Source organism: Diuraphis noxia, unplaced genomic scaffold (assembly GCF_037042655.1).
Source record: "Diuraphis noxia isolate RWA-SAM2 unplaced genomic scaffold, SU_Dnox_SAM2 contig0001, whole genome shotgun sequence".
Lineage (NCBI taxonomy): Eukaryota > Metazoa > Arthropoda > Insecta > Hemiptera > Aphididae > Diuraphis > Diuraphis noxia.
The window spans coordinates 37622391-37694479 of record NW_028301711.1 but is presented as its reverse complement, the minus strand read 5'-3'; the positions used below and the strand labels follow the sequence as shown (position 1 = coordinate 37694479).

At 29.2% G+C, this 72089-nt stretch overlaps 1 protein-coding gene across 2 annotated transcripts; it reads left to right on the top strand.

The window, feature by feature from the left end:
* The first annotated feature begins 21355 nt into the window (after positions 1-21355).
* ninaC (STKc_myosinIII_N_like and MYSc_Myo21 domain-containing protein ninaC) lies at positions 21356-60545 on the top strand. Of its 2 annotated transcripts, XM_089216644.1 has the most exons (29): positions 21356-21492; positions 21579-21838; positions 26155-26324; positions 27057-27161; positions 27609-27718; positions 29681-29826; positions 30065-30212; positions 32491-32572; positions 32860-32958; positions 34275-34460; positions 37363-37551; positions 38060-38268; positions 39095-39429; positions 41239-41449; positions 41624-41765; positions 42665-42818; positions 44009-44325; positions 44640-44932; positions 46322-46471; positions 46703-46806; positions 53489-53545; positions 54460-54507; positions 54748-54878; positions 56039-56232; positions 56919-57031; positions 58145-58218; positions 58291-58421; positions 59191-59290; positions 59741-60545. In XM_089216644.1, exons 2-29 carry the CDS (start codon positions 21694-21696, stop codon positions 60017-60019), a joined length of 4422 nt encoding a protein of 1473 aa, XP_089072770.1. In that variant the 5' UTR covers positions 21356-21492; positions 21579-21693; the 3' UTR covers positions 60020-60545. The 2 variants fall into 2 exon arrangements, with proteins under 2 accessions (XP_089072770.1, XP_089072769.1); XM_089216643.1 differs by having other exon boundaries at positions 21376-21838.
* Positions 60546-72089: the final 11544 nt, after the last annotated feature.

Genomic DNA, 72089 nt, shown 5'->3' with positions numbered 1-72089 from the left:
TATACTGTATATTTTAATATAAATTGCTTGTATTAAAATATTTATAATTATTTACACAAAATTAGGAAGGTTTTCTTCCCGATGAATTATATATTCATCAAATCTGAATTTAACGATTTCTGCTCGTACTTCCTGCATACATCACGTATCATCGGATTCACCAGGTCAATAAAATGTATTCGCACCGTGACCTATAACGCGATTTAAACTCGAACATTTTGTGTTTGAACCAATCGATATGAATATCGAATAGTAAATAACTGTGGTATACGCAGAGCCGCGCATGTGTACACGCTTTCACGCAAAACTTTATCGTTTATTCGTAATTTCATGACCTTGATTTAGATCTTAAAAGGTTTTAAAATAGGTTTTTTATTTTTAACTACTGCAGTCATTATATTATATATATGCTCTACGCCATTTTGTAGTCGTACGGACGCTCGTATAACACCATGTGAGGTTGGCCGTCGGTTTGTTTTTCATTTAAATAAATCGAAAAATAACAATAAAAATACACCCACGCACAATATATTATTATTATTATACACACCTACCAATAGCTATTATGCGAACGTCGCGGTATATGCTTAATATGACGGTAAAAACGGGATGTGAATATTCTTTGTCGCGCCATTGCTTCGCGCGTATAATAATATATAATAATAATGATAATGTGTATCATTGATATTTTATATAATACGGTGGACACCCTTTTATTTCGACTGGTTATTTTTTTCGTCCCGGGTGTCGGAAAACTCGAAAACTCACGCCCCAAACCATTGCCGTCGCGCGTTCCAAAAACACAATTTATGGCCCCAGCGGCGGCTGCGGCGGCACGACCAAAAGCCACTGGGAATCGGTCCAGAAATTTTTTCACACCATCCATAATTACGAGGCAATGGGTATTTTGGGTGGTCTTAAAAAGAAAGAAGAAGAAAAAAATCCACCTGTAGTACCTATATATATATATATCGATTTTAGAGTTGATTGGAGTCAAACCGTCAGACCGTAATCGTGACCCCGGCGCACACACATCGCATGGTAATTGTTGGTTGAGGTTCCCTTTTTTCCTTTCTTTCTGGTACACGCTCACACATACATACACACACACACACACACAATCTTTAATAATATTATACTGACGCGCGCGCGCGGGTGTGTGAATATAGATATATATTAGTTTTTTACCCAATTTTATTTATGTATTTATTAACACCACCGCAACAACGTGTGGCGTTCACCGGAATCAAGCTCGGTCTCTTCATAATATAATGTAACGTGTATATAATATACTACAACACTCGAGCAGAGGTATGTATTATATATATTATTGTACTCTTTTTTTTTCCCATTCTTACCCATATTATACTCGTCGCATTATCGTCCCTCGTATATATAAATGTATAATATATAACATTATTACATTATATTATTATACTCGCGCAGTTTATATATATATATATATACCTATATATTTCAAGTATTATGTAATTCCTATATGCACAAGAACAAGAATGAGAAGAGTCGTTCACGGACCCTTTCAAGTTTACGGCGGGACCGTTTACGACCTGTACGCCGCGCGCCGACGGGGTACATTTTTCCCATTTAAAAAAATGTAAAATAGAAAAATCAACCGTGCAACTATATATTGTGTACTTGTATACGTACCTAATAATATGCGTGTGCGGAGAGAAATGCTTATAATAATAAAAATAATAATATAATATAGTAGGTACCTATATATACGTCGGTGGCGGGCGATGGAGTTACGGGGACACAAGAGATACTATATATATATATATATATAGGTGCCTACGTGAACAACAACAAAAAAGAAACGGAAAAAAAGGCGTTAATACGCGCCGGCGTTCTTTTTACACCTCTCTCTTGGTAATACGCTGAGGTACATTACACAGGTGCTTGTGTGTGTGTGTGTGTGTTTTATAATTTTATTAACGTGTGTGTTTTTTTGTGCAGGCGTGAAAAGGAAGCCTCCTCGCCGCCGCTCGCGGTACCAACACATATAATACACAGGCAACGTGTATAATATGGTATTTTATATTACATATTATACACATCGGGCCGTGCGTTCATCTCTCCATTCACAAAAAGATGAACGACGACCGCGGTGACGACAACGACGACCATCACCACCACCGCCGCGGTATATTATAACCACACTGACCATCAATGCGACCCGCTGAAACGGCTGAATGGAACGCCGCAGCCGCCGTCATGCGATGTTATACAAGACGCGCGTCATTCATCCGTTTTCACCGACAAATGGGTAATAGTAATAATGATAATATAATCTTCACACACGGACGACGATAGGAAATGGCGCTAAAATGCGCCGGTATTTTGGGGAAAACGCATTATGTACCGATAGTAGTATACGTATATGTGCGTGTGTGGGTTTTTGTTGTTGCCGCCGCCGAACAATGGCACTTTGTACGTCGCGTAGTTATTCGTCAAAAAAAAAAAAGAAACATCTTCATTCAAGAAAATAAATAGTAACATATAACATATATAACTATAATGCAGTATATACATATATTATGTATATATGATATTATTTTATCCCTATATATACATGTATATTATATATACTTATATAACGCGCCGGACATTGTACACCTGTATGGGCATTATACTAATGCATACGCAGCTTAAGTATTTTTATTATACGTAAATGTGTGTGTGTGTAATATAGCGTGCGTGGTATGCGATTTACATCGTTCGGTACATGGATCGGTTCAGATTTTTTTTATCGATTCCAAAACACAAGAGGTATCTCTATAGGTATAGAGGTACCAAAAAATTCGGTATAATACGCGGTATACTATTACAACCACACATGACGCGCGTCATGTTTTGATATCGATCCTGCAGCAATGTAATGGTAACAGGTGGATGTGGGTGTTTTTTTTTTATGGAGGGTGGGTGGGTAAAATGAGGTATGACATTTCCTTTTTTGGGGCACCGTTTTATTTTTATTTGCCAACGTGATTTTTTGCGATTTGTATTATTGTTAGGTTTATCGGAGAAAGACTATCATATATTATCATAATAAATTATATTTAGTTGTTTAGTTCATATTATACAATATTTATATATCGACGCCGACGCGGAACTGTGAACCGGATACCAGTTGTATCATACAAATTTAGGGGTGAAACGTTTCCCACCGCGATCGCTCAATTTTTCCGTAATCGACTGCATAATATATTATGCTATTATTATTGGTATAGAGCCATAGAAAATAAAAGTGGACGAACTGCGATAAACCCTTATTCGGCACCGTATTGATACGCATCGATTAAAAATCGGTATTATTTCCCAACTTTCTATGGGCACATAATATAATAAATATTTTGTAAACGTATTTTCTATCTCTCAGTGATCTTGCCGCATAAAAAATTACACATTAAACGCAAAATAATTGTCATTTGTGTGTATGATCTAAAAAAATCATTAAATAACATTAAACGACGAAATCTCATTAAAAAGAAACAAATATCATAAGACTGTGTATGATAAGTAAGAATCCAATATCTAATAGTGGTATTCAGGAACAATGATTGTAAAATATCTGTTTAATATTTTAATATTTTTTAGATAAAAGATATAAAAAATATATTAAGAATGTTACGTTATTTATGATTTCGATTGATGTGAAGATTTCAAGTGATTACAAACAAATTCAAAGAGATAAATACTCTCGTAAAAACTAAACCCAAAAATAATTGTAATTTTATAGAGTTAAAGAAGTCTGCTTTCGATGAAATATATACATATGTAGCCACGTCACAATATGATTATGATGTATTATATTGTATATACCTATTGAGAATATAAACCACTAAAATATTTGTATGTTTTAAAAATAATACAAGAACAGTGCACATAATATTATGTAATATGTAGCCACGTAGGTACCAATAAAACTATTTGAGGTTTACCGGTAATTGAATTACGTACAATTCAATTATAATTAATACATAGTCCAATCGATTATATAATCTTTATAATTGAAATCCGTTAAATAATACCATAGGTAGACTATAATGTAGTATCTGAGTATATTAATTCTATTTATTTTTATACACCGTGTTATATATATTTTGGAATGGGTCTTTGTTACTTTTTTGTTGTATTGGTTTTACTTGTTATATATACAAGATAGTTATTATAATCACCAATGCTTATGTAAAAATCAATTCACCTGTAAGTTGTAATCTAATACAATAAATTGTTAAGTATAGCTCTTCACTCGCATTGTGTAAAAATTATTATTATGATTAGTGATTAACTTAACGCATATAAAAAACCCAATAATATTGTTATGGCCATTAATTAAGCTGTGAATAATAACAAAGTATATGTATATTGTATATATATATATATATATATTGCATATCTCCTATAGTCCTATGTTTTAATGAAGGACGGCCAATTTAATTATAAATTCCATTTTTTCGACAACATTTACTTATTATTTTTTGTGATAAGCATCTAAAGTTTTGATGGGCAAATTAATATCGGAAAATACCTTTCCTTCGACATTTATAAATGGAATTTAACTTATTTAACTGTTATTACTTCTCTATTAGACATGTGATTTAACGTTTTAACTGCCATTTAAAAACCAAAAGTTATGATGGTTTCATAGATAAGGATGAAAAAATGACAATATCATATATAAGTGGATGCATATTTTATATTAGGTACTTCTATGAAAAATCTTATTATAAAAAAAATATAACTTTTCCAAATATCGAGTATATTATTTAAAATAAACGCTTTTTGATTAGTGCGTTTAAACGACATTTATTGCTTTAATATACATAGGTAAAGGTACATAAAGGTCAGTATAATTTTTACATAGAATATAATATAATTCAGTTTTAATCAAAGGTACCTATTACACCATAAAAGTCACTAATATTCTATGAAAAATTGTTTGCAATAACACATTTTATTTTTTATGGTTAATCGTTACATGAATGATCTTTTCTCATACCTAACGTCGTTTACGAGTGGCCAAATGTGCCGATCAATATTGTTAAGTCAATTAAACTATTAAACTCAAGTTAAACTTCCTCGTTTTATAGTGTTTATTGATCTTTTATAATGAAGTTGTAGTAATTTTAATAGCATTTTTGAAGAACTGTCTGTTATTATAGTTTCCTTGAGGGCTAGTGTAAGTAGGTATTGGCGTCTATATCGTTATAATTGATCTCAAAAAGCACTGTATCATCTGGCAATATTTAATGACTGTATCGTATGGTATAATGATTGCTAAGCTTAAGACATTTTTAACTGCTCGTATATATATTATTTAATTGTATGCTAGTCTTCTTAGCATCTTTATGATAAGTAATCACTACAATAAGTATCATTCGTTATACTTTTATTTGTATTTAATTGATAATAAATATGTACTTAGTTCGGAATTATTCACATGTGCAAAACGTGTGGAATGTTCCAAATAGCTTTACAGGTTATAAAGCAGTGGTACTTGAGTACACAACACCAAAAACTTATGATTAGTAACCTCTTGATTTTTTTTAACATATCAATTATTGATGATAACATATTGTCCCATGCTAACACATGACTGAAAACTAAATACGAGTGCATAAATTGCCTGATAATAATATTTATTAATATCTTGAAATGGTACATTATAAGGAATAGTAATAATAAAAACACAAGTGGAATATTTTACGAGCATTTTTATTTTATATAATAATAGTTTCAATCATAAATCGAATACTTGTTCGAATAAAATGAGACGATTTCAGCCAGGAAAAATATATGAATGACAACTTGAACAGTCGAATGGGCAATGACACGTGATGAATATGGTTTAATTCCGTTTAATATTATAATACGCATCGATGTCAAGTTGTAAACAATATTAATATCTCGGTTGTTTATATAATACGTTGATTTGCTGGCATTTACAATTATTTATTCTTAAGTGTAATCATTTGATTAATTTAATACCTTTTTTCAGAAATTTGCATGTTGTTCTTTATGCGCATGGCATACGTGATGACCAGTGTACTAATAACATAATATACCTATTTTAGAAGACGCATGCAGTAGAACGCGTAAGGCTTAAAAACGTTGGGGAAAATATCAAAAAAGTAAAATTTTTTGAAATAATCAGTATAATATAGACACTTGTATATCGCTTTATATATTGTTCTTATTAATTCTTTTTTTTATATACATTTGGAAAATAGTAGGTTAATTTTATTCAATTACGAATATATTAATGTAGGTACCTACCTTCTTCGTTATAGCGTTGATAATTATTTACCATTTTAAACATAATTATTTATCGATATAAACGTTTTTCACGGCAAAAACCGACACGCCCAAGAAGATGACGTTTTTATTTTCGTGTTCGATCTCTTGTAATATGTTATGGCTGTTTTTTAAAACATTATTTTTAATTATTTTTGCAACGAATTATTTTTCTAATGCTATTACTTATGCTTTTATCGCTGCTTTTGATTTATTTAAACATTTACAATTTACCTATTTATATTGTTAACTTCAATCATATAATAACTGATTTAAAATCAATCGGCAAATTATTATATGTAAGAACAACAAATGTAGTGATTTAATAATGATACAGTTAAAGAATATTTTCTATATTTTTGACAAATTTCAATTATATATATTTTTACTTTGCATTTTTTTTTAATTTTTTTTTTTTTTTTTGTGTGTCGTGTTTTAAGAAAATTTAAACGAGGATGTTATAATATTCTTTTATTCGTAGAAGTTTTTAGAACGTTGACTATTCAAACTATAGATCCGACAGGGAATAAAAAATTGAGTGTTTGTTTTTTAATTTATTTTCGAATTGTTTTTACACTTAAACATGTTTCTTGTTACATCAACATTTATTTATTAAGATGCAGTGGGAAATAGTTACCTATAGTTCCACGAAACAATTTAATTTATATGATGCTATGTATAGTGTGTTTTTACGAGTATCATAATCTAGTGAAATAAATTAAAAATAATATATTTTACTTGATAAAAAAAAACATACAGTTAGTATTAATAAACGTTATGATAATTTTTGACTAATAGATATATCATTCTAACATTCAATGTTGTGAGGCTAAAGACGAATTCCAGTCATGACTATTTATACCATGTAATATGTATAAGTAAAACGTACATAGATAATGTAAAAAAACTATATTATTACACAAATGTCAATGTTATTATACGTACGTGTACTATGAAAATTAGAATTTGTACAAAAACTAAAAAGAAGTATGTCCGACATTTTTTAGTTTCATACGCTATTGTTCGACTGCTCGTGACATTTTTGGAAAATTCCGTTCAAACTAAAAACGTGTTTTCAACATTTAGTATTTCTCCAGCCCTACGATAACTACATCCCTATATTTTCATCATACAAATAGGTACTAAATATTTATGAAACATTTTTAAAAATATGTTATGTTGGGTATGAGGGGGGGGGGGCTGGGGAAATGTATGTTGTTATGCTGTGAAATAAAAATTTAACAAAAAGTTGATAGAAAATTACTTGGAATCAAAAAATAACTAATTATTAGCAACTAATTGCAAGCTACTTTTTGAAATTTGCAAGTCTGTTATAGTCAGCCACTATAAACTTTTGAAGTTGAAGAGTCAGCCTGTCAGCCCACCTGTTTTAATCCAGGATTTCATAATATTGGCAATCAAACAACAAAAGTTAATTATTTGTGAGTATCTGTACGCGAGCTAGTTTTTAAAATGTAATTGTCACCCAGGAATACCCCGTCTTTTTAAATTTGCATTGATTTGTAAACGACGCTCACAGTTTTGAATTTTCTGATCCAAATCTGCAGTTTTAAACGTTTATTCCTAACCATATTAGAATAATTTTCGGCACCTATTACGAGAATCAATAATTTATTGGACGGTGATGGTTCATATTATGTATAACTCTCAGTTTTGGCGATGAACAGTTTATTTATACGACTATATTATAATATAGGTTATAGCTATTGTGGCGGTAGCATTTTATTAATACCGGTTTAGTAAGTATGGTACTTACTTGTCATTTATAATACATTGTAACACTGTCACAATTACGTAATAGCATGAATATACTGAAATTTATGGAATTATTTGTCACAACTCGATACGTCCATACTAGCCACGATCAGTGTCATGTTCATATAATATAAAAGTATAGTATTGCCGTATTGGAAGTTATCTCTGTGCATAATACATTAAATATGCGATGTGCATATCATATACGATGGTTTTATATTATAATGTGTTATTCATGTTAAAAACCATTTAAAAAACAAACGATTTTTTTATAAAACTCGTTTTGAAGATTTCAAAAAAACATTTGTTGATTCGAACACGCGTAATGAAAATTTAACTACTATAAAAGAATCCAAAAATAGTCACAACTGCAATGATTCGGAAGCTGCCAAGGTCGAAATAAAAAATTTTCTCTCCGATATTACATATAGAATGCAAGCATTGTCATAGGACAACAATAAAATAGCTACTCTTTGAGTACCTAAATTTTAATTGTCTGGTAATTTATTTTGCAACAACCAGCGTACCACAGTATATTACACACTTATAGGTAGTTAGGCTATATAAATTTCAGACATTGTATATGAAATTCGACGTTTCTATACATTGTTGCTGTTTGGAAAATATATTGATAGGGTATAACTACATAAATATTGTTTATATACTGACCAGTTGTTGAAATAAAATCCCCTTTGCGTTATGCCTTCGTTATATTTCCGATTCTTTGTGTAGTCCCGCCACTAGACCATTTGCTTAAAAAGCTAGTTGTTCCCCGTCACCCACCTATCGTGTCGTTTCCAGTCTGCCATATCTTAGTCTGTATAGTGGGACTTACCTACAGACATCTCTAACCGCAAACGTTATGATAATATTTACATACCTATATACCAATATCATGCTTGGAACGCAAACAGTTTACAAACTGTTCATTAGGTATTCGATTAAAATAATTGAATATTCTGCATTGTTAATATAGGACATCGCCTAAAATCATGAATGCTCAATCAATGTGTGTATGTGTGTATAGACGTTCGCGTATAGGTATAAGTAATATAAGTAATATTTGTTATACTCGTAACGTACATACGTTGGAAAATCGCACGAAGACTTACGATTATATACATTAAAGTGTTAAATGTTAATACATCTGCTAGTGTGTGTGTGTGTGTTTTTGTTTTGTTTTATTTATTTGTTTTTTTTTTTATCATACACGCATTATGTTACACTGACATACCGTGTATTATATTGTATTATACATAAAATACGCATATACATTTAATTTAATTGATCCGATGTACGAGCACGTCAATTATTTAGTCCTCGGTCCGGTTTTGAACAATCACTGCACCAGCACATGATAGACGCGGATACGGCCGAGCGTCAATATAATAAGTGAATACGGACGTCACAGAAAACACATATTATACTTTCATATAATATAATAAACATCGTGCCGGCAGGTATATATTATTATAGGCAGCTGGTATACAGGTATATACCTGTGCAGTGTGCACACACGAGGTTATAATACATTATTATATCGAACGCAGCTCCTGTTCTAGAATACGGTTTTATATATTATGTATTATTGTCTTTGTCACCGAGTGTGTTTCCGAGTCATTCGCCATCCGCAGACGTTTATCGAACTGTAGCTTTGTTTTTTACTTGCTTGTATGTTTGTCTGTTTGGTTATTTTTTTTTTCGAAAAAGCTACGTTTGTTATTGTGTATAATAATAATATGTTTGCATTTATGATAATGGTATGATGTCACGAAAAACCTTATACCACCCATATGCAGTGGCAAAAAACTAGGGTAGCAGGGGGGAAACTTCCCCTCTTCATCAACTTTGAACATTTGGTATAAAAATATTTTACACCTTTTTATGATTAAATTAAATATATAACAATAAATATAAAAATAAATTTGATAGAAAATTGAGTTATCCGTTTAATTTATTATCACTTCTTTTTTTAAAATGCATTTTAGATAGGTGGGTAATGGTTATTCTTTAAAAAAATGTTTGGCGGATACTGTTATCTCACAATGTAAATTATATATTCTATTTTTCATTTGATAAATTGTATTATTAATTATTATAATTTATATTTATTATTTCAATTTATATATTTTTATTTTTATAGTAAGGTTGCTATTAGAAGATATATATTATTTGAGGGTAGCGAAAATTTTTTTTCCAATAGGTGGATATTGAATACTATTGTTTTGGCTCCCCCACATAATTTGAATTAGTTTGCGCCTCTGCCACATGTACCTATTTTTTTATCAAATCTAATTGGTTTTCAAATACATAAGTTATGAATACGGAATTTAAAAGCACCCTCAAGTAGGTGTTTAATCCAAACAAATATCCGGAATTATTTTACAAAGGAGGATGGGAGTGTTTTAATATTTAAATACAAAATATATTTTATTAGTTATTAATATAGATATATATATATATATTATTTTTATTTTTATGTATACATGGTTAATACCTATGTATATGTATATTACTTAAATGGAAGATGCGAAGTAATTATCTGTGTAATTGATATCGGAAACAATCAAGAGTATTGCGACTTAGAACGCATTAATATTATTTTCAACCATGCCACACCTTGGACTATGATATCTATAAAATTTTGTTTTTCACAAAAATATTGTTAGATAAACGATATTAAATAAAAGACATAATTTATAACGTTTATAGCCCGGGTATATTATTTGCATTTTTATGACGAAACATAAATTAAAGCTATCCGTCTCATTGAGAATTCTATAAGAAAATATCCATCACAAATTTTTAGCAGGCTTATTTGATTATTGACCATACAGCAGAAGCTTAGAATGTTTAGATATATTTAATAAGTATCGATATACATTACAATAAAATGTTTACTAACCTATCGTCAAGACGTTTAGACTGTTTATTTACCTTCATGTTCTCTCACATTACGATTTTCAACTAAACCTTTTGAAAAGTATAACTTGTTGTACTCTATGAATGTATCTAATGGGTTTGGAAAAATATCAATTTTAAAGTAAAGCTTAAGTAATTTTTTCAATATTAACACAACAAAAAAACAACTTTACTCCGTAGACAGTTAACGTTTAAATTGAACAACGTTGATTTGCTTTTGACCAACTGCACTTCAACTAGTCACAGTAAGAAGTAGATCTCCCAGCCTCGAGTTATATATCTTACACCGCACCCGTGAGAAAAGGGAAGATAAATAAAATATGATATATATTTTTATCTTCAGTGATCTGATCTAACAGCATTCTTATATACGTGTCTTTGTCTGGCATCAAGAACGAGACAACGACTCGTTGGTTGAACCTTACCGTATGCATATATATACATTGAACGACATACGTGTATAATACGACGTTACTCTATTTATAAGAATTTTCTGAACGTAGCTATAACTAAAACCATTCAATCTCTTGTCTGTCAATGTTAAACGCGCCAGCAATTTTGTAAGCAACACGTCAGATAGGCCGATATAAAATCGTTTGGATACAATGTGTCGAATCGTCTAAATTGCTCAAACGATCTTTCCGTGAAATTGAAATCCATTTCATGAAAACGACCAGAACGTGTGACTGCTAAAATTTCGAGTGCATAAAATGGATGCAATTTTTTGTCAGCTGTTGTACTTGTGTTACGAAAATGCATTCTTTTACACTTCTATACAAATATACGTCTACACTAATGTGCGGACAACTTTTTGCGAAGTGTGTACAAAATAAACATTTTATTGCAATAAGTGTTGTCTATATATTTAAAATTAGTATTGGTATAATGGAATTATAACCGCATCGTGCAACATTCCTTCATCGTTGTGGTCACGCAACCACAGGCGATAGTCCACTATGAAAATATGTGTTTTAATAAAATGTAGATAACTACATGGCAGCAAAATCATAGGACAATAGTTGGTACTTAACACCATTACCAGATTGTAGAAATTTAGTATCTAAAAAATAGAAATTCAAATTGAAAGTACTGGCACGACTTACAACATAATTATTGTATTGCAGTATATATGTGCACTCTAGAATCATTTATCACCCATTTTTCGTTTTTCAACTCGTCATAATCTGTTTTCTGGTTTTGATGCGACAAAGATATAATTTTTCACTCTTCAAGCTACAAGGATTCATCGTCAGAAGCCAGGGTCACCCATCCGGGTGCTAGTGACGCCTAACATGCTTGACCACAGCATATATTAGCGACTGCGGTCATCCACAATACACACCAGGCTCCTATACTTATATATATATAAGGTACGTATAAATTAAATATTAATATAAATTATAAGGTAATGCAATAGAAAACAATTTTTTTAGTCGGACAATTAGTAGGTCTACCATCGGTATGAACTTGTCTGCAATGACAACGGAAGCCCAATTTCACCCCTTTCCCATCCTTCAATATTAGAAAAAAAAAGTTATGCACCAAAAACCAACTTTTCGTTTTAACTTTCAGATGCGATGCAAGAGATCTCTAAAATCAAACATGGTGGGTCTTGATGTGAGCATAATATAATATAATATATTTCGGCGGTCGAGATTTGCAGACGTCACGGGGAGGCCACGTGATTGCGTATAGGTCGGAGCTGATTTATGATGTGGTCAAACACGATACAAAATTATTGTGCGAGAACAGTCGACGGTCGTAAACGGCACCGGCGGGTGTGCGACGAGAAAATGTTTGAAAACCAAGGGATGATGTTATTATTAGTTATAGGTGCGTAAAACCAACTGTGGGTACACATCTGAATTCTTCGAACGGCGTTCTATATGCCAATAAATATTTTCGAATAATATAGAACCGAGCCGTTAGTCGTTACTAGCATTTAAATACCTATAGCACTTATTATACATACAATCGCTGTAAAAACAACGCTAGCGTATTACCGTTTAACGAAACGTATAGACGATTGTCCGTCCATCGAATAAAACTATTTCATTCAAATATGTTTCGATTGTACGGAAAATCATTCTTTGTGCAAGCCTACTATAATGAATAATACTAAATAACAATATAATAATAATACTCATTATATGTATATTGATGTGTATGATTGTATATAGTATATTATGCACATGTGCACTTCGAGTTATGTCAGGCATGTGCTTTTATACACAAGTGTATATCATATAAACCCAGAAAATTCACACACCTATCATCATTATCATGCACGTAACTTTTATAGAATATTTTACTGTATATTAGATTATAATATTATTTTAAATGTATAAAATATATTCCATCCGGTATAGTAGCAGTTTAGATTGCAATAATAGCCTATATGGTAGGAAATAGGCATTAAGTTTTAATATTATGACCAACGAAAGAAACGTATTTTGTCCAAAGCCATGATAATAATATAGACCAGTGGTTCTTAATTTGTGCTCCGTGGCCTCCTAAGGGCCAACGATACTTGGTTGTAGGACACATTGTACAAAGACCTAGAAAAAATTAAAACCACGGATAGTTTGTACAATTTTAGGTAAAAAAAATCATACTATAACATAAATAAAATTATTTAAAAAAAAAAATGAAAATTATGAAAATAATATGATTTATAACTTAAGACTCACCGATTCTACCATGTATACCTGGTATATCATATTCATGTTTAAAAATATTTGGATTTAGTTTTGTAGTTTGGTTTTGGTTCAAAGTATATTTTAGGAGTATAGGTTATATTCTACTGATCTACTGTGTGGCCAGTGATCTATATTGCAGACAAAATAATATTTGTTTAAGGAGGTCTAAAAATGATGTCGTGAAGATATTGTTTAATTCATTAAACATTTTAGTTTTTTAAATATTGACATTAAAATATATATTTTTAACGCAATTTTTTAGAATTAAAATTCTCCAAGATAATCATAGTGATAAGATAATCTAATAATGCCATTAGTCATTGCAAAAATATTATAATGGGTTGTTCCATTGATACAATTATTGTTTCAAAACACGACAGGCTACCTAATGTTTAAGTTTCAATTAATACGTATGTTATTTGTTAAAAAATATAATGGTCTCATTATAATAGTAGGTATAGGCTAATTCTTAAAATATACTCACCCTCATTGGATCATTGAATAATTAATTTATTCTAATTCTGATTTTTATAACTATCAAATACACTTGAAAGCCACAACTTCAAAATCCTATTTCTTCACTATATAAAAAGTTTCACTGATCAAGACTAACTACTTTTTTCTTGTAAATTATCAAGCAACACTACAACTGACATTTTTATGTGTCAAAGTCAGAATATGTATGCATAGTTTTTAAGTTATTATTCAACTTTATGAACTAAGGATGATATTGAGTTTGGAAGATATGAGATCTATAATGAATTAAATATTATATTAATTAATCAATATTCTATACTTAATCAATTTATCTTATATTTTTGTAAAACTATTTACTAGGACTATTGTCCATATAGTGTATATTAAATATTTGCATGATATATTAATATCTCTGCCAAAAATTACTTGTACGAATTTTGATTTTAATTTATATATTAAGAAAAAGAAATCAACTTATTATAAAATTAAAATAAAAACGTTAATTCTCATTTAGGAAAATAAGTTCTTGTCTCTAGAGGAGACGCCTTAAATATAGTCTCACGTTAATTTTTATTGGCACCTCATGACAATATTATTTGGCACTCCTATTTAACCTACATACATAAACATTTGCTGCTCTTTAAAATGTTACAACTTTTGCCACAACTTTGGCACGGCTCTGCTTAAATGGCATAGGAAACATACTATCTTAATAATTGGAAACATTGCCCTTTTTCGTAAGCAGGTATACTAAAGAATGACAAAAATCAAAATTTTAATAAATTTGGTGTGAAAGAAAAAAAAGGGTGTTTTGGGAATAAACCTTCATAATATTATATTTATTATAATATACCCAACATATAATATTGGATGCTTTGTATGTCACGTATTTTTTGACCCTATATCCAAATAAGTCTTATTCGAACGTTAAAATATCTTTTAGGTAGTCCACACACACACACACACACACACACACACACAGGCGGCAATATATTATAATACGCCTGTTTTGTAAAAAGGGATTATCCAGAAATAGTCTTGTCCTTCAAAAATATCATGACGTATTTGTTATTTATATATATGTGTATGTTTGTGTGTGTGACATATTATAGTATATATATAGTGAATACAACGTACATATTTTATAATATTATGTATACCGCCGCATTTTATTTCACACAACGATTTATTATGTTCAGGTAACGGGAAAATGGTCAAGTATCATAAACCCATTGATCATAATAAAAAGAATCATAATGTCATTAAATATTATCACAACTGAGAACTGTTATATTGTTAGTTATACTAAGGCATCATATATATAGTTATAATATATATATATAACGGGAGTAAACGAGTAGAGTATAGGCGCTACATAATTCCGTGAAATAAATGATTGAAAATATAGTGAATATAGTGAAGATAGTGTATAATATATGTGTCATATATAATATATACAAGATGTAACAGATAGAACTGACTTTTGGACTAACTTTTTTTCACATCAATATTTTTTTTTTTCATTCATTAAGTGAAAATAGCACTACATGATGATTACATGATGTATAATATTATTTTTTTATGTTTTACTTTTTAGTACTGAAAAAAAAAAAATTAATTTAATAAAAAAAATGTTGGATAAATTCAAAATAGCCTATTTGTGAATCTGATTATAAAAACTATTTTGATGGTAAAAAGATTTATCTAAGTCAAGTAGTTTATTTTTTAGAATTTTTTTTAAAATTCAATATTTTTTGGTTAAATTAATTAGGAACGAATTAACTTTAAAAAAAATATGATTTTTGATAATTTGTTGACATGAATATATTTCTTAAATTATTTATTTATCATGTCATATTAACAAAAAATTGTCATACGATGAATTATAATGAGTAATTACTTTTATTTTTTTTTTGGTCAGGTCTTTCTGTTACACCCTGTATAGTGAATTTTTTCGCAACACGTTACATTTATTTATACAATAAAGTCACAAAATTGAATGTCGTAATATGATATTATACTCATATTACATTTTCTCATTATCCATTTGGCATTTGATTAACTAATCCTTAAACGAAGACTTTCAATTTTATTATTTTATTATTAAATCAGTATTTAAAGCTTTATTCTAAATTAAGGTTTCAGAAGTGATTTGTAAACTTTGATCGATCGTGTATTATAGCAAATGGTAGATTAGTATACCGTGCGACCGTGAAAACAGGGAACACTGTATAATTAAATTACCATATCACTCAGTACTATATATACATATTTTTGAACTTAGTTTACTGGACATAAAACTATAGACTTCAACAATATTCCGTTGAATTCCGAATAATTTACAAGTAAAATTCAAATAATTTCTCATCGATATTTTTTTACGAGTCCCAAGATTTAAAGCTATAAGTAAAATTATACTTAATTTTATTGAAAAATCCATAAGTCATAATTAATAAACATAACCAATCTGATAGTAAAAGATGAAAAATAGAATATTTTTTGTCATTATTTATGTTTTTTTTTTTCGTGAACGTCTTAAACACGAAATAAGCAGTCAAACTCAACTTACATCACTGACAAAAATTGTAAGTCTCTTGGTTTTTTTTTAAATTTATAATTGTCTTATGTAAATGAAACTTATCTGTTTGTTTAAATTATTTATTTTTTAAATTTTTATTTTTTGTCAAGTCGTGTTTGAATAGTCGTGAATTGAAATACATCAAATATGATGTATACCGGATTTTCTTACTCTTTTTTATTATAATATTATATTTGCGTTTATAACATTAAACATATTTGTAGAATTTAAAGTACGTTCTAGTTGCAAACTTTTTAATTAAACTAAACTCTTAGATATGAAAAAACAACTTTATATCTGCGATGTTAATAAATAAATAATATTAAATAAATAAATGCAGGATAGAAAAGATTTTATATTTAATAAATATAAGTTTCATTTATTCGAAAAAAACATTACCAAACTAATGTGAAACAATAAAAAAAATAAAATTTAAATAATCCATTAATTTATATTTGTAAAAAATACTTATTGTAAAAATCGAAAGGCATTTATTGACTCAGTCATTGTAGGTATACTACCTATATGTTATTAAATACGACAACGTGACATAACTCAATACGTATTGTCCGTCTTTGTTTTGTATGTTTGAGTAAAAGTCGTCGGTACCTATATTATGTTTCTTAATGCGCGTGGAATGGATTTTGTTTTATTTCTTTTGTTGACACATAACTCGGTCGAGAGGAGAAGGAAAAAAAATCAAAAAATCTGTTGTGGTAGGCGCGGACAAGTGTGGTCGGTACAAGTGGACAAGAAGGTTAGCCGTAGTCTCGTAAACATGTGAAATACCATGCCAAACAAAATGAAAGCTAAAGACCGCCTAAGTCAACTACTAGTCATTCTGTATTTGCTTAAAAGATCAGACTGGATTCAACGACAACAATATGAAGAAAAATAACATAACTGCAGTAGGATTATGTTACTCGTGTTGAACCTATATTATTGACAAATACCTTTTCAATATACCTATTACCTAATGACAACAAACTCGCCGAATCATTTTTGTTTCATCCGTGCGTAAAAATAGGTGCATAAGAAGGTAATAATCATTATTTTCGATAATTGATAATCGACAAATAAATAAAAAAACGCTAGGCATCCATATTGTTTTTATGTAAAATATGTTGTTGAATCAAATTTCAAAACTTTATAGACGATAAAAAATGATTTTATAGGAAACAGACCGCCATCGCCCGTCTCCAGATAGTGCACACTCATGTCACCCACCAACACCTCATATTCAGAGAAGTCAGAAGATCTTCCAGTTTGCATCAGCTGCGGTACGCCTTTAACCGTCAAACACATCCTTTTGGAATGCTGGAGCTATGAAAATGATAGAAAAGATGCAGGCCTGTCAGCTCAGGTTTCTGAGTTACTGAACCATGGCCCAAGCAACGTAAAATATATCTTGAATTTATTTATGATTCAAAACTAATAAATACAATTTAGGTATTTGTCTATCTTTAATATAATATGAGTCTTTCAATCACACATTGTATCATAATGTATAATAAATAATAATTAACATTAATATATAAATTTGATTTACCTATCTTCTGTACGCTCAGCTTCTGGCAAAGGTAGAGAGTTACAATTGTTACATAATATGCTTAAAATAAAAATAAATTAAAACACAATTATTGCGTAGTTATACAAAATAGAAAAAAAGAGAACATAATATCATAAAGTTAAATCTAAGGTACATTTAACGATACACGCAGCCATTAAACAATTAATTTTTAGCGTTATTATAATTATAATTAATATTAACATTTTTCTTTATAGAGAATGGTATATAATTAAAATAAATAAGACCAAGATAATCAACAAATTTTTGGCCAACTGATTTTTTAAAAAAGTGATGTTTTAGCATCAAATGAACGAAGAGCTCTTTTTTACTGAATACATTTTTGTCAACCCACTGATCTAGGTGTTTAACCACCCACAAAATAGCAATTTTTTTGAATAAAAGGTTAACTGGTAATACATTGAGCTCCCTAAAGTTATGCTTAGTTGATCCAACATATTTTCTTTTTTGTAGACGCATGTCCCACTATCTGACGTTGATGACGCAATGAAGGTTTTAGAGCGTTATCCGAGAGTCCTCCCCAAATTAACAGACCATATTGAGAAATTTCTTGATATAGAGCTAAATATACAGTTATCATGTCATGAACAGATATAATTTTACGTAGCTTATAGAAACTGTAATTTAGACTTCAAAGACGCATGACTATGTTATTCACATGAAGATTCCATCTCAGGTGATTGTCAACGTTAAGCCTAGATATCGGGTACTAGATACTCGAAATAATTTTTGACAAACTGTGCCATTACACAAAGTTCCATCTTCACAGAAATGTAACACAAGTTCATCAAAATTATCTTTAACATTATTTATCGAGAAGTTCATAAACATAGTTTTTTTTTAAATTGATAGATAGACTTCTAAGTTTTAGAAATTCCACAACAATTTTGGATTCTTGATTGCTTTAGTACTAACATCGCCCTAAAAATCTCCACAATAGAGTAAGCAAGTGTCATCTGCATATGTTACTGTTATTCCGTCAATATCCAAATTACATATTTGATTAATGTACAAAATAAATAAGAGGGGTCCTAAAACACTTCTTGAGGAACACCGCAGTTTATAGATAGATCAACGCCAGTAATACGAACTGTTTGCTTTCTGTTTTCTAAACAACTTGTGACCAATTTAAGTTTTTTACAGTAATACCAAAATGAGGTAAAATTTTAATTAATTTTTTATGATTAAATGTATCAAATGCTTTGGACTAATCAAGAAAAACCACTAAAACTTTCTTACTGTTGTCTAAAGCGTTATTTATAAATTGTGTTGCGCTATATAAAGCATTTTCCGTTCCCAAACCTGGCCACAGCAGTATCATCTTTAAGTTTATTTATAATTAATCGAACATCAGTTTCTTTAAGGTTTTCATTGAAACTACTGTTAAAAGATATAGGAGTAATGTTCTCCTCAAACTTATAAGTTGACTCCTCAATATTCCAAGTTAGGCTGTTACCAATATTTATAAAGAAATCGTTAAAAATATTTGCAATGTTGAGTGGCTTATTTTTGACATCGAAAGTTTTATCATCTAATTTAATACATTTAACATCATCGTTCTTATTATCATTCTTATCTAAGATCTCATTTATTAACTTCCAAGTGAGTTTTGGATTAAACGAAACCTCCTGAAATTTATTTTTATTGTAATTAGTCTTTGCAGTCCGAATCACAGTAGTTAATTTATTTTTATATTTATTATAATACTTAGCGAGTCTAAAATTATCTGGGTATTTTTTAACGTTTGTAGAAAATTGTTTTTAATTTGCACCGAGCAGAGACGGCCAGCAGTCATCCACTCTCTAATTCTCTTATTTTTAGCGTTTAAAGGTTTTATTGTTGTTGACATTTTGACATTAATTGATATAAATAATGTCAATCCAATGGCCATAGCTGCCGCGGAGTATGTTTGATAAAAGAAAAATGAGCGTTAACCTTTTAACATTTCGGTAGGTAACCAAAATTATCAAACAATTATTTCGCAACAAAATTATAATTAAATCAAATATTTGTATTTTTTTTCCTGATCATTTAAAAAAATAGGTAGCAATCGAAGATTTTCAATTTTAATCTTTTTAAAGTACCAACTAGATCTAATTTTATACCATAAATCTTCGTTAAAGTTGTTAATACAATCATCAAATAATTTCTTTCTAGTAGAAAAATAGTGTATATTCAGAGTTCAGTCACAAAAATAAAGAAATATAAACACACTTTGTAAAATCTGTAGAATCTATTGTAAAAATAATTATGAAATCCTTTTTATGACTATTACACTTCATAAATACAACATTAAAATCTCTTTGCAGTAAAATTGAGTTGATAACTAATATAATAATGTATTATAATATTATAATTATATAAAATTCAGTACCTGCGTATAATTACCCACTCATCTGTACACTAAACTAATGGACACACTACAACTTGTTCACGTTTTTCATTTTCATATATTTTTATCGGATCTCATAGAATTCGTCTGTATTATAATAATTATTCTACCGCTCAATCGCTGTACATTATAGGTAGATATTTAATTATTTCTACCTTGAGCGATGGTCAGTAATACCGTCGAAAATGTCCTCATAACTGTCTGTGATATGATATAATAATAATATCATCGCAATAATTTAACAATATTACGCGCATTGCGTGCATCGGACATCGAGAGCTCGCATATTATTCGGTCGCCGCCAGTATACGTATTAAAATAATATATCGAGAGGTCTTCAAAGAATCGGTTACCTACCTCTAACTTCCTATATACAGCAATCGTACACAGTCTTGACGTTTAGCTGTTACTTCGATATATATATATATATATATGTAAACGAGGGTCAAAAGATACTATAGATACGTGGTGCGGTGTTGTTGTTCGGAACATAAGTATACGTACCTACCCATAATCGAATTATGTCAACGTTGGCGAAAACGTTCGTACGGTTTCCGTGTATAATCCCTGCTTTTAAACCATATTATATAGTAGTGACCGGAGGACGTGAGGACGCTTTAGTTCGGCATCAGACCACGGCACATTTTAATATGTCATAGCAATATTGTAACGTTAAACATCATAACTATACAATACGCGATATCGTAACAGTAGTCCGTCTGCCGTACACTAAACACACCGGGTGAGCTCCGAACGCGGTCCGGTCACCGTGCCCGTGTGCATTAAACAACAATAAATTAATATTACAAAATAATTCGTCTCTGTCAGTTTTCCCCAGGATTCGTTGAACAACGCGCGCGCACATCACACAACACTTGCAGTTTTCGTCAATAGACCGGAACCGGAAACTAGAGGACGGGCGCAGGATCTACGCTGTCGCGCCATGGAAGACGGCCGCACAATGAAACTCGGCGCCGACCGACTGGACGTGAACGACTTGCCGGACATCGGGAACCGTTTTGAGCTCGGAAAAATTCTTGGCTCGGGGATATTCAGTAATGTTTACTCGGCCGTCGACAGTGAATCGGGTTAGACGATTTGGTCTTTTTTTTTAAATTTTTGTTTGGACAAGAACCCGGGGACGGTGAACCCATATTTTATTGTATGGTAATAAATTCATAACACAGGTTAGGTGTTAAAACCGTTTATATTGCATATATTGCATATATATAATTTTATTCCTCTGCCAAATTCTAAATATTATGCGATATGCAGTTTACTCGACGAAATCGAACATTTAGTTTTTGTGCGGACGTCGCGATATCAATCCTATACATATTATTTCAATTTTAAATAACCTTCGTCTCGATTTCGCTCATTTCATTAAACCCCAAGGTATAGGTATTGAGACGATTTTGATGTTCTCCCGGTCGACGAAATTTATTAAAATCTTACAATTATCCATCGACGGCTCAAATAATGTTTTGCTTTTCGATAGTAAATTCACTGTACCTACCATAATATATTATATAGTCGGTCAACTAGTCTATATTATGTGGTGCGGGTAACAGATTTATCCCCTGTGCATTAACCACGGATAGCTTTTACACGTTGAAGTGATTCGTTTTGGACAGTTAAGTGCGATTTCCACTACTAATAAAGGGTGAACGGTGGCTCAGAGTGTTGAATTCAACGTAGCGGCCCATTTTGAGCCCCGCGAGCCAATAATTAGTGTAATCTCCCCCCCCCCCCCTAAAAAAATATATATACACGATTCTGTGGTTAGCGATTCCTCCATCAACCCGTTTACGAAAAAAATGTGCTTTTTGTAAATTAAATATACGTTAACATTATTAATTATTATAGTCGTGAAATGTTAAAATATTTCTTTTTCACATTGTTTCGCTCAAAGCGTTACTAAAAAAATAATATGTTCCTAATTAATAAAAATATATAATATAATTTATATGTTAATTTATAGTTGTAGTGTATAATATGCGACTTCTTAAGGCTTTATTTTTATATTTAGTGTAATCCTTGAAAGTCAAATCGCAATTAGGTACTGAGATGTAGTGGTCACGTTCGACTTTTCCAAAAACAATAATTATCAAAAAATAAAAATATAACAGAAATCAATAAAAAAATTAAAGCTGATATGAATAAAACACTAAATTACCATAAAAAGTATTAAAGAGAGAATAAGTCATGCCTAACAATATTAATAATATGTAATATTATGAATAACGATGTATTATAGTGATATACATCACGTGTGTAATGTTTACACATTCTATTTTTATTGTCAACGAGTTTTTTGGAATTTATGCTGTCCAGCAATGCAATTCGCAATCGAACAATTGTATTATTCGTTATACTCATTTTATATAGCTTCTAATGTCCTTGAATTATTGTCTAAGTTATATATCATTATTAGTACCGATGACACGGTGGCTAATAAAAATTTATAGGTAGTTTTTTAAATTATAAAACAATGAACGCTCACATAACGATAAACAAATTAGCGAAATTGCACTGTTGTCGAGTGTATTTTATTATTTACATACATTATTTTTTATTAAGTATTTTCCCCATATTTCCGTTTTTATTTGAATTTGCGATTGCTGTGTTATATCTATAAAGTACAACCAAAAATGTATAGTTCTAAACATTCGAACACGAAATATTTTTTCGTAAATTATGAGTTGTGTTGTTTTTTATCAATAATAGTTATTAATGATGCAATATAGAATTGTCTTACTATAATATAATTTAATAATAATATGTTGTATTAGAGTTAACATGCATCAAAAAAATAAATAAAACAAATACAGTTACTTTACAGACTTGGAAAAACTTAATAAGTAATATAGGTACTCAGCAATAAATAATAAATACTATATATTACTAGATTGATTCTATTGTAGCCTTGGTGGCATAATAATTAATAATGTTTCTTGATGATGGCTTAAGCTTCACACATCATCTTTAATACAATAAACATATTAAAATAAATTATTTCTTCTAGCTGTCATATTATGATTTATACAGTGAATACGTTTTTTTCTACCAAAACATATAATTGAAAATTTTAAATAAAAAACGAAAATTTAATTAATAATTCAAATCTTTGAAAAGTTATACGCTTGTTTATTTTCTAGGCGATTAACACTACAGAACTCGATAATTATACATTTCACCCACCAACGTTTTATAAATAAATTTGTCTTATTATTCTTAAATCGTTTCCTATAGTGAAGTTTTATTATGATCGATGTATTTTTAATTATTAGTTTAAAAATATTATTCGAGAATAAAACGTCAGTCATGGACTCATGACCGCAAAGGCCAATCAGAAATTTAATTTTCATAACATTGTTTTTTAAATTTCATAAATTTTATTTCTATCTGAATTGTTTGAATTATTACGATGATGTTAACATTATAATCATGGCGAATCGTCTGAAAATTATTAATGTATATTATATTTTATTATTATTGCGGTTTGCCGGATTCATCACACCTAAGGAGAGGAATAAATCGATTTCATTTCATTTGATCGATACTCAGTCCTTGTTGTTTATTATTTTATGATCATCACAAGTAATGTCAATAAATTTAATAGATATTAAAAGATCTATTAAAGCGTATAAAATTATAAATGAAAACGCATATATCTCGATTGAGTTGATCGTGCTTTATGTTTTACACAATATATTTTTTATAAACCATTTTATATACCTACTTGGCTACTTATTCATTTCATCATGTTTAAAAATAATAATTTAATAATATGTTACTCGGTTTAGTAGAATATATACAGATGAGTGTCCTGCGAGGATTTACCCATTGTGATATCTCCCGAAATAATGGAGATATCAAAATTTTGGTTTTATAATAAGACTCACAGGGATAAGAATTAAGAACTACAATTATTTCATATTTTAATGTTTTGGTAAGAAAGTTAGAAAAGTTAATATTTTTTTATTTAATTATTCACAAAAAAATTCACCATAACCACTTTGTAGAGTTTATTTTTCTGAAAATATTGACGTTTCAAAATTTTACTTTCGTTAATTTCCTGGATTTAATTTTTTTTTTAGTTTCGAGAAAAATTGCGAATTATTTAACATATTGTTAACATGTGAAATGCCGTGAGATTGCGTGCTCGTACTGCCAGCCTAACAATTTCAGTGTGCCTAGATATAATCATATTTTTTTTTTTTTTTTTTTTAAACTAGAAAAAATATCAAAAATCAGGAAAATTAATGAAAATAAAATTTTGAAACGTCAATATTTTCAGAAAAATAAACTCTACTGCAAAACGGCCATCTTTCATTATTTTTTATTTTTTTTTTTTTTGGAAATAATAAAATAAAATAATTTATACCTGTGAGTTTTATAAGTTATAACAAAACCAGAATTTTGATATCTATATTATTTCGTGAGATATTGCAATGGGTAAATCCTCACGGGACACCCTGTATAATATATTGTTATAAAACTTATGCTACAAACTTAATCGGTAAATCACTCGTATCATGCGTGAAGACTGTAGATACGCATGACATGAAGCTGATAATTAATGCGAATATAAACTGAAGACGATTTTTAGTCTTAAGAGTTCTAGTTAAACTTCTTAAGTTCGGATAATACTGCTTAGAATGCGTGCGAGACTACAAAATCGCTTTACTTTCAGTTAAATTAGTCAGATTATTACAATAACAAGTTCCAAAATCGTGAGCTGGAAATGTAGACTTAGTTCTAGTGTAATTGTTCGGCAATAGAGTTTGAATTTTTAAAATTGAATTAATATCAAAAGTGTACACAGTTAACACATTAACATCAAAACTTGTAACTAATTGAAAAAAAATTAACAAGTAGTTGTCTTACGCATTGTTTGAGTAAAAATTTTTTCATCGCATATTTCTTTTCAGCCATTAATATTCTAAGTTCTCGCCTACATTACGATTTGAAACATGTGTTTTAATTTCAATTTTACTAATGAATTATGATATGGGAGAGGTTAAACCCAAAACAAAGTATCTACCTATAATGTTTTAATAGTTTGATGTTCGCTATTTAAAGTTATATTTTAATATTATTATGAGTTGCCATTTTTTTTGTTTAAAAAAAGAATATTTGTTCTCAAGGTGCGCCAATTTAATAGCTAAAATAAAAACAACTTTACTACAATCGTTGTAGTACTATTATAGCGTATACATTTTGAATTTTTACATAAGTCTATCCCAAAATACATAATTGTTATAATATTTTATGTGTACCTAAACCGCTAAACCAAATACGTATCTTAACTCCTAATTAATTAATTAATTTCTCACAATATTTATACTACGAGTTTTTAATGAAACAATAATTGCATAAATTCTTAACCCTTATAATTCAGGAAAAAATGTCGCGATCAAAATTCAAAAACTCAACGAATGTTCGACTAGCGAAAAAGACACCAACGAAGAGTATCGGATATTGAGAGATCTATCGTCGCATCCAAACATACCCGACTTTTACGGCGCTTACACCAACAATAATGCTGCTGAATTGTGGTTTGTCATGGAGGTATAATACATATATATATACATAACTCCTATTAATTTTAATTGTAAAATTCATAATTAAAGTACTTAATGTCTTAATAACAATAGCTTTACTTATATTATTATTTCAGTTATACTATTTTCATAATTTATAGATACCCATCTTATAATTTTTATACATATTATTATATTATAATAATGTTAAAATATATTTTATAGTTTTGTTTTCTTTCACTTCAAATTATTTAAACTTAACTTAATAATTATACTATTATATTTTTAATTAGTTGTGAATGCATAATAAGATATCTTTTGGATAGTTATCGGTAATGTAACAAAAAACAAACTATATTTGAACATTATATGTCACAACATATTTTCATTTTGACATGAGTACTTTTTAAAACGATTATATCGTATACATATATTCCAAAATTTAGCTACCTAACAAAAGTAAAAACTGCAGGTTTTTGCTTCACGTTATATGGAAAAATAAATTTGCATTGCAGTTTACGTATACATAAATTATCCATTTATGCATTATAGTGTTATTTTATTCCATTACTAAGTGTTAACTTATGCATTTAAAGTGTTATATATAAACGTACATTGTGTTCTCTTTTCAATGTGTTTTATTAAAATATCGAGAACTTTAAGTATAATAATAAACTAGTAAATAATAAAAATATATTCCTATAACGCACCTAAGACTATAAGCCTATAAATCTCGTTCAATCACTGATGTCATTTATAGATGTGTGAAGGAGGAACTGTCGTGGACTTGGTCAATGGTCTATTGTTACAAAACAAAAAAATGAAAGAAGAACATATCGGTTACTTACTTAGAGAACTGATCAAGGTATGTACGTTAAACATTGATAAGTAAAACAATACTAAATAAAAATAAAACAGTTGACAAATATCATATTTTGACTATAGACACTTTTCGATTTCAATGAAATTGAAATACTAATCTGCTAGGTAAAAATATTTAACTAAGAGTGTATTTCACTGTCTTAAAAATGGAAACTTAAAAATATTTCACCATTCGAATGTGTTTTAATTCGTTTAAATCCAAATTTTCAGCGTTTAAACAGTTTCATGTAGGTACTACGATATATCAAACAGAAGTATAAAATTATTTCACAACTAAATGTTTAGTGGCATTTAAATTTTTTATATCCGTAACGACGTCACGAACGTGGCTCTAACAACATTTTGTATAAGTAGTTGCTTTTATTTTATTTTCAAAAAATACAAAATTAAATAAAATAAAGACCGATTTTCACCATTTATAATTTTTCAGGCCTTGTGTTTTTTACACAACAATCACGTGATTCACAGAGACATCCGAGGCTCGAACGTGCTGTTGACTAAGAATGGGGAAGTGAAGTTGGTAGATTTCGGTCAATCCAGGTAACGTTGTTATACTAATATTATACTTGTTCATACACACATACACACACGCATGCGGCTTCCGAGTGAGTCTCGTGTGACTCTTGAAAGTTGAAACTAAGCTTAGAGTAAAATTAATTCATATTATAATATAAAAAACACTCCTCAAAAGTAAAATCCCATTCTGAATATCTGCTATATTACTACCTGAACAATTATGCTCTGTGTACTGCAAAAAATGAATGTTCCTTTATTTGTTAGAAAATCAAAAATATATTTTCGTTTTATAAACATACCTGCCTACCTATCTTAACTAATTGGCTCACTTCAAAATAGTTTTATAAATTTGCGGCTCCCAAAATAAAGGTTAGTATATGGCCACCCCTGGCTCTATTCCATCAAACTTCATAGCTAGAGAAAAAACGTTAATGCAAATTTTGCTTCTCCCAATGAGTCGACATCCACATCGGAGTCCAAATCAGTAATACGCACGAAAAAATTGATTAAAAACTATCTTGTATTGAATTTTGAATGAATATATCACAATCGGGCAAAGCATTGTGCAAGATGAAAATGATAATTTTAATAGCACATTATTTTCTATACTTTCCTAGTAATTTCCTTCTTTGACCGCTGTAATCCGATATTGTGTAATGATTGTGTGCATCGTCCGTTTTCTTACTTTTCCCGTTATATATTATTATAATATAAACAAAAGAAAACGATTTTTATACTAGGTAGTATACAAGACACTACGGCTGGTATATATGTTTCAAAGACGTTTCGTCAAAATATTGTCGTGTGTCCAAGTCCGAGTGTTATAGACTTATAAGTTATAAATTACAAACTATAATACATAAACTTATTACTTATTAGTTTATTTCATTATAATTTATGTTTGGAAGCCCCCTGCTGCGAATAGTTTAAGAGTTTTTACGATCTGCACGATTGTCAATTGTAGATCAAAATAATGAAAACGCAAACGATATAACAGTTGGATATTTTTTTTTACCACACACATTTTCCACGACTTACGTAATACCAAATTATAATTTTTTAAATGTGTTATTATTGTCTCGTTATATTAATAATAATACTTAATTAGTGATACTAAACAATATTGAGGAAATGGTTATTTCAATTAATACAAGTTCAATATGGCAAACCACGATTTATTTCTTACTCTACCATAATAATATTATACACCCTAACAATTGTCATGAACGCGATTGGGTTGGTATATAGAAATTTTTATATAGTGATACATAATAAAGTAAAAATAAATATCCAAGTGGTAGGAGACGCCACTAAATCGAACGAATCGGCCATATTATTATAGCCTTATAACATTTGATTCGTCGATTTAAGTTAAACGTAATATATTATTGACTGTTGTACTGCAGTGATTTCGTGATGGGTTTTTATACGGACCTAAAGCGAGAAAATGTAGGAATTGGAGAAGGGGATAACATAGAGATCCAAAAATATTAGGAAGCTTCATCTGGGAGCACATTTTTCTAACGTTAGGTTAACTGATTTTTTTCTTGTGTGCCATAAAATTATGAAAAATTCCTACTATATACATATCGATATCATAAATAAATATTTTTCATTTAAATGATTAAGCTTACAATTTAATTTTCTGAAAAACGTCAACAATAAGTAAAACGCACTTACAATAATACGCACTTATCTTATTATTCATAGAGTTTTTACCGTGAAAACTGTAATAAAATATAACAAATATTTTATTTTTCTAAAACAGTAACCTTAATCTGGAATATAAGTATAAGTATATGTATAAATGTATAATATTAAATGTAAAATAATGAATTTTTTGTAATCATCAAATCGTTTTAAGCATTCATTTTTATTTTCAGACAGATAAAAACAATTTAACAGTTGTAATATTATTATAATATAAATTTATAAACCAATATGATCATAACGGTGTTGACGTTTCACGTATTTTGTTATATAAAGGGAACTACAGAGTCCGGAATATAAAGCTAAAACGGGAGTCGGATCTCCTGCATGGATGGCACCAGAAGTAGTTTTGGCTGAATACAAAGACAGCTCAAGCGAAGAACCATCATATTACGATCAGAAAATCGACGTGTGGGCTGTCGGTAAGTTTGTTAGCAGGTCATGAATAATACATTTTAAAAATGAATTCGCAATATTATAATCAATTACCTAGTAAAAATTGGCCAGTATAATAGATAATATTTCAATTAATATATTTTTAACAATATTGTAGTTTTGTCCTTGACGCATTGAACAAATTTAAGAAAAATATTATTTTATTTTACAAAATAAACAATAATTTATGACGAAATAGTTGACGTTATTTATTTATTTTTCTAGGAATTACTGCTATTGAGTTAGGCGACGGTAAGCCACCGTACCTCGACATCCACCCAACGAGGGCGTTGTTCCAGATTGTTAGAAATCCGCCCCCAGGACTATCAAAACCGTCGAACTGGTCACAATTGTTTAATGACTTCATTGCCGAGTAAGCTATTACAGTTAATGCGTGGGAGGAGTAAGGAGTGCAATGCGATTTGTTATTAATATCGCGGCTGTGTTACCATAATATTAACCACAAAAACGAAAACGATCGATTAGTTGTATATTACATAAACTGTATAATGTAGGTAGTGTATTATTACAATTGATATATATATATATTATATAGGTACTCTGATGGGGCAGGTGGCCACCTGGAAATTAATTTTAACAATTTAATGGAATACCGTGTCTAATATCGGCGATACGTATCGTGTTAGTGAAACACTACAAATATTGTTCAAAATTTAGTTAAAACACTTCTTAGGCGGTAACACAGTAAAATATAAAAATCGTTATAAAGTCATACTATATATGATAGATATAATTTATATATATATAATAGTTATCATATTCCCTATATAGTATAAGCTACTTAACATTCAGTTGGATTCGTAAAAAAAATACTGATGTAGCATACTAGGTATTTTATTATTATTAGATTTTAATTTTTTTGGAATATTCCATCAAAACTATTATTATTTGAGTATTAAGCCGTATTACCGAGTAATAATGAACTACGTGGAATTGCAGATAATTTTTCATAGAGATACATACTTATTGAATTGCAACTGCTGGTGTGTAAAAACAAGCCACCTCGAATATATATATTTTTTTAAATTAAGTTAATAGGCTTAACATCTGATGTTATTAGCCTAAAGTAGCTTAAATAATTATTTCTAAAATTTAAATTCAGTATATTATATAGATTTAGAATTACGAATTTATGTGTTTTAATTTTACTATTTTTATTCTATTAATTCGTTTTTTAGGATAGAAATTTAATTTAATTTTACAATGTAATAATGCATTTCAAGAAGTATTATGGTCATTATTTCATCTAAAATGAGCACAAAATTAACTAATATTCATTACAGATACCTATAATAATACTATAAATGCTTACAAATTTGCATAAATTTATCAAAAACCGTTTATTTAAGTATTTATTCATGAGTACTAATACCTAAGGAAAACTCAGAAAAATCATCGAATCCGTTCAATAGGTATCGTTTTTTATATACGATTATTTAAAATAACTTGTCGTACTTTAAAAATAACAATACACAACAGTAGCTAACATTTCAGCTATGTGCTAGCGAAAATTGCAACATGTGGCAACCTTCTATGAGTCCTATGCAATTTTCTGCATCAAACAGTATGTGCATAAAGTTAACCTAATAATTCACCAACACTTACATTAGTGCTCTATTATAAGATAGTTTTTTTAAATATTAAATTAAAAATTAAACGTGTTTTGAGGAAAAAAATATATTTACTATGTTCTGAAACAATGGATATGACCTAACTAATTAGTTGGACAGTTCGTTCCACGCAGTTTTTTTATAGGCCGTATATTGCGGTTTACTGTAAACAAAATATCGAAAAACAAGTACATGCCTAATATTCTCGGCGTATTGACTAGTGGTACAAAAGAAAAACCGGGGAGGGTATATCGTCGGTAACAAGTGGTTATGCTCTTTGAAGCCAAAGAAAGGATATTCAGATATTATCTGATCAAGGGAACGCCGTTGTAATTAGCTTAAATGACTTATGAGTACTTTCGTTTAAATCGAACAAAAGAATATTCCACGTTTTAAAACATTTGATGTGTGTTTACAAGTACAGATACTTATTTTTCACCGAGTACCGTAAAATATTGTCAATAAGAGTTATAGTTTTATACAAATTGTCACTTTCATCGTGTTTTCTCTTTTCTTTTTTTTAACTATTTAAAGTCGAATATTCATATTCTGATTAATGCAATATGAAAATCATATACTGTAGTACTACATAATGAATCGTAGCACCTAATTAAAGCATAATCTCTTGCAGTCTTCATAGTGATTTCAATTCTTATATAACTAACTATATATATATATATATAGTTTTTAGTCTCGATGGCATTGAAAATACTTATTTTTGTTTTTCTGATTATTTTTATTACACTATAATATTAATCCACGATAAAGTTTTATCCCCAAACATACAATGGTTATGAGTAAGTATAACAAAGTATTAAATGTAGATTCTACTTTTGAAATCAATACCTACCCGGGCTACACCAATGCTTGATTTCAAAATACAAATTGGAACTGCGAATACTATTATTCAACAATACGTCTCGCAGTAAAATCAGATATTATATTATGGAATTACGTCATAGTTAAAATCATTGGACTATATTAATTCTATGATAATGGTGTTTTTTAAAATTATATCAGGTGTTTGGAAAAAAATCCTGATCACCGTCCATACATGGAAGAGCTTTTAGAACATCCGTTTATAACGCAAGTTCCAGAAAATGTAAGTTTACGCTGCACATATAATTGATCAAAAAATAATATAATATGCATTAAAATAAAAATAAATAGTTAGGTTTAAAAGAAAATTTATATTATACCAGAGATCGGACATATGTTATAAATGTATATTAAACTTAGCTCTAACGAACACAAAACATTATATTATATCCTTATTGAACCATATTGTTTATGATTAATTATGTTTTGAAAATTTAAATTATTTTATTTTTCATATAGATAATAATGTATTATTGTTTGAGTACAAAAAATAACTTATTATGATTTTAGGTACAACAAGAAGTCAAGTCAGTGATGTCATCAATTGTTGACGACGTGACATCTATTCGAAAACCAGAAGTCAGAATCATAAAAAATGGATACTTAAAAGCAAGTATAAATAATGTATAGTATTTAAAATTACTTATAGATAAAAAAGTAGGTATTACTATCAAAAATGTATAACAATATAATTGGGTATTTTTGTTTTTTAATTTAATTATGAGTTGTAGCAGTATTTTTTTTGAGATTGAGATTAAAAAAAAATACAATTGGACGGGAATTGGATTGAGTAATTAACGATGAGAAATGAAAAACTTTGAATGTTTGAATTCGAATGTTCGCAAATATTTTACATTATTTACATATTCTACATCAAGTAAAAAGGAGCCAAAACATATTTTTCCCTTATATGAAAATACATGGCTTTGTGTCTGAATTATTGACATTCAAAACGATCGTTAATGAACTTTACTTATCGTTTTCATCACGTTTAGTGGTTATATATCCATTATTAGTTGTTCAATCATTTAATTGTATTTAATATTATGTTTGAATTATTTTTTCATTTTTATTTTGATACATTATTTAAATATTTGCAGCTATAATTGGTATCAATTAAAACATATTGTGATCGTTACAAAATATAAGCGTATCAGTTGAATTCGGCGATTAAAATAATGTGCTTTATACAAATATAATATTTAAGTAGGCAGATATTATTAGCAACAAAATATCGTCAGAGTTCACAAATTAATATGTAAATAATTGCTTGGTATGAGTATTTTGTATATTTTATTTACAATATTTGTATGACATTGTCATTATCTGGTCAATTTTTAACAATTTTAATCAACGCAAAAAGGGAAAATAAAATGGATTTGAACGTACCTTTTGGTTTGAAAACTCGATGAATATTATACGATCAACTGTCGTTTCAATGAAGTTCGTAGATGCACGTCTCTATTACGTCTCGATTCGTCTCGACAAAAAGAAAACTACTACGAATGTTTTACATACAATGTCATACAATTTTATGAACAATGTAAGAATCCCGCTTGCTTGAACGTGTGCGTATATGTTTTTTTTTTAAATTTATTGCATTTTGGTATAATATTTAAATAGCAATTAGAATATATAGGTAGGTATATATTATTTTTAAAATGAAAAAAACATTACAACTACATAAAATTAAAAATATGTGTGGTTCTATCATCCGACAAACATAAGAGTAGCGAATCTAGCGAAGAGAGCTAAACAAACCGCACGTTCGCCGCGAACATCGTCGCGTCCATTGTCTTGTAAAGTTATTATAATTGTTATTGAGCGTGTGCGGTACAAAATGCGATTTGCGTTCAATACAACGGCTAGGAATTGGATGGACGTGTACAACACAACTCAGATGATGGGAATGATTTATGTTACAGGTGAATCAAAAAGAAGCTGCCAGACCCATGCATCTGGAAGATTTAGCCGCGTTGAAAGTGGTGTCCGAAGAGGCTGTTCTCGACGAATTGCAAAATCGCCATATGAATGGTTTGAGCTACACGTTTGTCGGTGACGTGCTGTTGTACGTGAATCCAAATCGAGATGAGCCTATCTACGAAAAAAAGGTAATACTAATAATATTATGTCACTTAAGGCGTTGAAAACTAATTTTTATCGTTATAGATATAGCATAATATATAAAACCTCCTCCGTATATATAATTCTGAGCGTACCATATTAAAACTAAACAGGTACCGATACAGGCAACTATTATGTAGGTCATATTATTGTAGTAGGTATTTTATATTATAATTTATAATATAGAGTTATTCACTAAGCGTGCTCAACTCCCTCTTTTTTTAAATTAAAAAATGCAGTTATTTAAATTCTGATTTTTTGAATTTTTAAATAGGTATACATATAAATACCTTATTTTCTAATTCTTGAGATTTTGTGTACTACTTAAGAAAAGTGTCACGTAGAGGTAAAAACTTCTATTTTTCTGATGAGAACACCCCACCTCTTTTTTCAATTGTAAATTATTCCGTGGATGATTAAAAAATAAATGACGTATTAGAATCAAAATTCGTATTACTAGTTTTGAACAATTTAACTTAGTATTCTAAGGATAAAAGGTACATGATAAAGAGCTCAAAAGATATGGAGACACTGGTGCATTGATCATTTTAGTCGCCAATATAAATTTATCAACAATAATATTTTGTTATAAATGGCTCATATATAATAAATACTAGAACCAAAATTGTATCTAATCTATATATTTGTACTATTTTTAAGTGCTATTATCCTTAGTACGAACAATTTAATAACTAAGAAACTACTCATTTGAATTTTGAATCGGGTAAATCAACATTTTCAAAAAATTAACCACTTAATAATTTTAGTGAACAAGGGTGGTTCTCATTAAAAAAAAAAACAGAAGTTTGTAATGCTACAGGACATTCCTTAAGTAGTACGAAAAAATTCTAGGATTTGAAAAAACTAACTTTGAGTGTATTTAAAAAATTAAAAAATCAAAATTTGAATAAATTTATTATTTAAGTAATAAAAGGGGTGTGGAAGGTGAGCATGCATTTTGAATCACCCTATATAGTATATAGGGTGCCCCACTAGGATTTACCAATAGTGATATATCCTGAGATACTAAATATATCATAAATCTGTTTTTTTATTAGACTTACGTAGATAAGGACTACATGTATTTTATTTTATTACATTTGTTGGTAGAAAAGTTTAAAAAAATTATTTTTGAATTTTTGAATTTTGTAAAAAAATAAAGCTACCTATTTTAAAGAGTATATTTTGCTGAATATTTTCATTAATTACATGATTTTTAGTCAATTTTTTAATTCATAGATAAAATGGAAAAAAAACTAGTTTTTATCCGGGCAGCGAATCCCACTCTACAGCTAATGGGTATAGTCTCACGAGACACCCTGAACATAATGATATTATGTAGCCTGATTTTTGAAAACTAGGTTTTTAGTAAATTAATATCATTCCATATTAAATTTTTGTTATTTTCAAAATCGATCACAATAATGTTTAAAACAATATTATAGATATAATCTGCAAAGAGAATTTAAGAAAAAAACGTATACTAATTATTTTTGTGCCCAACAGAGCACAAAGAAATATTGTCTGATATTAATAAAAAATGACGCTGTTTTCAAAAATATATATTTTATTACTGTAAAATAATAAAAAATTCATACTACAACAGTGTTAAACTGTTTAAGTATAACGTAAAATTGATAAGGAAAAGAAGGACAAGAAGCTATCATTAATTATTTTCCAAAAATTTTGTTAAATGTTAATATAATAATTATTATGAATCCAATAAATTAATTTGGATTATCATAATTGTGTAGAAAATATTCCATTTCCAACATCCCACTAACAGGCTGGCAAGGAACTCTTGCTACTATTATTTTACTACATCAGACAATAAAGCCTTCTTTTGCTCACATTTTAGTGATCGATTAATTATGTTTAGTCATAATAATTAAAATATTAATGTCGTAAAGGTCGTAAATATTATCAAAAAATATCAATGTAGTAATTTCGATCCCAACAGCTTTTATATAACAGCTCATAAAAATGTGGTAGATTGTTAGCTCTCCAGATGGTAAACCATCATCTACCATAAATATACTTCTGCAGTACTGCTTGAAGGATACATGAAAACTTTTACAAGTTTGAAATAACCTCGTTTATACTTCATAATTTATTGTTTGTAATAATATGAATATACATTTTTTTTCAAATTTAATAAACATTTTAAAATTCGTTTAAAAAGTCAATTATATAAATCATAGAACTATACAAATTTAATAAAAAAGTAATGTGATTATTTTTTGATGTGTTAAGTTTATAATTTTTTAAGAGATAATTGTAAAACAACTCGAAGGAGTTTACATATTTCCTTCAAGTAAAAAGTAAATATAATGCGTTGAGCCAGGGGAGTTCATAGATTTCCATCAGTTAAACATAATATTGACCTTGGAGAGTTTACATATTTCCTTCAGGTAAACATATTATTGTTGACCCGGAAGAGCTTACTATTTTAAAAAATCGGGAGAGTTTACCACCATCCAAAAATGTACCGTCAACAAACCAAAACAATACATTACAAGCAGCAACGTAACGGGCAGGGGGGGGGGAGCTCCAGGGACCGGACCAACCCACAAGATTTTTAAAAGTAAAAGCATTATAGCCGTGAAATGTCCATATTGTTTATTGACTATTGTATGAAGAGTAATTTTATATTTTTGTAAAAGCAGTATGCACCTTAATTGCCTGACGGCCTTGAATGCAAGTCATCAATAATTGTGATTTGTGTATCTAATTTATCTACCTTATTTGATTGTTATATTGTCTCTCAAACAAGTCCATATTCCATAATATTATAATAGTTTTCAAGCCATTAAGTAGGTATGGTAATCCAACGATTTATTTTTATAATTTATTCCTATTAACAACTGTTATTATTGTCGTACGTTTCAGTATCATTATCGTTATCAATTCAAATGCCGATCCGACAATGCGCCTCACATATTTAGCGTGGCCGATGCAGCTTATCAAGACATGCTACACCACGAACAGCCACAACACATATTGATGGCGGGTGAAACTAAATCAGGGAAGTCGTTGAATTATGGGAAATTAATAGAACACTTGCTGTTTTTGGGAGAGGTTTGTATTTTATTTTAATCCGTCAAAATATGATTATTATTATATAAACGCGGGCAATATATTTATCTACATCGTATCAATAATATACGATATACCTATAGGTAGAAAAATGTTCTTCTGGCCCGTGACTTTATCAAATAATGTATTATTAATGTTATTTATTTAAAAAGAATATTCAAATCCAAATAAATAGATTTTTTAGGGGAACCCACGTCAACGTATTGGGTATGGTGTAGGACGTTGGAGGTTATTTTTGTTTGTATAGGGTCTTAAGTTGGTAGGATTGCAACACATGTTTGTGTATTTGTCGCAAGGATATGTTGCTAAGAATCCCGGGTGGTCACCCATACGGAGCTAGCAACGGTTAGGTTAGGTTAGGTTAGCTAGCCGGTACGTATAGTGCATTTCCACAGATTGAGCGTACGACCGCGCCTCACCAAAATTTATGAGCTTATATTAAAATATCATGACAATCAATAAATAATATTATTTTGATTGATATTTTAAGCAAAACCACAACAAAGTGAACGACATTGGTTTGAAGATAAAGTGCGCAATAGATACAATTCAAGCATTCGGGAACGCGGCCAATAAATATCACATAAACTCCACTCGGCACGTTAATCAGACGCAAATTACATACTCGTCGACTGGCAAGATCAGTGGGGCCATATTTTTCATCTACCAGTTAGAGAAATGGAGAGTAACAAACACCAAGTGAGCGGTTAACATTTTGTTTATCACTAATATACCACGTTAATATTTTTTACGGTTATCAACTACGCGTGTATCGATTAGCCACCAGACATATACTATTATATTATTTCTATGAATATTTTTCGACAAGTTCCAACCTGATGTATCGTATATTTTTTAAAATAATTATGCTTTAGGATAACTTTAAGTTAAAGTTAAGATAATATGACTATTGTAAGGTCAAGCTTTGCTTGAATTTTCTAGATAACAAGACACGTGAAGTAGCTTGCAAAGTGAATATTTTTCAATTTTTGACAAACAAATAATAATACAACGATATTATCTTCTTAAAATAAAATATACTTTCTTCTAATAAAGTCTTAGGGGTTTTATACCTTATACGAAATTATATTAACGCATAAATATTAAATATATTTATTTGCACTGGAGAAATTCGAGTGCTCGCCGTGTATTAAATAATAGGTAATGAAATTTTTACATATAAAAATTGCCAAAAAACATAATAACCGTTTGAAAAATGTCCATGAAATTAAATTCAGACTTAAAGTTTTCAAAACTTAATTTTTATATTTAATTGTATGATGGAGGTGATGGACAGTGTATGTATTATTTTCTTTTTAACTCATTTTAAATTATATACACAATATTAATATGATCGTATAGGTATCTATAATTATTTATTTATAAATAAAAAAATATAATAGCATATATTGACCACTTTGGTATTAAAATTATTTATCTACTCAAAATTGTATTTCAAATTTTTACACAAATACTAGTATAATATGTACAATGGTGTATAATGAATTACATTTTTTTTTTCTAGGAGTAATGGACAAAAGAATTTCCACGTGTTCTACGATTTTCTGGAGGCGGCCAAAGCTGATCACGTTCTCAAGCAATACCACTTGGAGGAGGACCATCGGTATCGGTACTTAGTGGGTGACGGTTCAGACGAGCGATATCGTCACCAGCCCAATTCCAACGTGAAAAACTTCAACAAACTGTTGACTTGCATGAAGGAAACATTGGAGTTTACTGACGAACAGTTGAACACAACCTGGCGGATTTTGGCAGCCATACTTAATCTTGGCGAGCTAAGCGTTTCCGACGATGATGATGGTGAGACAAAGATCGAAAACATCGAACTACTCACAAAGAGTAAGTATTGCAAGCCTATAAAAGCCCATACACTGAAACAAATTGTATAAAATAAGTATTAAGAAATTGCAAAAATTCGATGAATTTCATTAAATTTTGCTTATAGCTCAATGCTTACTTTCTAAGTATTCACACATGTGTACCTAACAGAATATAATATATTTTGTCGGCACGTTATTATAATATACATGTATATTAATATAATATTATAGACTTGTCAAATCGTTGAAATCCAACTGTACTTATACAATATTTCGTAACCGGTCCCACAAACCGAGCACACCGATTTTATTAAATAAAAGTAATAAAATTATTAATTATTTTAACGCCTACGTCCCTACTGCTTAAACATGAAACCGTGGCACACACGCTAAACGTGTTTATTATGAATACGTTATGAACAATAATTATACAAATGCACGGAGATAGTGATCAAGTCACAAACAATTTGTCCGCACGAATTATTTCTAAAACGCAGGTAAATCGCTCCGGGCCGAATAACGCCTACGTATTCTAGAGAAGAAATTTGAGTTTAATTTCGAATATCGTAACGATAATAATATTATATGCTTTGTATTTTTTATGTAGGTAGGTATAGGCTATACACTATATGTATATAAGTACTCTATGGCTTGATGGCGCGTGTAATACGATATCGTATAAAATAATAATATCGAAACAATGTAGATATTCCGACCATTTCCCCAGCATATTATTATTTTTATGTATATATTATAAGTTCTGAGCGTTTTCCGTTACCTATCGGGAAAATTTTAATATAAAAACATTTCAATCAATAATAATAATATGAAGTGTACTGCACGGTCGTATAATATAATATGATATACAAATATTATACAACATTAAAGGTGTGCGTTTTACGGTAGACGACAAACGAACTAGATGCATATTATAAGCAGGTAATGAATTCATGTTATTTATTTTTTCAATTAATAACATCGTATTGTTTAAAAATCCCATTGAATCATCGGCAAATTTCGTTGCTTATTGAAATGCAATAAAAACTTTGTAATTTTACAATGAATAATTTGCCTATTCGCATTAATTGGATCACTCTGTACGAGCATTATTATTGCGTATCATTTGCAGCGATTATACGTATTATATTATGTTACAGTTAAAGTATTGACTTTCGTTACTTTATGAAATAACTTTTTAATTTATAGAATAATTAAAACATGTAGGTATTATGTATATAATCTATACTTTAACTAGTTATTTTATCAAATTTAGTCAAATTGCATACAAAATATCATGTATATACAATATCGTTATTTTACAGTCCATCATACTAATGATAGTGTTAAATTAAGATTTGCGGAAATTGTACAGCCACTGGGAAATGATCAGGGTTTATTTAAGTGCACTTTTACAAAAAAATGTGATACAAACGGTGTCTTTGCAGAAAAAAAAGTACTGTAAAATACTCTAAATGTCACAATAGCCTTGCCTGTACTAATAAATAGTTCATTCAATATAAAATAAATAAAATTTTATAATATATTTGAAATTTGAAATTATTTGAATGTATTTTATACTTAAACATATGTTTAACTAAAATTACATAGAATAACTAGATATTCTATGAAATAACTAGTTAGACTTTTAGAGCATAATTTTCATACTTAAATTAATATTCGAAGGTAATTCATGAACTATCTAGCTTTTCATAAAATAACAGAAGTCAACACTTTGATTGTAACATATATATTGTAAAATATGTATATTACAGCTGGTTGTGACTTGAACCACAGGTTATTCGACAAAATGCGTGTTTTTGGTTTTTAGTCGCGGAATTGTTGGAAGTGGACTCGAAGAAACTGAGCTGGTCGTTTTTGAATTACTGCGTAGTGGTCAATGGCACTGCGGTTCGTCGTAAGCAGACGGTTTCGGGGGTGTACGATTGCTTGCGAGTGTTCTCCCAGATATTGTACGCTAGACTGTTCGATTGGATAGTGAACGTCATCAATATGAAACTATCGTTCACCAGAGCTATATTGTGAGTTGAAACGACTGAGTAAAACGATCACGAATATTTACTATACCTACCCAACTTATACCCAACTTTACAATAATTATCAAACACAAAAAGATACTCATAATAATCTGATATTGCCATAATATTATATCGTATTGTGCTGTGACATCATCGAGAAAATACAACTGTTTACAGTGGAGACACGCACGTGATCTATTTGATGGACTCGTTCGGTTTCGAATGTTTCCATCAAAACAATTTGGATCAACTTTACGTCAACTGTCTTAATGAACAACTCCAGTACCATTACAATCAACGGATATTCGCGTGGGAAATGGTGAGTGAGGGAGGGTGACAAAAAAAAGTCCATAGAATCATATTAATCAGCGGAAATATATTATTGTCTATCATTGATTAACACAGTGATAACTCAGTGCTTATACACAGAGACTAGTATACAAAATGTATTATTTCTTATTAATTTGAGCAACCGTTACGAATATAACGGCCTACAAATTGTATAGTTGTAATGGTATTATACAGATTGATTGACCAACATGCCAACCCTCATTTTTTTAATTAGATAATACAATTATTCGAAATCTGATTTTTAAATTTTTAAATACCTATTCTTAGAGATCGTATTTTCAAACAATTTGGATTTTTTCGCGTATTACTTAAAGAGTGATGTCCTATACCTATAGTGATACCCACTTTTGTTTTTCAAATGAGAACCTCCAATGTTTTCTGTACACTATTTAATGAATAATAATTGTTCTACACATTTCGAAGCATAAAATTCATTATAAGTCACTGTTTAACTAGTACAACAAGTCTAAAGATTCAAGTATGTTTAAAAATCCAAAAATCATAACTTGGTTAAGTTCATTATTAAATTAAAAATAGGGTGAGCTTGCATTATTAATCAGACTGTATATTTACACGTGATATAATGACAGCTAAAACTTAGGCAGCAGGTTAAGTAGTACTTAAAAAATATAAAGCATTTGTGACAATAATGAAGATTATGATGTATATATAAAGTATGTTATTATTATTACGCACCGGTCCATAAAATATACAAAAGAATCTTCGCATTGTTTTATGTCCTTTTGTAAACGATCGTTCTTATGGTTTGATATGCTAGTAGCGTAAATCATGGCATCTTTATATCTTATTTTTCTATGGTTTGTCGGCTCTGCGTCGACAAACAGACTAATCAAAGTGTCTGTGCAGCAAGACTTGGAGGAAGAGGGCATGGACCAGTACAGCATGCAATACCGAAACAATAAACCGATAATAGATGCACTTATGAATAACCCAGATGGACTTTTTTACATGTTTGACGATGCTACAAAAAATTGTGAAGAAAACTGTGAATACATCACAAGTAATAATCATACCATTAATATACGTATTATAGTAGTAATAACTAATATAATATTATACTTTCATAGATTTCTTACATTACAAATGAACAGTGATACTATATTTAAACTTCCTTTTTCTTTTTCTTTTTTTTTTTTGGGGGGGGGGGGGGAGAAGTAAAAACAATGCTCGTTCATCGAATCAATCATTAATTAAAATTAATTTTTGGCTTAGTATATTTTTGACCTCTGTATGCAAAAAGTTGTACTAGTTTAATACGAGAATATAATAGATATTTCTGAATTGTACTGAAAAATTATTATAATCTAAAATCTTAATATTTCATAATTAATTAGAATTTAAATTTTATGAAAATTATAAAGATACTAAATTAATCTTTCACATTGTTAGTTGTTACCTATCATATGAAGAAAAACAATAGTTAAAAAAAAGTTATTTCAGTTGCTCGAAAATTTACTTTACTGTGTTATAATCTAAAAATAAACCATAATAGTACGCAAAGCTCAGACAAAGTATCTAAATAGTAGTAAATACAAGATACAAGATACTATAGTATTTTTAAAGAAACTAGATATAAGATACATGTATTTGAGATACGTATAAGATACAATATACTTAATACATTTATTTATATTTATTAATGTCTTATTTTACCTTGGATATAATTTTATCGTGTATTTTATTAAATTATAGATTATAAATGTATGATAATACGGTGTGTATTTATCATTAACAATATAATTTCAAATTACATTAGATACGCTTATTATAATAATATTAATAATAGACAAACGAAATAAGAGGTAAAGATTCAGTCTGTGAAAAAATACGTACACAATAAGAAAACGTTTAAAAAAAAAATTTATTAATTAGCTATGTTTAATTATTATTTATTATATAATTATACTTATTATTTATATAAATGTAGGTGATTTATACAATTGTTTCATTTATATCTCATGTTTTCTGAAATAAACTCCTGGTTCCTTTAATATTTGAATGTATCTAGTGTATTAATCGTAAATAGATACTGGATACAAGTTAGTAAAGTATCTAAATACACGATACAAGGTACAAGATACAATTTTGTATCTAAGATATGTATCTTAAATATTAATATTTAAGATACTACCCAGTCCTGGCAGTTCGTACATGTGAAAAATAAAAACTTTCTCATTCATATTATAATAGATGCACTAGAGATCAATTCCAAAGAACCATACATCCACGTGGTCAGTTCAAAATGCTTTAGTGTTTCGCATTATAGTGGAACCGTCTCGTATCAATTGAAAGACGTGCTTGAAAAAAATCGTGATTTCTTGGCACCTGAAGTAGTCGAAACAATGCGTATGTCCAAAGACAACGTGATAAAGGATTTATTCTCTAACCGATTAACGAAATCTGGAAATCTAACTGTGTGCAGAGAGAAGACTTTAATGGTAAAAAATAAAAATAGCAAAATCAGTCGATGGGGCGCTGCGTTGATGTCAGAAAAAACACCGATTCGAGTACGTAAATTTTCATTTTGGTATGAATTCAATTATAATCACATAGATCCATTTAAGTGTCTACACTAAAAAATTTTAAAAACATTAACATTTAACATTTTTTTTTTTTAACTTTTAGATACGTGTTTTTCTAGACTGTATAATGTTTTAACTAAAAATCATGCATGATAGATTAAAAGAAAATTTTAAAAATTTAGAAGAGACACTAAATAAATCACCTGTATTTTTTCTCGGAAAAACTCCATTAAAAATAACAACAATAACAATTATTATTATCAGCAATTTAATAAATATTGTTATTGTGTGCCCCATAGAAATACAACACGGAATCCCGTGGGGAATATTCACAAACACGACGCATGCGCACTGCGTCTGCGGTGTATCGGTCGAGCAGCATGGAAATCTTGCGATCTCTAGCCGACACGGCCGAGCACAAGAACGGTGTGCACTTTGTCCGATGTATGCGAGCGACGCTTACCGATGAGCCACTTGGCTTCCAACCGGAAGTAGTCAGGCAGCAGCTCAAGGCGTTATCAGTCGTCGAGACAGTGTCTGCCCGACAGGACGGTTACTCGTGCCGGATATCATTCCACGAGTTCATACAGAGGTAATATTGTATGATGATTAATGCCTGATAGTCATCATGGTGTACCTAGGATTTACTTAGGTATTAACGAAACTAACAAGATGCTCTTTAAGCTTTAGTTTAAACCACAAATTAATGGTTCAAACTATTGTTACGTTTTCTTAAAATGTTCAGTGAAATATGATATTATGGCTATAAAATATTTTAATAACAAGATTTTATTTTTTTTACCGATCATTAATATTATAAAATGAAGTGCCATGATAAAAATTAAAACGTCTATAGAATGAATAATTCCAACTTTATAGTCCACTGGATAATTCAAACAAGATATTTAGGAACTTTACAGGACGCTCAAACTGAATACAGCTGAGCATGCCGGCTTCTATTGTAATATTATTGATAGCTGGGTACTCAATTGAGAAGCATTGTAACGAGACGTATGATCTCTCTGTAGTAGTGCTTTGTACATTTATCATATAATATTATGATAATAATTATGTCATTATTCCTAGTTATATGAGTAAAGTGCATGAAAAACAATTCGAGACTCATTATATAATTCACTGACTACAATTTATTTGAGCGTTGATTATTTTTGAGAAGATCTGTAGGAAATTTTTTAGAGTTCCAAAACATGTATGTATATAATATATAAAAACACATCTATTAACACGTAAGGCGCACAATAATAAGTCACTTAAAAAGTTAATAGATAACAGAGATACGGCCATGGCTCTATAAATTGATTAAAATAAACTTGAAATAATCTAACATTATTTTAACTATGAACTATCGCCTGACCATATTTACCTGAGTATATTTATCTATTTATCGTATACTGTAATATTGTGCATTTACCTATATATTTTCTTTATTAAATATATACTTAACATATCTTCTTCTTATTTTATGTATTTGTTATCAGTGACATTGATACCCCGATTTAAGACTATTATCATATAATATAGATACATTTCTCGATCTGCAAAAATTATACTCCCCATCTTCTATTTTAATGACAATGTTTTGTTAGTGATTCTCAATTTATAAAACTCAATAAAATGTTTTTTATGAAATAGTGTCACACATTATACGATTATTTATTTATGTTATATTCAGTATACATAACACGCATTTAGGCATAGGTATACATGTATAATACACAATACAGTACTTATTGCTTTCTACTACACGTGTACGGTGTACAATAGTTATAATTTCATAAAAAAGGTAGCTATTATTTTCAATGTAACATTCATTTTTATATTTTTGTCTACTGATATACGATTTTCCATACTACGTCTTTAAGCCAAGACAGGGCTATCTATTTAAACATTTTAAACAGAATATTTTATATATAGGCACATAATATTATAGAGTCGTAATAATGGGATGATTATCATACAGGTACAAGTTTTTGGCATTTGATTTTTACGAAAACGTTGAAGTCACCAAGGAAAACTGTCGACTATTGTTGATTCGTTTGAAAATGGAAGGATGGCTAATTGGAAAGAGCAAAGTTTTTCTGCGGTACTACAACGAGGAATATTTGTCCAGGTATGTACAGCATATAGAATTCTATACAGTTGAAGTAGTATGTCAATCATCGATGTGGTTATTGATTACACCTATTTTGATTACCTATAAATATCGTGGTTTGTTTGATTATTATACTTTTGGTAGTCATCGATATTCTACTTACCCGTTCAACGTTGAACCGCATTTGATAAATTCACGATTTCATTACAAGTAGGCCATTATTGTTTTTAATTTTCTGCAAACTTTTAGGCTCTACGAGACCCAAGTGAAAAAAGTTATAAAAGTACAGTCAATGCTCCGAGCATTCATTACGAAAAGGAAAATTGCACCGCAGTTGATTAAACAACAATCTGGTAATGACGATGCGTTAATACAGTCTTAATATTTCTAAACTAGTTTGTTGGAGTAACATACAATTTTATTACTTTTTTTTTGTATTTGTTATATTACTATTAAATACTATTATAATCCATAGTTATTAAATTATTGTAGCATAATCTGGTAATGTAGTGTTGTTTAGTTGGAAAATAATAAAATAAAAATATATTCTCGAATAATTAACTTATTTATTTATTTGTTTTTAAATAGAGTAGTTATTTTAAGTGTTGGGAAGGTTCTTAATATAAAATAATTTTATGTTTTTCATGTTCAACTACCGTATCATAACAATTTAACAGATACATAACGTATAGCACAAATATTATTTAGGTAAATTGCCATACCAATAAATTCACATACTGTTAAATTATTAGACACCATATAGGTAAATGGATACATTTTTCATCAAGCTAGTTTAATTTCTTCTCTTTAAAGTACATACAGGTTATGTATTAAAAAAAAAAAAACGTGTTTGGAACCTGTAAACGTGTTTTAAATTTAAAGTTAAGTGGTATAAAAACATAAAAACAAGAGCTGCAAAAAAAAAAAAAACAGAATTTAACCCTCGCCAATGATTTCAAAGCATATCTCGCTACTCCCATGTAGGTATAATACATAATATTGTACAGAGAAAAATAATGAATGCTTTTACGCAATCTACAGTATCTAAAGAGGGTCATACACAATAGGTCATTAAAAATATACCTTAATATTGTTATACTGTATTTAATTTAACAACTTATCTTATTTTTCAAAATAAAAACATTTGCTCAATTTGCTATACTCGGTGACTACCCCAATTTGGATTGATCATAAACAGTTAGTTGAAGTTCAAAGTATAGGAATATATTATCGACCATGATGAGGAAAATACAGAATCATTGAATTTGATCAAGTGATAAAATACCTAAACTTTTGAATACCACAATTCATCTATCATACCAAGGGCATAAATTGGTGAGAAGGTTAAAGGTTCCAATCTCACTTGAAAATAAAAGTGTGTAGAATTATTATTATTATTATATTACACTATTGGGAATCATAACTCGAGATTTCTATAGACCCCTCACAATGAAATCTTATACTACGCTCAGAGTTCCAAATGGTTAGAAATATAAAATCATCTATTAACTGTCTATATGTACATCAAATGCAGAGATTGAGCTGTTACGTTTAAATAGTACTTAAGAGATTAGATAGACTTCATAAAATTATTAAAACACAACACAACAGTATCGAAAAGTATCTATAGATTAGTACTACAATTTAGTAATTAATAACTATCATACATTCAAAATATTATTTTCATAATCTTTTTATGTATTATGTACAAGGTACACAACAAAATTAAAAATTAGTTAATTCGTATGTTACAATAATTATAGTATAGATACACTTCAATACATAATGAAAACAATTTTTTTTTTAATCTACAGTATGACAATATCCACTTGGTAATCAATTCATTCGTATTCAAACTATTATTATAATTATTTGAACGGATAAAAAAAAAAAATTACTCCACACGCGTAGTTATGTAGGCATATAGGAATGCATTCATACAAAAGATATCTGGGTCCAGTTTGTCTATAATAGTATAATATTATATTAGCTTAGCTCGAATATCTGTTACAATACGCAGATTAAATAAATGTAATCTATTATCATACCGATGTATACTAAACCTTTGGGGGAGGGGGAAAATAAAAATTGGTCTTGTTACGACCATATGGAAATAATAATAACATACGTAAATCAATCGCCACAAATCGCAATCGTTTACAATATATGTAGGTAATATTGTTCACACTGACGACTTGTGTGTTGCACGCGATATTATAATCATAATAAAAAAATAAAAAACCTCCGCACATTTAACACGGCATACCTATGTGTCTATGTGTATGCATATTATATACAAATATAATATAATGTATTGTACTACAAGGCCGCTACTTGTGCACGACCAAAGGGGTAGGTACACGTCATGATGACGTTGATGACGATGACAAGCGCTCGCGTTCGGAGGATTTGGTGCGGGACCCTCGTGTTCGGATGATTCCTGTCGTCGTCGGTGGCAGTGGTGGCTGGTGGTCGGGGCTGTTCAGGGTGGGGAGTGTGTGTAGGGGGTAGTTCCCTGCTACTCCGGACGAGTGGGCAGAGATTATTTCGCGCGCCCGCGGGGCACAGGGGGTGGCTTTTTAATTGCGCTTACCCTTTGAAGTCGGGCAAACGGATCAAAGGTCTGGTTGGTACCGCCGAGGGGGCCACGAATGCACAAAGAGGCTTTACCCACCCCCGCGGCGCCTACACAGCCATGGCCCAAAGCCCCGCGTCGTTGCTCACACACACACACATGCGGAGCGCGCTCGCAAATATTATAATACATTATACGATCGCAGAGACGGAGATTTAAACGTGCGATCGCATGAATGACGGAGCGCAAAAAACTAACGAAACGCGACAAAAAAATCTCTTCTCTGCCGCTTTCGAGTGTACACCGGCGTTTTTGAGACACACGGACAACAGTCACTCTCATACACACACGCGCGCGCACGTAAAACAATAAAAACAAGCAAATAAGTGGTTTTTCGTTTGGTACTCGTATTTTATATTATGAACTATAGCTGTTATAACACGACTTTGCCAGGAAAAAAATGAACAAATATAAAATACGATGCTATATCGGTGCAGCTCGGTTTTAGTGTACCTATGTCCTATACTTTAGTTAACAGGTAAATCGGGGTCAGTGTCGGTCGTTTTGTAAAGTAATTGGACCAAGATCAGCAATCTGACCGTTGCTCCGACTACTGCTCTCAAAACTTTTCTCAAAAGAATAATTTCCGAAACTTTCACAAATTTGGTCGAGTAGATTTTGAGTTTATGTGTTCAAATATAAAGACATCAGCTTTTTGTTTTATACTTGAGGAGTCTTGAATACAGAATAACAAACAATAAATCAAATATTTTTTTTTTCTATTTAAAAAAAAAATCGCATGGTAGCGCGTGGTTGGTCTTGGAAACGGTTTATAAATGCGAAATAATATTCCAAAACGAAATTCATCTGTGAGGCACTCTATAGCAGCAATACATATTAAAGACATTAAAAAAATCTATTAAAACGCCACCTGTGCGTTATGACATACAAACTGTTCTATTTTATGATATTATATATAATTATAGATATTAAATAGTTTAGATAATGATTAAGTCATTTAAATTTTAATATTTTATTATTTTTCCATTGTCTCGCGTTATTTTTTTACCCCTGAAATAAATATACGAGCTCAAAATCTACCGGAGGATCGAAATTATCAATCAAGTACCTACTCCGCGATCAGTTTTCCAATAACTATCCACGAATATGGAATATAATTTCTAGGTATTATTATAAATTGTAATGTCCGTCAGATAAGTAAATCGTTCAAATCACATTGAAAAAAATACGTCTAATTAACAAAACTCGGCTATATTATAACGACGTACAAATTTCAATTATTGAATTATAATATATAGTATAACAGTTGTAGTCATCCGTCGAACGGAGTTGAGCCGCTATTCTGCTGCAAGTGTGTAGGTACATATTTTGTGATAAGAGGCATAATATTTAAATTACTATATCACATTGTCATTCTGTACATTGCGGAAATTTACACGAAATCCAAAATGTTCTTTACAATAATATTATGAAGGAAAATGTTTGTGAAATAATTAAGATATACCTACAACCTACATTTTATAATAAATATTATTCAAGTTTTAATTTCAATAAGAACTAAGCAGTCATGATTACTTTTTAGTTTTTAGAATCAGATTTAAAATTATATTTACATAGTATTATAAAAATTGTTTAGATGTAAATTATGATTGACAATATTAATTTAACGTGTTTATATATATTTTATACTTCGTTTATTATAATCAAAGGAATATTGTTGGTCGTGATTCAGCTTTCTTATACGATCACTGTATCATCTAAAAACACAATACTGCTCGTTTTAATTTTTATTCCATTATTCCAATAATCGAAATCTGAGAACCGCTGACACGGTTTAGATCGATAGTCTACAGATAAACCTACTAAAAATATTGTACTGTACACTTACACAAAGTCCGATTTCACAAGTTCTGGAGTTCGAACGGCACTACACTCTATCCACTGTCATTTGTGGTCGACGTCAACTCCCACATGGGTCAGTATAAAAGCTTTTAATTGATTAATTATTATTCGACACTTGAATAGTTGTTTGCATCCAAGTCTTAGTCAAAGTTTTGTTCCTGTGTTTTTGTTGTTTTTTTTTTTTAGTTTGCTTTCTCGATCTCCATAAATTCAGACGTAGATGTTACGGTGATTTTTTAAGCATGTTTACCTTATTTTTATGCTTTTATAGTTCATTAAATAAAATTTAGATTTTTGGACATTTTTGAATACACTTGAAAACCATATTTTTGAATACCTACTTGCGATTTTTCACACCACTTAAAATTCTGTGACCATGGAAATTTTTGATTTTCATATAGGACTTCGCCCTATCTTTCACTTTTAATTATTCACCAGATTTTTTCATTATTGAGAATTTTAATATATCAAAATTAAAATTTGAATATTAAATGATTAGTTTTTGAGTTATTTAACATTGTGTACTAACTACTAAGGATATTATGTACATAGTAATAGGTCAAGTATATGATATATCAAGTTTACTATGGGGACTTAAATACTTTGAAAATGTTGGAATATAATCTATTTTAAATAATTTGTAAAAATCTAAGTATAATGAATATTACATCTAATATTACGTAAAGCTTATATTTTTAAAAACTTTTTCAATAATTATTATCCTTAATATAAATATTTTATCTCTCAGAAATTAATTATTAGAATTTTGATTTGAATTCATCAACATTTCGAAGAAAGCCATCCACTTTGTAACAATAAACCGGGATTCTCATTTGAAAAATAAAAGTTTTGGATCACCTCATTACTTAAGTAGTACAACAAATATCAGGAATTTTGAGAATATGGGCATTGGTCATTAGCTGCACTTGAAAATTCCAAAAATCAGTATTTGAATAAATATAAAATATATACTAACCTAACCTAACTTAAAGGTAGAAATGGAAGGGGGTTGAGAATGTTTAAATAATCAACCTATTTACTGTACTCGGCTCGGGTTAATTTACCGGGTCCAGAAATATTTAATAGGTTATTCTATATTATACTGTTTATGTTAATATTAAATGAGTAGTTATAGAACTTTTGATATTATATTATTTAATTTCAACCTAAACCATTTTATATGAATTCAATTATTTATTATATTCAATTATAGTTTCCCGAGCAAATTGGTTCGATATTTTATTGTAATTTGTAAGTAAACTGTTTTTTAAAAAAAAAAAAAACTATTATAGTTTTTAATAATATTGTCTTATTCGTAAGTAATATTTCATGACGTAAAATTTGAATGGCTATGCAGATTTCATAATATTTTTTTTTTTACTAATTGACTTCAATAATGTAATATACATAGGTACATAGATCTCAATTTCGTCTTGGAGTATTTTTTTTCATTTTTATTTGTAATTAGTTTAAAAAGTTTACCAATTAATGTTGACGTAGGTACTCGATATTATATAATAATTGCTATTTATTAGATTTGTTTTAACATTTTTTTTATACCTAGCAATCACTACTCAATAGACATTCAAATATTTACGTGTTCGGTTTCTCAGATTTTGATGTAACACTCGTGAATTCCGTATCGTTTTTAATATAAAATAATACAACATTAAAATAAACACTGAGCTAATTACAATTCGTTTTTATTCATTATAATTTTTAAACATGCTAATACTATTATATTGATCGAGAAAGCGTAGTTTTCAAAAACCTTCTAATTTATCAAAGTATCGAACGCGCGCATTTGATGAAATGTGTGATGTATATAATCAAAACTAAATTATAAAGAAAATACCTATAAAGCCTTAAACACGTGCCTTAGGTACCCGATATTATACACTAATACACTATACAGTAAAACTTCGATGTAACGAACTTCTGTTTAATACAATTTTCTATTCAACGAAATATTTGTAAGAATGTTACCAAATTAGAACCAAGTTTATTTAATTACATTCAACGAATTTCTCAATAGTACAATTTTTTTTTTTTTTGCTAATGAGACTTCGTTATATTATGGAAGTTTCACTGTATAGCATATTCTATTACATTTTGTACATACAATAATTGATTGTACTTATTATAAATTGTATTTAAGTCAATTTATCATTTAAATGAAACAATTATGACGACGTGATATTATGATTTCACTGTCATATTCCATCAATAATTTCTTTGAATAAAAAATACATAATATTACATACCTAGCGACATACTAATAAATGTATACTTATTGAGTTACAGGATGGGTTCGAGTGTGTTAAATAACAATTACATTCTATATTTTGTAGTTTTAAATTATAATGCGATAAACAGTTATAGGTATACTCACTTCCCTGTAATTGATACATTGTATGTTTTGTATACTTGAATTTTTTTAAATATAATCAATATTCCTGAGTTGTCAAAATATTGAAATATAAAATAAAATCGTATTATAATTCTAAGATAATATTTTGATAAAATATGATTTTCAGCGAATAATCGAAAATATTCAACTATTCAAGAGGAGGCAGCATTAGTTATACAAAAACGTGAGTATATAATACGAATTTCATATTGTATCAATAATTATTTTAGTATAGTTATTGTGCGTATATAACACAGTCATTATTGTATTGGCTTATACATTGGAACCTTGGTATTTAAAAAAGCCTCAAGAGGAAAAAAACATATCGAAAAATAACTTATAACTACCGACAGATAATTAAAAATATGTAAATGAATGATAGGGACTGAAAAAATGTCTATTTACAAAAACTTCAAGGTACCAAAATTCCACTGTAATATTGTTGTTGCCAATAGATGCCAAGAGAAAAGTGTTTCTGTATATATCTATAAATGAAGGTAATATTAGGGATAGGATGTTATCAATATTTTTTTGGTGTATCTGATAATATAACTTCTCGTTAAAGTGGTTGATTATGAAACATTTTAAAATCAATTTTATATTGTTCATAGTTCATACTTCTGTTTTACATGTTAAAATATTGTCTAAAAATTCTACTCACTAAGGAAATGTTTTAATCATAAATTCTGTTGGGTTACATTATTATTAGGTATATAATTTAAACTTCGTGTTTAGGAATAAAAAAGTTAGGCATTAAGGTTTACATTTTGTTTGATACTATTACTTAGATTTAGGCAGTATCTTTAACCTATAAGTTTTTAAGATTTTCTCAAAGTAAGTACAAACACAAAAATAATGTTCCGTAATATGGTGATGACTGATGAGGCTATAACTGTCTACTTGACACAAAGCTATGCGTATGTTAATTTTTTGAGATCTTCATATCATTATTTTTATATACCGAGCACTTATCGAGAATGATTTTTATTTGTCGATGAATCATAATCAATAACAAAGATCAGCCACGTGTTCGAACATATTATACATTTAAAATAATATAACTGATTGAATATTAATTTATTTTAATTTTCCATTTAGATTATAAGGGATATCAAGTACGAAATAAAAACAGTTCGACAAAAGTCGGTAAGTACTAAATTAATGTATAGTAATGTTGCTGTCAAAATATTATGATTATTATAATGTTGTGTTTTAACAAATAATATCATCTTCTGATGTAATATAACATTAAAAATTAACTTATTTAACTATCTACTAAAATAATAGTGACTTAAATATATAAATAATAAGCTTAAATAACTCTAAATTTATTATAATATGGCATTATAATGCTAAATAAATTTGATCAACGCATTTTTTCTTTAGACAAACTTAATGCCGTGGGACGTAAAAAACTAAAGATGATTATTAATAAATGGAAAGGAAAATCAATCTATCAAATCGTATTGTTGGATCGAGCCAATAAACTTCAAGACGTTGTATACTTTTCATTGCAGGTAATTTAGACACGCATTATTATTTTAGTTAGTATAACTAAGTTGGCCATTGTGTAATAGGTATCGTAAAAATATTTAAAATTAAACAAATGATTTAACAGAATTGCATTATTATATAAATTATAAAAGTAAAAAATGATATTTGTAAAATCTTGCCTACCTTATTTCACAGTCTCGAAATAATAAAATACAAGCGTTAATAAAATATAATATAATATGATATATAATGATTTTAATTAAGTCAGATACGGTAGTTATAATATACAATAATAATACTGATTTATACTGAACTTATATTATTCAATAAAAACTATAAAACCATTAATATTCTAAATTATTTGTAACTAACTAAAATTTGTGATATCCATACTGTGATAACACACTAGAATATCTGTCATCTATGACTTGTTTATATTTCAACATGACGTAATATGTAGAGGTAGGTACAAACCTACTAATATTTGAACAAAATTTACGATAGTGTTTTTTAGGGCAAGTACCCTAATTTTGTTTTATTCGAGTTAAGTTCGTGAGAGTGTTTCGTTATATAATGTTCTCAACAATTTTTTCAATTTTTTCAATCAAATACGTTGGATTCTGTAAGCTGTGCTTGAATTCAAAAAAATAAGGATTTGTATAAAAATTGTTAAAAAAAAAAGTGCGTACCTGATGATTATTTAAAATCGTACTGATTAGGTAATTAGATAAAACGCATAAATATTTTTTTTTAATATGTAAAACTCCTCTAACACCCCTCTCCACTCTACCACCCTTCTACAAAAAAGTACTGGACGTAAACAAATAAAACTGCATATGTGCTATACATCTCTGCATACCCAAACCCTACCCATTTACATGGACTAACCAATAAACATAACCAAACATCTTCAAACTTCCACCCACTAATAAAGGAAAGGCGCAAGCCTGGTATAGTTAACGGCATAGCCATCCCCTCCCCCCCAAAGCAAAGCAAAGCGTCGAATTGTTATTCGTCATCAGTCTTTAATCTTTAGTATCTACACATCGACCGTATGACTTCTTCTCGACGAAGCTTCACACAATCGGATTCCAAATGCCCTCGACAACTCTGACTGATCGATGCCTATTACATATTATAATATTATGTACCTATAATACACGTTGTAATGGCTCGTCCACAGGTGCATTTGTATAACCAACACGCGATTAGTAGTTTAAACAACATGAACCACCGACCGGTTATGCTGAAAGATGTCATGAGCACGACCAGCGTAAACGAATTCTTGGGCAGCAAGAGGTGTTATTTGTACAAGATACCGTTCCAATTGAATCAGATGGAAACGGAAACCAATCAGAATAACACGATGGACGAAAAGTAATAAAAACTAATAACATAATTTACATTATAATAGTGTTATAGACGTTATAGTGCCTTATTATTGCTCGTTGTGTGTCGTCTAGAAATAACTAAACACCAACAATTTTTCCGATGTAAATGAAACTTTTTGATTAATTGGACCACTATTAACTACTATCTAGATCACTAAAATATTTTAATATAATATGTAGCTGCTCAATATGACGCAATTTTTGAATACAATTTGTATAGTCCAATCTCCAATGTTCAAAATAAATATAAAATTTTTTTAATTTCAATAACGGCCTTATTTTTTATCTTGAAACATCTTATTTAAATCAAGTAATTTACGACATATTATTTTTGCAAAGAAATAATTTTTAAAAAGACTTCTAACATTTAATTTTACTTTTAATTATATTCAAAAAATGTGTTTATTCTATTTAAACATAATATTACACTACTAATCACTATTGGATCATAATATTTTCGTCTCTTATAATTAGTTAGTTTAATTATAAAATTTCAATAAATCTAATTATTGTACATTTATTAATTTATTTTTGATTCAAAACTCGTTATTGGCTGTGAAAATATTATTTACAGTATTATAATAATTTAAATTATATACATTATAATAAATAATAATAATATATCTATCCAATTTATATCACTTTACCTACCATATTTTGTGCATTTTGCAGTTGTTTCGGTATACTGAACAATGTGGATGATTGCAATTGGGACTCTCCTCTGAATCGTTTTCCTGAAGCTCGTACTACATTTAAAATTTTGAAACACTCGTTCGCTGTTCGAGGTAACATAATTCAGTCATCGCTTATAGCAGATTATGTCATATGCTCATGTATATATCGTGATAGAAAACAACTATCTCATCGATTTGAATTGTTTATATATGACGTATATACAATATATAGTGGAACCTTGATAACTCTAATCGATTGAGGTCAAATAATTAATTCGAGGTAGGTATCGAAAATTCGACTTGTAGAGGTTCCATTGTATACTTACATATTATATATTATATATATATTGTACATATTATGCTGTATATTATTTTTACAAATATTTTATGTTCACTAAAATATGTAAATTATAGTGAGTACTTGAATATTTTAGGGATAACCCTATTGGTAGTTTTCAGTGGCATAGTTATGATTTTGTTCTGGAGGTGGATATTGCTGTATGTGGTACTATGATAGGTATAATTTATATATATAAATATATATATATTTGAGATAAGGATGAGGTGGTAAGGTTAGGTGGATTAATGGATTATATCCGTAATTAAAATGTATAACATTATATAGGGAAATTTATTATCAAATAATCTTATATCAAATATAAGTCAATCCATCAAACATTAAAAAAAAGGCTCTGAGTTGGATCTTTTTCTAGGTTTTCTATGACTAGTTTTACTACGATTGAGGTACAATGTACCTGGTACATGTTCAGTTTTTAACTGTATTTAATAATTATAATGTTGTAAAATAATACCACTATTTTGGTTTCACTATCTGAAATATGTGATCTAATAAAATTATTATTAAGTATTTTTTACTGATTAATAATAACTACGTGTTGATACATAATATTAAAAACATTTTAATTAGATTTAAACTAAGACGCATCCAAACTTTAATATTCTGTGAATAATATTAGTATGTATGCATTTCAATAAAATATATTTCTATGTAATAGGCCATAAAAATAAAAAATAAAACTAATTTTCTATATTAATAGTATTACTAATAATGGCATTTTTAAAATGTACGAAATGTACGAAATGTAAAATATTAATTTCAATCCTTTTATGTGCAAATAATTATATTCTTAGCCGAGGATAAATTCATGTTAGTAAAAAATGTTTTCTTATAAAATTATTTTTTTACTAACCTATTTTTAATAGACCAAAGCGTACAAGTAGATATTGCTCAAGCAGTACGATTTTCCAATACCAACAACAGTCAACAGCAATATTCTGTAAGCACAAATTTAGTATTCCGTGTTCAACGAAAATGTAGACATGAATTTAAAATTGAGTTTTTGTACTAGGAGAACAATCGTATGTATCAAAAACAGGATGAAAAACCAATTAGAAAATCTGTGAGTGACAACAGATATAGTATGAAAGAGAAAAATGATTCCAAAGTGATCACTACAGCGAATAAATCAAACATAAAAAAGTTCGTTGTTTAATAATTGTATGTATAATCTAGTTTTAGTATAATTATTTTATGAATTAGCCATTAGGTACATATGGCTTACTAATAATGCATATTATTCGATGTAATATTAATACTATATATCTTCTAGAGAGTGTATAACTTTTATTTTTCAACCTTCATTAAAGTTAAATGTTTAAAAAACAAAAGTCGATTATTATAAAAGACTAACTGAATTCTAGCTGGGTTTCTACGTTTGCTTCGATTCAGTATAAAGTTTTAAAGAATGAGTATAACAAAATGATAATATAAGTAGGTACCTAATGCAAATTTATATAATATTGATCACAATATTTTACAATTATATTTGTTTTAGTTAGTCATATCTTAGTGATTTTCCAAAAACCACTTTTTCAAATATAAACAGTACCGCTAAGATATATGTATAGAAATCATTTTTTTTTTATTGACAGTAAATTAAACATTTTATTTTTATAAGTTTTTACAATAATTAAAATTTTAAAAATATGGTATACTGCGCGTATAAAATTTAATATATTAGGTACTATACATATGTACATAGTAAATATTCAATAACGCTGTATAAAATTATGTATTTATGCACAATTTGAAATTCATATAGGTAACTATATAAGGGGTTAAGCTTAAAATACATTTTATGTTTATCTTTACCCTAGAGACATTCAACAAATTTAAATTTGAAACCAGTAAATCTATTATGGAGTTCTATAATAATATAAAGTAAAACTACAATTATTTAAATGTTTAGACCATCAGATAAATTAAATCCTGTTCTTGAACTTCAAACAAAAGGTAAACAATACCAGTCGGACTACGTAGATGAAGACGATCCTCCTTACAATTTTCAGGTTAGCTACTGTCATTAAAATGTTTTCCATTGCACATTTAATGCAACAATAATAATTCAAAATATATATAATATTACAGTGGCGTAGCGTTGGGTACTTTTAGGCTGTGTCTTAATTCTCGAAATTGTAAAAAAATTTTAAAACTATTGCTACGGTCTATGAATGTCACTGCAAATACAAATTTCTATAGCCTCAAACTTAAGTCTAACACACAACCTCTACATCGGCATGTTAAGCTTGTGGGAAACATTGTTTTTAAGCCAACTCTGTGTAAATACATTATCAGACTCCTCCTCCTCCTCCTCCCAAAGATAAATCACAGCTACTGCACTGTAATATTATATGTATCGAATAATCATAGCGTTGTCCTCAAATTAGACTATTATACTAACCATTTAATTTTTCGTGTTACAATAGTACCCTTATATAATATAATGTGATTTGTATTAGGCAATTTTGAAAAAGACCAACTACAAACGTTCGTCTATGGACGGTCGGACCATAGAGTTCTCGTCGGAAAAGTCCAATGGTGAAAGAATGACGGACAAGGGGCACGCCGGCGGACGACCGGTGACACGGATAGGAGAAGATTACGGTTATAGGTCGGACGCAGACAACGTGAAACGGTCAAAGGATTACAAGAACGAGCTGAACCATCAACTGTCTAGAGCAACGAGGACTGAGATCATACCAGGAGTAATGCTAGAGGGCTCTTCTTGCGACCTTTAATCCAGTTGCTCACCATTGACGTCGCAAAAATTAGTTATTATATCATATTATTATTATTATTATTGTTATTATTATTTATACAGTATTATAAACGGGATAGGTACGGATACATTTGTACGTTCGCATTCTAGACACTAAATATAGTTATAACTTTATAAGTATAGATATAGTATTAGTTGTGAAATCGTGTTAACGTCATTTTTGTGACCTTCCGACTACATTAAATTTGTCCTTATATTCACAAGTCACAGCTGATTGTGTAACTCACCTTACCGATTACGTTTTAATCAAAGTAACAGCCGAACATTTTCAAATATAAACACTTAAAACTTTATCATATATATTAACTTATACCAGGCACTTATATTGATTGTTGGCCACATTAGTTTTTATGAATATACTAACAAATGTTTATGTGACACTATTACATCACTTGTAATAACGATATTCTAAAATCTTGTATTATTATTTCTTTTTTCGAACTATTGTATGAATAACAATAATACAAAACATTTTAAAACATTAATTCAATATTATTGCACGATACGAAGTTAAGCTCTAGATTAGTACAATAACAATTTCACTAAGAAATTACTAAGTAACAGCTAACTTAACCAAATTCTTATCACATTAATATATTATGGATAAAAACTATCATTACTTAGTCATTATGAATTTTCTTAAAATGTCTAAGAAAGTTTATAAGGAAAATCTAGTTTTCATTATTTAATTTGTTGCGATTATTTTTGCTCCAATATATTATAATTATGTAATGTAAATATTGCATTTTGCATGATATCATCACATATTTACGAATTTGATTATTTGATTTAACTAATAATAACTTAACTTCATTGTTTTATATCAATTAGCTCATAAATCATGAGAAAAAAAGCGGGTACCTAAGTCGTGGATGTCGCTCTGCTGTACAGTAGGTTACAAAAGTGGATTACTGTAATGGATGGAATTAAATTTGAATCCGCAATGATATTGTATCATTGTATACGAAAAACGATTCTGAACGGAAACGGATTATTTGTATAGGATATATTATTATAGATTATTAAACATTTTCAAATCTTAGATTTAAAAAGAAAATTTTTTATGAATTTTCTAGCTTAAAATAATTTGCAAATTTTCGTGATTTTTACGAATGTTTTCAAAATTGAAATTTGAATGCTTATAAAAAAAAATTGTGACTATGTATTTCTTTTATTTTTCAACTGCTATTGTAAAAATATTTTAGGAACTTTGTATTAAATTTGCCCAAAACCAATAGACATATTTAATTTTTCTTTGATTCAACTGGATTTGTTGATTTTATTTCTGACGAATTTCCCCAGGTACCATATAATTATTATTTCTGTAAATATTTTTCGAATAGTTTGAACATTTTTGTAAAATCGATCCAAGATGTTTTCATTCTAAAAAAAATGTTATTATAATAATAAGAAAACAACACCTAATCCTAATCGCTCTCTACATTGAAATGGCATATCATATGGTTTGGAAAAAAAAAGTACTACACACTCTCCAGAAAGGGAGTATTTCAGGAAACATGCTATCTTTCCTATACAACTTCCTCTTGACCGAAAAATTCAGGTAAAACTGGGAAACGTATTATCCGACCATCTAGATATCCGTATTAGCATTATCTGTGTGGCAGGCGAGCCTTCTTTACAAATCCATAGAAACAAAGAAATTTTAAAATATGTGGGCGAAAAAAAAACCTAGACCACCATAAATTGTGAAATTAAGAAAAATAGAAAATAAAATATTATTAGGTATGTAAAAAACTTTTTGTGTTGAGTATTTAGGTACATTTTCAATAAAATTCCATACAAAGTGTAATGAAAATGTTTTCACTGACATGATGGAACTCTCATCTTCTTAGTGTCTTTTAAAATTTAGAGGTATAAACGATTGCCTAGTACCTACGCCTTACCTACTGTTATCTGCTTATACAATATGATACATCGTTAATATTAGGCCGTGGGTGTGATGCATAGCCTCTTCTTAATACGCAACCATAGGGTCAGTGATATAAATAATTGATATCATATTTTTACTAAAGTTAAGACTTAACCATATTTTATTTTATTTTATCAAGCACAATCAATATAATAATAATATTATCGTCGATGAACGAACGATATCGTGTGCGGCTCTTCTCGGTCATTGCGGTTACCATGTTGTTTGGGCATGTGACACAATAATAATAATATAATGTACCTACTTACGTTTTGCACTACAGTAAGTTATGTAATAATATATTGTGTAGTACGCCGCCTATATACATAATATATCGTGTGGCATTGTGTCCCTTTTCTCTAAGGCCGTCATCGCCGTGTGATGTCCTTATTACGTATAGTACCGATGCACAATAATAACATCATAATACATGGTATATAGGTAATGCATTATTTGTCTTCTACATATATATATGGGCGGACATGGGATACTCACAAGTACCTATACTACGTCCCATACCCTCAGATTCCGACAAAGCGGCGACGTTTATTCGGGCCCGAAATGTACAATCCATTATTTGTTCGAGTCCGTAACATTATATATATATATATATATATATAATATCTATGTATATGTATCATTGGTTTGGTATACCACAGGATTATACCATAATATATGTCTCTACATCCGTTATACCGGCCAAATTAAAAAGGCCGAAACCCGTTGTTCGGGAGAAATTCACACACTGTACGCGTGCATATACACATATAATAATACTAATACATACAATATTGCGGACACGCTCATATATATTATACAATTTTATTGCGTTATAATAATAATAATAATACATTATACGTACGCTACAAGTGCAGTTGTGTGCCGCACGCACGAATATATGATAATAATATTACCTATATATAATATGTGATACAGAAATGCGTATAATGCGTATATATACACCCACATAATATCGCTTGGGGATACCTCACCACCCGCGGTCATTGTGGAAATCGCTGCATTTTTTTTTTTTTTATATAAATGAAAAGAACCCGAAATCCGATCGGTAATTCCACAAAGGTCAAAACATTATAACATAATATCTTCTCCGTGTGTATACCCATTCATACATATATTATTGTTGTTGACTAAAATCGGACCGCATATAGGTCATGTAACGTAATAATATTATTATAAGACTGTAGAAATGCGTATAATCTTTCACAGAATTTCTTTATTTCTCTTTTTCACTATTTTTCTATACAATACAATATATCCTTTTCTCTGCAACTCTGTTTTGGGGTTTTTTTTTTTTTTTTTGATCTGGCGGCTTCGGCGTTTTCCATCAGGTACAGTATAGGTACACGTATAAGACCTGTACTGTAACACACACACACAGAATACGCCGAACCTATATATAAATATAATGAATTATATATTTTTCACTGGTACGGTCATACATTGTGACGGGACTTACGGTTCCCGCAGCAGGTACCGTACATTATATACCTAGGTATATATTTATAATATTTATATGCGGCTATGACTCAAAATCGGAACTCGGTTTACCTTAAGTCGTCGTCGTTGTGCGCCTATATACATCACACATTTATTATGTGTTTGTGTTATATAATAATATTATTATTATTATTATTATTATTACCTATTACACAATGTATTATACTATGTGGCGCAGCACAATATATAATTATTGTGGTCCGAGCATACCTATATAGGTATTTATTATTTAATAATATTGTGGAACGTGAGGTAACAACACGCATAGGTATATATTATTATTGCGCGTGTTCGTGTTGGAACGGGAATGAACGAGAGATGGCGGCGAGTGACCGACGCTCAAATTGAAATATCGCCGGGTAAATATCTTCGACATTCGGCTAAGTCACATCGGATACATCATAATACGATATTAGCATAATATTATAATATATATTATATATGCTGGAGACTATGATATATTGTATCTATGATGGCACACGTGATATATGCTCGGTCATATATTATCAGTATGACCCGTGTAAGGCCAATGGTGTACTAATCATCCGTGTGTTTATTATTATATTCGAACAACGGGTGTATAGTTGTATATATATTTCAACTCCCGAAATCCAATGAATCTTTAACAGTTTTTAATAATTCTATTTTCAATCATAATAACATCTATTTATAAATGTTTGTGCATACGTCATAACTCATGACGTATTGTACACCATATTTTTTATTTCAATAGACACGCATTATTTTATCGTCGAATTTTATAGGTCTCTATATATGTATATTTCCGGGATTCAGTGTTTTAGATTCTGAACGAAGTGATGAATGTATTGATTTTACAATGATGTGTGTGTTTTTTTATTTTTGTGTCTGAGTACAGCATAACTAGTCGAAATAATGCTCCAATTTCAAACTTTGGGGGCGGTTTCCGATGTAAAATTGAAGATACTTGGTGCATTATAAAGGTCAAGAGTAAACATTTTCCAACAGTTTTCAAAAAAATCGAGAAAAACAAAAAAAAAATGACAGAAAAACGGGAATTTTTACGCAAAACCAGTTTTCGACCAAATCGATATTTTTATATGGTTGTAATTTAAAAACTAATCAGTGTAAATACTTGAAATATTTACCAAATGTTAATGATAGTGATATCTATATACAGTTTAATTTTCAAAAACTTTCGAATTTTTTTTGAGTTATTTATAGACCACTGAAATTTTAGATTTTTTTGAGAATTTTTTTTTGAAGTGTTGGTAAAAAAATGTTGGACGACCAAAAAAATTGAAAATTTAATACACGGTTCCTTATGAGTTTTTCTTATTGTAGCTAAAAAAAATTAAAAATCGTAAGTCACAATTTTTTTTAATCAGCGTTTACATTTCAAAATTTTACGAAATCTGTCGAAAACGCGAACATTTGTAAGTTGAAAAATCATAAAATTTTTTGCGTTTATAACTAAAGATTAAAAATACAACACTAAGTTTTCCATAAGTTTTTCTTCAAGTAGCTATAGAGAAAACTCGAAGCATCATTATAGGAAAAATTTTAAGTGAGTTTGAATTTTAAATTTGTACGAAATAGCGTAACGATAACGATTTTATCCTCAAACGATTTTAAATATTTGTTATTATTCAAAAAATATAAGTAGTAGATACTTGAAAATTTTATCAGTTATTTAGATTGGCATTTTCTTTACATGATTTGATTTTCAAAATATTTTGACTTTTTTTGAGATATTTATAGACGACTGAAATTTTCAATTTGTCTGAAAATTATTTTTTGAAGTGTCGATAAAATTTTTATGGCCCTATCAAAATACTTGAAAATTTAATACAAAGTTCCTCCATAAGTTATTCTTATAGTGATTAAATAATTATAAAAATACATATGTACGATTTTTTTAAATTAGCATTTGAAGTTCAAATATTGACTTAATACGTAAAAATTACGGCAATTTTAAAATTATCTTAGATCGAAATTCATAAAAGTTTTTCTTTTTAATTCTAAGATTTGAGAATTTAATAAAAGGCTCACAATATATTTTTACAATAGCAGTTGAAAAATAAAATAAATGTATAGCCACAATTTTTTTTTACATGTATTCAAATTTTAATTTTGACAACATACGTAAAAATCACAAAAATTCGTAAATTATTTTACCCTAGAAATTCATAAACAATTTTCTTTTTATACCTAAGATTTGAAAATTTTATACAAGGCTCCTAAAATATTTTTACAATAGAATTTGAAAAATAAAAGAAATATATAGTCACACATTTTTTTTATAAGCATTTACAGTTCAATTTTTGACTAAATACATAAAAATTACGGACATGTTCAAATTATCTTAGATCGAAATTCATAAAAGTTTTTCTTTTTAATTCTAAGATTTGAGAATTTAATAATAATAATACAAGGCTAATAATATAGTTTTGCAATAGCAGTTGAAAAATAAAAGAAATATATAGCCACATTTTTTTTTTACATGCATTCAAATTTTAATTTTGACAACATACGTAAAATCACGAAAATTCGTAAATTATTTTATTCTAGAAATTCATAAAAAATTTTCCTTTTATACCAAGATTTTAAAATTTAATACATGGCTCCTAAAATATTTTTACAATAGCAGTTGAAAAATACAAGAAATGTATAGTCACATTTCTTTTTTTACAAGCATTTAAATTTTAATTTTGACAACATACGTAAAAATCACGAAAATCCGCAAATTATTATAAGCTAGAAATTCATAAAAAAATTTCTTTTTAAATCTAAGATTTGAAAATTTAGTACAAGATTCTTTACAAATTTGTCAATCTTTATTACAAAAAAATGTCCACCGGAAATTCAAATTAAATTTTTATTAGCATTTGAATTTCAAATATTGACAAAAATTCGTCAAAACCATGAATATTTGCAAATTATTTTGTAGTTCAAAATTCATAATATTGTTTGTATTTATATCTAAGGTTATAAAATTTAACACCAAGTTTTCCATAAGTTTTGCTTCAAATAGCTATAGAGAAAATTTGAAGCGTTATTATAGGAAAAATGTTTTGAGCGTTTGAGTTTTAAATTTTTATGAAATCGCGTAATGATAACGATTTATCCTCAAACCAGGTATTCGTATATCTATGATAATATAAGGTATTATGAATTATGATAACTACATGATAACTACACAAATTGATTAACCATGCCTTTTGCAAAATGCGTCTTAATTGAAAAATAAAATATTTGTTTCAAAATAGAATATATGACAATATTTAAATATAATATATCCTAGACTGACAAATCATCTCCGTTCAGAATCGTTTTTCGTATACAATGATATAGGTATCATTGCATTCAAATTTAATCCCATCCATTACAGTAACCTACTGTACAGCAGAGCGACATCCACGACTTACCCGCTTTTTTATTTTTTATTTTTGAGGAAGAAATATTATTATTATTACACATACTTAACACATTGGACAAACTACAAAATAATGTATAAATTTGTTTTTACAAACTAACAAAATAAAATAATGGTCACTCATCCCACTTTATTTATATGATTATTTAGCTAGCAGCTGATTATTAGTACTTAAATAGCTGAAATTCTATCAGAAATCAGAGTTTAAAGAAAAATGATTACAATTGAAAATAATATATACAATATATATTATATACATAATATATCGAAATAGTTTCTACAAAAGTTAATAATTTAATATTTAATTTACCTACAAGAAACATATTATGGTAGAAACATTTATTTACAGTTTTGGGTTTCAAAATATAAGTTAAGAACATCTTATATTCCTGTTCACCGTTGTGTCCATTCGTTAATTACCAGTACTGTACTAGCAGTACATACCTATAATTACGATTATTGAATGTTGATGATAAGATATTTATTAGTTCAGTAAAGCTGACCCCATGCATTTCGTTGCCCGTTAATAATGCCAACTCTATGTCTCTACTCTCTATATGATTCAAAACTTAAAAAATGTCTACTATTTCCATTATAATCTGTAACCCATAGGCGCAAATAGGGGGGAAGCTTAGGGGGTATTAGCACCCCCAATTTTAAAATTAGCACCCTCAAATAATGATCGTGCTTATGTATCAAAAACTTCTTCTTTCAAAAAAAAAAAAAAACTAAAATGACAAAATGCATAGCATAAGCACCCTTAGTTTTTTTTATTGAAATTGCGCCTATGCTGTAACCTGCAATGACTAAAACTAATTATTAACAAAAACAAAATATTTGATTTTCATCGACAATCGTGAATCTTAAAATATACTTTTGAAAGCATCTTTTTAAAATATGAATTTTGGAAATTTTTTCCTTATTTAAAACATTTAGAATAATAACAACTAATAACTTATTGAACAAGATTTAATATTATTGATTCATACTACAAAAATATCAAGGTTACCAAATTATGTTAAAATTGTATTTGAAATGATTACTGTAGTTAATTGCTATCTATTAAAATAAGTTTGTTAAACGGAAATTTAGTATGCTCTAAGAGTGAGCTTTCTTAACTTAATTACTTTTTAATACTGTATAATATTTTTACTAACTAAAAAAATGTAGTTAATTGAATATATTGGGTTTTGTACACCAACCGTTAGCAACACGTATGTTTCGTTCTCGGTGTTCACAAAATACTGATGTTATTTTATTTTTTGTTAATGTTTACAATGCAAGCAATGGCTTATCGGACGAATAGTAAGTTTTTATAAATAAACATATTTTATGTGGGTCTTACTCAAACTGACCGAATTGCATAATGTATAAATATATGATATAGCTGGTGCAAATCCACTCAAATTATAACAGTCGATGATAATATATTTGAACTTAAATACAATACCTACAATAATAGGACCTTGAAGACTTGAAACATAATAAATAATAATATAATAACGGAGTTGCAAATAAACAATGATAAATTATAATTTCAGATTTTTTAAATTAATGCTATAAGTGTACGAAATAATTTTTGAGCCTGCCTTAAAAAACAAACCAAAATGCAAAAGAAGTATCGAGAACTATGAACTTATATACAAATCCATGAACTACATTCAATAACAATATCATGATTCGAAAAAAAAATAATAAATTTGAAACTAGAAAAATCTAAGGGACACTCAGTGGCGTGCGCAGGGGGGGATGATGGGGGATATATCCCCCCATGGGTTTTTTTTTTAGTCTTCTAACAAGTGGATTTTGGATCTCTAGTTCATCAACATAAACATAATACATTTTTATTTATGACATCCCCCCCCCCCATACCAAATTCCTGCGCACGCCACTATCCAAAACTTTAGCTAAAGGTGACATTAAAATACTAATGGACAGAGCACACCAACTTCGTCGATCTATAAAAGTATTAGAAGTGATACAAATAGTTGAGTATCACTTTTATTAAGCAAAAACAAGAAAAAAAGTTTCAGATGGTAATTCGTGGATCGTGGATTACATACAATAACCGTCTCCTCTGAAAATGAATTTGTCCGAACTATAGCTGATTTTGTATACCACATAGATTATAAAGTTATGAAATTCTAATTTAAAAAAAAAATTGGCCCAAACAACAATGGCGGTGATCTAACTACTGTAAGTTAATCATTATTTTTTGTGGATTTGGAGCCATAGGCGGAAATGAGGGGGCTTAGCCCCCTCCACACCCAAAAAAAATTTCTATGGATTTCCGTCTATGTTTGGAGCCACAACTCACAAGCACAGTGAAATAATGCAATTCTTGCACAATTTTCAATCTCACTCAAAACTATCATAAATAACGAAAAAATTAACAGCTCTAATTTCAAAAACTCACTTCACTGCGTGGACCACTCGAAAGTAATTTTATAGTTTAATTATTATTTGTGTTAAAAGTTATTATTCACAGGATATACTGGCATACCATGTAATGTGAACTACACATCTGATAAGTTACTGATAAGTTATCGTCAGGATCGCCAAATAAAATATAATTAACTATCGACTACTACATTTATTTTCAGATTAAAAATTAATAATTCATAAATTGTGATTTACTATCAATTTATAAATAAAATAATGTTAATACTAATAATACTCTCACAAATTATTCGTTACACACCGAATAATAATTTCCTGTTCCTCATAACAGATTTCGTATATTACACAAAATGTGGTGTTTTACACACAGAAATAGGACCTGCGGCCTGATGAGCACTACCCAAAAAACAACTTGAAAACTTGACGATATTCTCGTCTACATAATGTACCATCCTATTATAATATTACATCTTAAGTGTGCGTATTATATTACTACACAATAAACATTGTAAGTACAAAAATAACACAAATATATTAACAGTTACGATCGCTCACTCTCGCTTGAGCACTGGTGTATGTATATACGTATATTACATTAGTTTTACTAAAACAAAAAAGTTTCAAATACTTAATATATATATATATATGATATTATAATAGCCAAACGAGGTATCTAAACTCGGAAAACATAATCATTAAGGCTTGAGTGTTGATGGCTTTTAATTTTTATTTTAGGAACGTATTTTACACACACACACACATATGCAGTGGCATTGATAACCTAATTTATCTATATTCATGGTAATTTTTTGTTTTGGGGCCACCATAGGCCCTATGACATAGAGTATTGCAGGGATCCCGATTTGGATCTAGAATTTACGTATTAAAACGTGAAAACAAGTGATTAAATTAAACTTTTCATTATGTTAGTGCTTTATGATTTGCATCTGATTGTTAAATTAAAAAAGGTGGGATATCCTATCCCCAGCTCCTTCGTGTACTATGTCAAAGTATATTTTAAATACTTCTGCATACGAGTATATAATATTTAATATAATAATAAAAGGTATACTCGTATACCTACTGCAATAATATTATATTATACGAATATACATAGTTGGTCCCTGTGACAAAGGCGCAAATGAAGAGTGGCTTAGAGGATATTAGCACCCCCAATTTTAAAATAACCTCCCTCAAATAATGTACGTGCTTATTCAAAAACTTCTTCCTACAAAAAAAAAATTAAAATTAGAAAATGCATAGCTTATAGCACCCTTAGATTTTTTTTATTGAAATCGCGCCTATGCCTGCGAGCCGTTCTCTAATCTTCGTATGAACGAGGCACATACCTCATCACTACAGCAACAGCATATATATATATTATATATATATATATATATTATATATATATATATATATATATATATATATATATATATATGTATATATGTTACATACAATGTCCGGAATTGTACATTTCGCAATTTGTATACAGTGATTTTTGTACACATCGCGAATTGTACAATGTTGCTGTACAAAGTAACTAGATTGTATACAAGTTTCATTATACAATTCGCGATGTGTACAAAAATCACTGTATATACAAATTGCGAAATGTACAATATTCCGGACATTGCAAGGTAATATTATATAGGATGCGGCGTAGGTCTTATGATATTCTACTCGGATCATAATATTCTATATACCTACCCGCGCGTGATGACGTCAAAACAACAACTGCATTCTGCAGACCGCCACGGGCTTACACAGCTATCTATTTATTATATTATTATAATATTAAAACACGCATAATATGAAAGGTGACCGCGAAACAAACCGTACGATAATATATTAAGTGTTATCCCGCATACCTATATGATATTATAATATCGAAGGTGTATTATATATATATAATATATATATACCTATATATATATATATAGTAGTAACCTACAGCACAAACCGAGTGAAACGGATTTTACAGTGCTCTGATAGTCTGATGCAGTGTTTTGGCAGCAGGTAAAGTCGGTAAAACTGCAGTCGGATTAGTGTACCATCGTTCGCCAGTCTTTTCTATATTATTACTATTATTTTAGGTTCCGAGATCTTGCATACCATAATAATATCGTGTTTGACATGGTGGCGCGTATTTGGCGCTCCAGAGGCGGCCCCGCACGAGTAAACTTTGATCCCATTGTGTCGCCGCGACCCGTAACCGATGTATAAACATTTCACAGTGCCACATCGTCATATATCATCATCACGTTGTGCGCCATATAACATGTATTATCGCTGTGGTCTTGTCGACTTTAAGTATTATTTATTATTATTATTTATATATTTGATATATAGTGCGTACCTATTGTGTATATAATATTATGATGCGATGATGTAACAAGCGCATTGCACGCACACGCCACCGCCGCGTCGCACCGACCGAGTAATAATAATAATATAATATCATATATTGTGCAGGTATTATAAGGGTTCGATGTGTTACATAATACATATATATATATTTATATATAGGTAATATATGATTATTTTCCTTTAGAGATTTCGGTGCGAAAATAAAAGTATAGGTAGGTTAGATTTTATTATTACGCGCAACAATATTGTACATGTCCCGTTGTGCGTCCGATCATGGCTCAACGAACATTGCAGTAAGGGTGCTGATGGTATTGCGTATTATATGGGTACTGTAAATAGTTGAATATAATAATATACGCATACCTACAGATGAGTAATAAATTATATTATTGTACT

Bases quoted from the DNA above. Each gene is read 5' to 3' on its own strand.
- ninaC (XM_089216644.1), top strand. From the start codon at position 21,694: ATGGAAGACGGCCGCACAATGAAACTCGGCGCCGACCGACTGGACGTG. The intron at 41,450-41,623 runs GTGAGTTGAAAC...AACTGTTTACAG, and splicing joins TCGTTCACCAGAGCTATATT to TGGAGACACGCACGTGATCT. The intron at 59,291-59,740 runs GTTAGCTACTGT...GATTTGTATTAG, and splicing joins ATCCTCCTTACAATTTTCAG to GCAATTTTGAAAAAGACCAA.